At 37.6% G+C, this 72089-nt stretch overlaps 4 protein-coding genes and 1 long non-coding RNA gene across 6 annotated transcripts; 3 read left to right on the forward strand and 2 right to left on the reverse strand.

The window, feature by feature from the left end:
- The first annotated feature begins 521 nt into the window (after nt 1-521).
- LOC136218920 (uncharacterized) lies at nt 522-5225 on the forward strand. The gene is made up of 12 exons (XM_066006100.1): nt 522-665; nt 1393-1506; nt 1855-1965; nt 2059-2121; nt 2248-2361; nt 2439-2588; nt 2873-2950; nt 3017-3238; nt 3320-3406; nt 4150-4269; nt 4541-4633; nt 4733-5225. The coding sequence occupies exons 1-12, from the start codon at nt 537-539 to the stop codon at nt 4790-4792; spliced, it is 1341 nt and encodes a 446-aa protein (XP_065862172.1). The 5' UTR covers nt 522-536; the 3' UTR covers nt 4793-5225.
- A 12072-nt stretch (nt 5226-17297) lies between these two features.
- Nucleotides 17298-29072, forward strand: LOC136218921 (uncharacterized). Its single transcript, XM_066006101.1, has 7 exons — nt 17298-17777; nt 18472-18549; nt 25361-25395; nt 25485-25540; nt 26620-26718; nt 27839-27950; nt 28753-29072. Exons 1-6 carry the CDS (start codon nt 17349-17351, stop codon nt 27895-27897), a joined length of 756 nt encoding a protein of 251 aa, XP_065862173.1. The 5' UTR covers nt 17298-17348; the 3' UTR covers nt 27898-27950; nt 28753-29072.
- A 968-nt stretch (nt 29073-30040) lies between these two features.
- Nucleotides 30041-32414, reverse strand: LOC136218923 (uncharacterized). Of its 2 annotated transcripts, none has more exons than XM_066006103.1 (4): nt 32219-32414; nt 31812-31882; nt 30425-30514; nt 30041-30210 (listed from the first exon to the last, which is right to left on the reverse strand). In XM_066006103.1, the coding sequence occupies exons 1-4, from the start codon at nt 32340-32342 to the stop codon at nt 30205-30207; spliced, it is 291 nt and encodes a 96-aa protein (XP_065862175.1). In that variant the 5' UTR covers nt 32343-32414; the 3' UTR covers nt 30041-30204. The 2 variants fall into 2 exon arrangements, with proteins under 2 accessions (XP_065862175.1, XP_065862174.1); XM_066006102.1 differs by having other exon boundaries at nt 30041-30213; nt 32219-32410.
- Nucleotides 32415-35389: 2975 nt separating this feature from the next.
- On the reverse strand, nt 35390-37419 carry LOC136218924 (uncharacterized). The gene is made up of 2 exons (XR_010683977.1): nt 37027-37419; nt 35390-35857 (listed from the first exon to the last, which is right to left on the reverse strand). It is a non-coding gene; the product is annotated as an uncharacterized lncRNA (long non-coding RNA).
- A 31841-nt stretch (nt 37420-69260) lies between these two features.
- LOC136218925 (non-specific lipid-transfer protein 1-like) lies at nt 69261-70262 on the forward strand. Its single transcript, XM_066006104.1, has 2 exons — nt 69261-69668; nt 70036-70262. Exons 1-2 carry the CDS (start codon nt 69328-69330, stop codon nt 70043-70045), a joined length of 351 nt encoding a protein of 116 aa, XP_065862176.1. The 5' UTR covers nt 69261-69327; the 3' UTR covers nt 70046-70262.
- Nucleotides 70263-72089: the final 1827 nt, after the last annotated feature.

Consider the following 72089-nt stretch of genomic DNA (forward strand, 5'->3'; position numbering starts at 1 on the left):
TACAAAACTACAATTAAGTCATATCACTAAATTTCATTCTTAATATATCATTATTCTCCATATATTATGATTTTACACCATAATTCAAAAATTCTAAATTTCAATTCATAAAACATAAACTCTAAAAAATATATTTTAGACTTCTAATTTATAAATTTTAATCCTTAAAATATATTAAAAATACTGTTTTTATTAGTTTGATATAATCTAAAATTATAACAAAGTAAGCATAGTCTAACACCTTGACTAATATGGAAAAAAATCTTCTGTCCCGAATTCCCTGTCCCCTTCTCTGTCCCCTATTCAATTTTTGACACGTGTCCCTTTTATCTTACTTTATTGCTACTAATTATGGTTAGATATATTTAACTTTGGTTAAAGTGTAGTTAACGGGACACGTGTCAAAAATTGAATGGGGGACAGAGAAGGTGACAGGAATTCGGGACAGAAGATTTTTTTCCGCAAATTTGGACCTTATCCTCCTGTATGTGCGCGCGCGCCTTTTTGCAAGTGAAGTTCGCCTCTTTCGCTGAACTATGCGGGTCTTATTATGCTCTACTCCTGCTTATCCTGCGCAGTCAGTAAGAGTTTCGATGCCCACTGTTAGAGTTCATTCAAGTTCACAGGTTTCATTCCAGCAACATGACCATCCATTTGCTCCAGAGGTAAGAAATGATAAAACCCAGCGCTATTTGGCTGTGTAGAAAATGCACAAAACTACGAAACTGCTGTGAAATTTGTTATGCTCGATCAGAATCCGACCAATTAAATTTGTTGGTGGAAAGAACGTCTTAGTTCAAAAATCCTCTTATTCTCTGGTTGCCTTCTGAAGAAGTGCTGAAACCAGTAGGGTACTATGAAATTCAATACATCCTCACAGCTTTAGTTTCTTTCTGATTATGTTAGTTCAATTATTCAGCATCTGCAATCAAATATCTACTATATACTATTACTCATTCCCTATAATTCGTGGTGATTTGTTCTATTGTTGTGAATTGTTAACTATTAGGGGAAATTATCATCTAGAATGTATCGTTTCTCTGCCACATAGGGATTGGTGTAGGTTTTTAGGTACACAAAGATCCCTGATAAGAACATGAGACTCAAGCCAACAGCAGTTGTAGCTTGGTTAGGATAGGATGGGATAAAGTCGAACATATGCAAATCTTCTGTATCTTATGTTCATGTATGACGAATTACTGACACAAACTTTGAAGCACAAAAGAATGATCATATTTCCAGTTTTGGATTCTCTGTATGCTTTAGCTCTGGTGCTTTGTTGTCTTAAGTGCCAACTTCCAAGTCCCTATGCATATGGCTGATGTGCTCGGTTTTTTCCTTATCTTACTTTTATCATTTGTTTTTGGATTGTGGATGGGGAAACAAAAAAAGGTTGTGAAAGCCCTAGATTCCTTACATTCAGAATTCAGAGCTGTGGATTACTTGGTGGCTTGCAATACCTCCCGTGTTCTTAAAGCTTTTCAGAATGCTCGTGTTGGATCTCATGTAAGTGAACATGATATCTAGATGTAGCTTGCAAACATAAGCTTAATAAATGTGATGTGATTGTATGGTAATAAAGTGCCATATAACTTTTATGCATTCTAAAATTGTTCATTGACATGGAAAATACACATAACTTATGTTTCAGCTATATTGCATCCAAATTCGTAGGCCCTGTTCATTCTACTTGTAAATATTAGACAAGTAACATGAAGGCATCTTTCACCTCATAATCATTCTGATTAGCATTAGTTTTGGTCCCATGTACCTCCCTAGAAGGTGACGAGAGTTATCTTTCTGATGGAGTAAGTTCTTTGAAGTTGCTATTCTTATACTGATGCTTATGATCAGCACTTTGCTGGATCTACTGGCTATGGTCATGACGAAGCTGGGGGGCGTGAAACACTTGACCAAGTCTTTGCAGAAATTGTAGGAGCGGAATCTGCAATAGTTCGGTCTCAGGTGTTTCTATATATTTTTTATTTGTACTTATGAGTGTTTTTTTTGTCCAATTAGAATTGTTGTTAACCCTATCTATCCCTTCTCTCTCATTAGTTTTTCTCAGGAACTCATGCCATTACTTGCGCTTTGTTTGCTTTCTTGAGGCCAGGGGATGAGGTTAGTTTATTTTCTTGTTACCTGCATTTTGCTATTTATTAGAATTTTGTTTTGGTTGTAAATACTAAATAGTGTTCTTTGTCACTTTGTTTCCATGGTATGGATTTAGATTAACTGGATTGTCAGCTCTTGGCAGTTGCTGGTGCTCCTTATGACACCTTAGAAGAAGTTATCGGGAAGCGGGATGCTCATGGAATGGGTTCTCTGAAAGATTTTGGAGTGGAGTACCGAGAAGTTCCAGTAAGTTACTAGTAGCTGATGAAAAAAATGATTTGGCTTCTTATTATGAGCATTTTATCCACATTATTCTGTTTCAGCTTGCTGAAGATGGTGGACTTGATTGGCAAGCACTTACGACTGCTGTAAAACCTCACACAAAATGCGCTCTTATACAGAGGTCTTGTGGTTATTCATGGCGACGAAGTTTAAGCGTAAATGAGATAGGAAGAGCTATAAAGATGATCAAGGTCAACCTATACAAATTCATTATGATTCTTAAACATTTTTGTCTTGGGTGTCACTGAAGTTGGTTCACTCCAACAGTGTCTTAAAAATGCTTCTTCATTTCATCCTATTTATCTCATGGTTCTCTCCCAGGCTGCATCATAAACTGCAATGAACGCCCTCGAAACTCCTTTCGTTAACATTTTTGTCTGGCAAGAGATGCAAGAATATGAATAACCAGTCCTTTTCATTTGTAATGTTGACAATTTTTTATCCTAATAATGCTCTTTCAAATATATACTTGCAGATGCAAAATCCCAACTGCTTGGTCATGGTGGACAATTGTTATGGAGAATTTGTTGAAAAAATTGAACCTTCAATGGTGGTATGTTTAATAACCTATATTACTTCATAAATGGAGTAACATGCATTTTGACTGAAGACCGGGCAGGGTGCAGATCTGATTGCAGGGAGTTTTATAAAAAATCCTGGTGGAACCATTGCACCTTGTGGTGGATATGTTGCAGGAAGAAGAAAATGGGTAGAAGCAGCAGCAGCTCGTCTTTCTGCACCTGGGCTTGGGATAGATTGTGGCTCAACCCCTGGTGATATTATGCGAACTTATTTCCAGGGGCTGTTCCTCTCGCCTCAAATGGTTGGTGAGGCAATCAAGGTGCTGGATTCTGTACATTTCTTTAACATATTTTTCTTATATCTTACTGGAAGTGGAGTTAAATTTCTTCTGATATATTAGGGAACCTTTCTGATTGCTGAAGTCATGGCATCTAAAGGGTATAAGGTTCAGCCTCTACCCCGTGTCACACGTCATGATACAGTTCAGGTTTGTTATCCTATCTTATATCCTACTTATGTGAACCTTCACAAATATGTAGCAGCTTAGACTGTTTGTTGGATAGGATGAGTTTGCTAATGATTGCACTTTGCAAGCCCCTAAAACCTTTTTTTCCCCTTCTACTTTACATATTTAGACTTGTTCAAGGGTGCAGGCATGCCCAAGTCCACCTTATAGGTTATAACACTGGGCTTGGACATCCCTTTTTCTTATATGCCTGGCACGACTCGCCCCATACCCAAGTAGGCACTTGGCCTAGCTTGAGGTTATGCCTAAAGTGTAAGTCTGGTGTAGTCCTATATACACTCACACACATATTATTGAAGAAAATACTTTATATTGTATTTTATGTTGGATTTGATGATATTAATGAACATTATATTGTATGCAACTGGTTTTGTTTTTTTTTTTCAAATAAAAATATTTTATAGGTGGATTGTACTAAGCTGAAGTTGGGAAAAGATATAGGCCCACATAGGTGGGCTGGACCAGGCTTGGTTAAACATTTTTTTGAAAATATGCCCTGTCAGTTGGCCTTACTCGACCCATGAACAGGCATACTGATCTGTCAGTTTTTGCTGCTTCATAGTATTGCTTGTATTGGATGCATCTCTACAAGCAAATTAAAATGCTTTTGACAAATGAAAACGCTAAAGCTGTTAGCTCAGTAGCCATAGTCATCACACAAATGATCTCACATACAATTTCACTTGTTTTGCTGTGCTTTTCAGGCAGTCCAGCTTGGAAGCCGTGAAAGCCTTATTTCTTTCTGTGAAGCCGTGCAGAGAAGCTCACCAGTATCGTCATTCACTAAACCGGTTCCTGGCTCAACTCCTGGATATGCATCAGAGGTCTGGCTATAGTTATAATGATTCTAAAGCAGGCTTTTCTTTCATAAATTATGATATCACTTGCCTTGAAAATATCCTTGATGGTTGTAGTTTTCATTACTAATCAGTATTTCTTCCATGTTTCTAGTTAATAAAAAATCATGAAAGTAGAAAAGGATATTGAAGTCTCATATACTGGATCAAAGTTAGGACGTCAAAAGAATGCATCCTACCGAGTGTATCTTATGTTGAATCAATGTGGCACGAGTATGACATATATAATATATATCAGGTGATATTTGCTGACGGAACCTTCATTGATGGGAGTACAAGTGAATTGTCATGTGATGGGCCTCTTAGAGAGCCATTTGCGGTATTCTGCCAGGTGTGCTTTGGTGATGTTTGTTATTCCTCTGTGCTTTGATTAATCCAACATCTGAAGTAAGAGTAGTGAATTCTGCTTATGGTTCAATTTTCGGTGCAGGGTGGCACGCACTGGACACAATGGGGACTAGTTCTTGGAGAGGTTTTGAAATCCATATGATCATCCTAAATTCTCTTCCAAAGACAGTGGTTTTTCAGCGAGACTTGTATATGGTTGACCAAATCTCTGCAGCGGATGCCATCAAGCCATTTGTCGTTCTTTCAGAAGCCGTTTTGAGGTGAGTTCTGGATCATGCATAAAATAAGCATGCTTGTCTATTATGTCCCGAGGGAGCTCTCCGGAAGCAATTCTGGATCATCTGTTTGATCAAAGCAAATATTTTCTTGTGTTTTTATGCTACTTTTGAATAGGAGAAGTGGAGATGTTACCATCAATTTCTTATTCTACTCCACCAAATTAATTATTCAACCTCCATCTGAATCTCCTTCTGGGAATTGTCAGTTTTTTTTGGTTTAAATTATATTTTCAGCTTTTATACAATCGTTGAATATTTATTGCCATTTATGAAAGGAGAAATGCTCTTTATCGCTAATATGGTGGTGGATGGATTATTATCAGAGGTTCAGAACTAGAGTTGTGCACATTAAAATTATTTCACAATGTTTCAGCAAAATAAGATGTCATATGTACCACTACTTATATATGTAGAATTAGCTATAAGTATTTTCTAAGTATTTTCTAAGTTAATTTGTATTCTTTAAATAGATTGACTGACTTGAACATTTATTTAAATTTACTGCTAGCTCACTGTTTTTTTTTATACATATGAAATTAGATAATTAACTAATAAATTAAGATTAATTGATTAAAAGTTTCATAAAAAAATAAATTAATTTTATTTTTGTTACAATTTAAGTTAATTTATTCATCAAATTTAAGTTTGTGAATATGAATTTTAGAAAAGGAAAAAAACATTTAAACCTATCATCAATTCAATTTTTACTCAATAAGTCCATTATATTTCAAAGGGAAAAGTATAAAAATATATTCCGTGGTTTGACAACATGCTTTATCACATTCACAGATGGACCAAGATAATACCATGAGGAAGCCTGCGATGACCTAGCCGCCAGCCGCCGCTACCCTAGCCGCCGCTGCCACCGCCCTTCTTGCCCCTCTCCGATCATGAATCCGCCGCCCCAAGATCATCTAGATGCATCATTCTCTATTGCGCACATGTTCAGCAGGAAGGCGTTCGACAAATTCACCAGCAAACGTTCGATTGTGGACGAGAGCACTGCGTCTCCTTCTGCGCGGCCGCACCAAACTCCAAAGGTTTCTTTTGCAGCGGCTGTAGCAAGTTCAATCCCTCTGATTGCTACGCCCGCTTCAGCGAAAATCACAGACGAGGGAGGCTTCAAGGCTATTCGAATCCCATAGGCAATCTACAATGAAAGGCTGCAATCCTGTAAGCATTCTGTCATCAGTCGATTTCATTTAACAAAGGGAGACTCGCCATGGAAACATTCGGATCTAAAACTAAAATTGAATCAGATATGGCACAGAAACATGGATTGGAAGCTAATTTCTTTGGGTAAAGGATTTTACCACATCATTATGCCTACTGATAGCTCTCTTCAGGATATCTGGAGCACAGGCGCTATATCCTTGAAGCCAGGAATCCTTCGATTCACACCGTGGTCGCCTGGGTTCAATCCAGACTCTCACAAAACAACATCGGCTCAAGTATGGGTCCGTTTCTATAACTTGCCTTGGGAATTTTGGGACACTAGAATTATTGCAGGTATAGCAAGGGCTGTGGGTGTTCCAATCCGTTTTGATCAGAACACGGTTAATAGGGAGTTTGGGCATTATGCTAGAGTTTTGATTGATGTCGATTTAGCAAAAGAGTTGCAGACAAAGCTTCGAATTGATACTGACAAACATATGCAATGGGTTTATCTTGAATACGAGCGTCTACCCTCTTTATGTAGTATTTGTTCCTCTATTGGACATTCAGCGGTTCAGTGTCGACGTAACAGCAAGCCTGGGACTCACACCAACACAAATGCTAGTAAGGACACAGATAACAGGCAAAAAACGGTGCCCAGAAGTCGTTCTTCATCCAGGCAGCCGGGATGGAGGGCGACGGATAGGCAATCACAACCGGCTACAGAATCAGATAACTCAACTTCTGGGTTGCAGATGGTGCTTCACAAATCTGAAATGAACTCTACAGGGATGGAAAACAAAGAGGATCAAACAGCCAGCAGAACTCGAGAATGGGGTTTGGAGGACAACGTTTTGCACTCTCAGCCCCCAGATCTATCCCGACCCCTGTACTTCAATCAGTATGAGGCAGACAGTTCGGTACTACAGCAGCCTGTGGATCTATCTAAGCCGATTTCCTTCCAATTTGACAGTGCAGAAGACGCATTGCGGCAGCCTGAGGATCCCAACACCGCGGGTGCGGATTCTTTACAGATTATGGGATCGAAGGATGAATGGCATACTGTTAGCAAAAAGAACAAAAAATCTGATATTCAATCTTATCAACGCTCCAAGAGAAGGAGCCGCCCACCATCCAGATACCAATGATTGTTCTTTTTTGGAACTGTAGGGGTATTTCAAACCCGTGAACACAGAGAGCTCTTAAGTTGATTTGTACAAAACATCGCCCGGACCTCTTATGCCTTTCTGAGCCCATGGTCAGCTTCGATAGAATACCTGCTTCTTTCTGGCTCTCTATTGGGTTTTCTCTTGTTGAAAGTAACAACTGCAATTCTATTTGGCTTCTTGCTTCCCCTACTCTTTTAAACAAGGTCTCCCTGCTCTGCTCCTCTGAACAGCAAGTTTCGGTCAGGCTGGACTTAGCTGGTAATCTTGTTCTCATATCTTTTGTTTATGGAAACACTACGGCTCCTGGTAGGTGGGCTCTTTGGGATAGTTTACTGAATCTCCCAATTGCTGGTGCTAAGTGGTTAGTGTTAGGGGACTTCAATGCTATTACAGGGGCCCACGAAAAAACTGGGGCCACCCCTTCAACTACGGCCTGCGCTGAGTTTAGACACTTCATTAATGATGGGAATCTCCTTGATGTGGAAACGGCTGGTAACTACTTTACTTGGAGTAACGGTCGCCAAGGCAGAGCGCATATGGAATGCCGGCTTGACAGAGTTCTTATTAATGAGGCTTTTTTGGACTCATGGGACACTATTTCGTGTACTGCCCTTCCAAAACATAGGTTTGATCACTGTCCCCTTCTCTTACACTGCAGCAATGGTCCTCCCCGTCGCTCGAGATTCCGTTTTCACTCAATGTGGATTACACACTCATCTCTCAAAGAGGTTATTTCCTCACACTGGCGATCCTCGCACATCTCACTACCTCCGGCCTAGCTTTTGTGTCATAAACTGAAAACTCTCAGGCCGGTGCTCAGAGAGTGGAATAGAAATGTTTTTGGCAGGGTTGATACCAATATCGAAGCTGCTAAAGAGCATCTACACCAGGTTCAGCTTGAAATTTCTTCTATGGGTAACTCTCCTAGCCGACAAGATAGGGAGACCGCGGCTCAGGACGATCTTGATCTTCAATTATACAGACAGGAGCTTCTTTACAGAGAGAGAAGCCGTATTCAGTGGTTATCAGCGGGTGATAGAAATTCTGGTTTTTTCCATAGAACTGCTAAGATCAGGAAAGCTCAAACAGGTATTCAGAATTTAATCATTGAAGGATCCCCTTCTTCTGACTTTGGCAAAATTTCTGAACATATTGTTGATTATTATACCTCACTATTTTCTGGAAATACTATTGAGGTGGATAGTAGTCCAATTTCAGCAGTCATTCCCTTATTAGTCTCTGAACATGACAATTCTTCCTTAACGAGAAAGCCTGAGATTTCAGAGATTCGTCATGCAGTCTTTAGTCTTAGCAGTGATAGTGCTCCTGGGCCGGATGGGTTTGGCGGCTTATTCTTTCAGACATTCTGGGATGTGGTTGGTCAGGATGTCTGCAATATGATCCTGTAATTTTTTGATACAGGGTATATTCTTCCTAGGCTTAATTCTAATCTTATGGCCCTGCTCCCTAAGACTGTTGATGCAAATCAGATTTCTCAATATCGCCCTATTGTGATGAGTAATTTCACATATAAAATCATCTCAAAAATCCTGGCGGACAGACTTGCCAGTGTAGCCGCGAAAATTGTGTCTGTTAACCAATTTGGTTTTATCAAAGGCAGAAATATACATCAGTGTATTGCGGCAGCCTCTGAAGGGGTTAATCTTTTGAACAAGAAATGCTTTGGAGGAAACATGGCGCTCAAAATCGATATCTGTAAGGCTTTCGATACGCTAGATTGGAATTTTTTGTTAGCGGTAATGGAATCTTTTGGTTCTCGCTTCAATTTCGAGATTGGATCCTAAACATCCTGGCTTCATCTCGTGTCTCGGTTTTGGTTAATGGAATCAGTTGTGGTTACTTTGGCTGCTCTCGCGGGGTTAGGCAAGGGGATCCCCTATCTCCTATTCTATTCGGCATTGCAGAAGATTTCTTCAGTCGGTGGCTAAACAACCTTGAGATTGAGGGGCGATTTTCTCCTATGAGATACTCCAGAAATACGGCTTTCCCCTCGCACTTCCTGTATGCTGATGATATGTTACTTTTCGGGAAAGCAACAAAGCGCAATTTAGCTGTGATTCGTGAGCTGTTTCAGTTATACGGCGCCATTTCTGGTCAGATGGTAAGTTGGGACAAATCTGCCATTTACTTTGGGGTTGGCATCTCCAATAGACGTGCAGGTCAGCTGGCTTCGAGCCTTGGAATCAGAATTGCACAGCCTCCATTCATGTACCTTGGGGTTCCTTTGTTTATAGGCATGCCTAAAAGACATCATTTATTACCTTTAGCTGACAGATTCTTGGCTAAATTTGCTACCTGGAAAGGCTCCTCTCTCTCAATGGCTGGGCGAGTTACCCTTGTGCAATCTGCTTTAACAGGGGCATTAATTCACTCCTTTTTGGTCTATAAATGGCCCAATTCTTTGCTAATCAAGCTTAACAGGGCGGTGAGAAATTTTATTTGGTCAGGTAATAAAGATGTGAGGAAATTGGTAACTGTTTCATGGTCAGTTTGCTGTAAAACCATCAAGGCTGGCGGGCTTGGTATAAAACACTTCGGGTTATGCAATATGGCTCTGTTGGGAAAGCTCTGTTGGGAAATAATCCAAGGTTCCTCATTTGTGGCTAGCCTTCTTCGCGCTAGGCTTCTATACCCTTCTGGTCAGCCGAAATACTACATTAGCAACTCGTCTATATGGGCTTCGAGTAAGTATTGCTTTCGTACAATTTATAATCAGACCAATTGGCTAATTGGGAACCACTCTCGTCTGAATTTTTGGACTGATAGTTGGATTGAGCCTAATGTTGCCACTCAGCTCTCCATTCCGCCAAAGCAACAAGCCAGAATGTACAGCCCTATCTCCGACTTCCTGAATGGGTCTGAATGGTCCAACATGTTGAAACACCTTTCCACAAGATTTTGATTTGACAAAATCATTTAAGTTTAATCCATGAATAAAAGACAATTAAATTTAAGTGCTTTGATTTAATTGTACTAATCCGTTAGTTCAATATTGAGTATAAATATAAATGCAAAAAGAAATAAAGATTAAGACAGGACAAAGTCAGCACAAGCTGAGTGAAGAGCAACTCAACATAAGAGAAGATAAGTCATCTTCAGAACAACAGCTTCAGAATGAAGCTGATCAAAGAAGCTGAGTGAAACGAAGCTCAGCATAGAAGAAGTCTGCTCCAAGAAATAGATTCTACAGAACGAAGCTGACCATGGAAGCTGAGTGGAAAAAGAACTCAGTATGAGTATTGGTGAAAATCAAAGACAAATGATTATCGGAATGAAACTGAGTAATCTTCAGGACAGCTTGAATGATCCGTTAGCTAAATGACAAATTCGACAACTGTCTGCACCAATAATAGAAGCCTTGAATTACGCAAAAGCCAAATTCTAAGATGCATGGGTCAACTGTTCGATGCTATAAGACAAACTGCCGTAAGAAGACAAAGTCTGTAGGAAGAGGACAAATCTGACGACTGGAGATTTCAGAAGACAGGATTGGCCTGCACATCTGAAGCTGACCAGAAGTTTGTCCCCCCAAAAGAGCCGTTTTGGACTCAACGGACAAATCAATTTCAAATGATTTGTTCCTCACATTTCAACTATAAAAGGGACAAAGATATCATTTTGAAGATTGCCGATTCACAGAAAATTACAAGTGAGAAAGATACAAATTCAAAGCACTCAAAAACAAGAAAGAAATCTTACACCAACCTTCTATTCTTTGTGTAAATGCTAGATTGATTGTCTGTAATCATCTAAAGTGTTCTTTATCTTAAAAGGAACAAGTTTGTGATCAATAGTAATATTGAGAGTGTGTGTGCTGAGTACTTGGTGTTAAGTGTTTAGTGGTAGAGAAATCTAAGTGTTGGGTTGTAGCGCTTAGTAGGTGTTGATTAGACGAATAGAGGAAGGTACTCTTGCATATTCAACTGCCTATAATCGGTTTGTGCTCTACCCTTAAAGAGCTCGGTATTGGATTCTAAAAGCCCGGAGGATTCTGGAGACTGGACGTAAAGCGGAGAGGCCGAACCAGGATAAGTGATACTGAGTAATTTCTAACTCTCTCAAATATATATATATATATGTGTGCTTGTGTTGCTTGTTACATTTACTCAGCATATAAATTGTTTGAAGCTGACACTGAGTAAATTGGAGTGCTGAGTTGGAAGCTAACCACACAAGTGTCAATTCCCAACTCTCAAGTAAAACAGTCTTGGTCAGCATCTGACTAAAGCTGTCTTACATTAAGATCGCCAAGCTGACCAAAGCTGAGTTAACAAACTTGCCAAAATTATTAAGTCAGCAAGATTAATTAGCCTAGAAGACGCCGATTTCTGTGCTTGGAAGCCAGCGAAGAACGGCATATACACAGCAAAGGAATTTTATGAGAACCAATCGGCCTCTGATGCTCGGGCTCCCTGGTCCCGTTTCATATGGCGGCCCTTCATTCCGCCTAGCCGTTCAGTTTTCTGCTGGAAACTTCTACACGGTAAGCTTGCTACTCATGACGTGCTTTGTGCGAAAGGGTTAAACATTGTTTCTCGTTGTGAGCTTTGCCTAAGTGATGTTGAAGATATAAATCACTTGTTTGTTCGGTGTAAGTTTGCTAAGGCTGTCTGGCAATCGATCTGTGAGTACTTTGGTGTTTTCCTTCCTAACTTTGTTTGTATGGTTGATTTCTTTGCGGCTTTACGAGCTATGCGTATCAGACGCCACGCAGCGAACCTCTGGAACTTCAGCATTGTCACCGGGTTTTGGTTGATTTGGAAAATCAGAAACGCTGCAATTTTTGATGCGGAGCTCCCCTCAATCCAAACTGTTATCAGACAGCTCCGTGGTTATATCCGTGAGGCTGAATCTGCTCGTCCCATTTCTGGTAACAAACCGCCTTCGGCTCCGGAATTCATTCATGTTCGCTGGACTCCTCCTCCGACGGGTTGGACAAAAGTAAATACAGATGGCTCTGCTACTGGGTCGCCGGGAGTTGCTGGAGCGGGAGGTATTTTTCGCAATAGCAGAGGTTTCGTCAAAGGGTGCTTTGCCTTACCAATCCAGAATTCTTATGCTCACTTTGTTGAAATGAAGGCTATTATTTTTGCTGTCGATTTAGCCTGGGAAAAAAACTGGCATCGTCTTTGGATAGAATCAGACTCTTCAAATGCTGTTCATCTTCTTCGTGTTAAATCAAGCAATGTTCCGTGGCAGCTTCGTCAAGACTGGTTGAGATGTTTAGCGCAATGCTCGGAAATGGAAGTTCATATAACCCACATCTACAGAGAAGGAAACCAAGCCGCTGACTCCCTTGCTCGATTTGGCGTCACGGCTCCGACTATCATTTGGTGGTCATCGGCCCCCAATTTTTGCAAACTTTTTACTTTTTATGATCTTTGTAATTTTTCTTATTTTCGCGCCTTTTAATCTTCTTCTATTCTTGTAATACTTTTCATTTATTTATTTATTCGGGTTTGCTGGGGTTGTCCCGGGGGTGCCAACCTAGTTGGGATGTCTGGGCGCCTCGGCTTTGTCCCAACTTTTAATAAAAAAAAATATATATATATATATATTTTGTGGTTTGACTGATTTGTAAAATTAGTCCTACGTGGTTTAAAAGTTTGCAAACAAGGGTTTGTACTTGTAGTTAAATAATGATAGGTGAGTGAGTCAAAGATTTTGGCTAAAATACACAGTTAATTTTCAAAGTTAGATTTTAAATTTTGGATAATTTGTAAAGTAGTTTTTTTAATTGCTTCAAATCGTCATCTTTTGAGAGAAAGTCACAACAATAATTTTTAAAGAAGTGACTAAATTTGTAAACTGCAAAATGCATCGATCCTTATTTGTAATCTTTTAAATCACGTTGATTGTTTTCGAAAATCGATTAAACCATAAAATTTATTTTTGTATTTTTTTCTTTTTCTAAATAAACATTGAGTGACATATCATATGACGTCAAATCATTTTTTTATTAACTAAATGGTATGTCACTCTTAGAATAATCTTACCATATTGGTTGCATGTGCACATTTGAAACTTCAACATTCCAATATTAAATAAAAATCAATTTCAATCCACAAAGATATAAATTAAAAAGCTGTATACAAAATAAAAATCAATAGTTCACCATATGGATTGGACAGGACATATGTAGTTAATTTGTGTTAAACTTAAAAATTGAAAATTGATTGTGGATTGAATATAAAAATTGATAATTGATAATGAAGGTCCTACGAAGCATATGAGTTGATATTCTATTTTATTTCGTAGCGATAAGGTACCAAAATATACCTATGGTTTTTGAGAAGTATTAATTTAGGTTCTATATACAATATAGAATCAATATAGATTTAATGTTGAAAAAATGATACCAATTTAGGCATCGATAACGGAACGAAACACGTCATTGATATTACTCCATTAAGAAGTGCACTTTCTATTGATTATCCTTGGTTAGGGTTATGTGTCTATCTATTTATAGTATAGATTTAACTTATAAAACCCTAACTCTAATTCTTCATCTTTTTGGATGACTTAATCTGTTTTATTTACGGACAGATAATTTTTTTTTTGGGTAGATAACAGACAAAACAAGAACAAACAGCAACAGAACCGAAAAAAAAATCAAGAAGCCAGAAGCCTCAAACAGGGCCTGCCTGCACGATCTTCATAAAGAAGAGGAGATAACAAGGTAGGAGCTGTCTGTAACACCATAATACCTGGCGCCAGACCGATAGCAGAACGGGCAAGGAAATCCGCACACTTATACACTCTCTGTAGATGTGGCACACCACAATATTCTCAAACCGAGACATAAGGGATTTAATACCCCGAATTAAAGCACGAGCCGGGTGATGAAGAGGCATATCTGAATAACCAAACTAACCGCCTGAAGACAGTCAGACTCCGCAATCAACCTCCGACAATTAGAATCCAACGCTAACTTAAGACCAACATGTATCCCCCACAGTTCAGCAGTTAAAATATCACCTTGACCGACATTTTGAGTAAACCCCTATTCCGACAATTAGAATCCAACGCTAACTTAAAACCAGTATGTATCCCCCACAGTTCAGCAGTTAAAATATCACCCTGACCGACATTTTGAGTAAACCCCCTACACCAGTTCCCCGAACTATCCCTAATCACGCCACCTGAAGCAATCTTACCCCTCAAAACATTAGAGGAGCCGTCCACATTGAGTTTAAAGCAGTCCCTATCCGGTTTCGGACGGATAAATATTTGACTCATAACGAAATGCCTAACATTTATTAATAAAAGTTATCAATTCTCTGCAAAAAAAAAAAAATAATAAATAAAATTTATCAATTAAATCTTAACTATTAACTTTGCAATTAATTATTAAAATTACAATTTCCCTCTCATTTTAAAGCTCCACTTAAAGAAAATTCCAATAAAAAAATATTAAATATGCGTTTTGTCACAAAAACATTGTGACCATGAAGATGGTTCTAGTTCTACTACTCGGGAACATATTAATAAAATTTAGTCACAGAAAATGAGGTTTTCTCATAACAATAACGATCAACCTTTTTTTCACCAAGGAAAGCATCCACCAAGGAATTTTTTAATACCAAATTTATTAATAAATCCTTATAAAATATTCAATTAAAAATAATACATACTGTAGTATTTTTTTTTTTTACCATTGTCAGTTGAAACCGATGAACCAATCGTCTTTTTTTCGAAAAATATGAAAATCCTAGTTTTTAAAAACCGGAGTCACCTACCGTATTTACGAGAGACATGTATGGTAGTTTGAGACCCATTGTTCATTAATTGGTCTCGCTTAACCAGTGTCAATTTTCATGAAATAATTTACTACTCGATCGGTTATACAATAACCGGTGTTAGCGAGACCGATTAATGAATAACCGATCTCAGACTACTACAGACATAATAAGTGAGCCAGTATTTCAGAAATCGAGATTTTATTATTATTATTTATTTATTTGATAAAAATGTCATATTTCATTCCATTAGATTAAAACGTACAGATACAACAAATAAGACTGTTTACCCATACATGCTACAGCCAGTACAAGATCCATAAATGGAAGAAAAGAGACTACAAAGAGCAATACAAAGACTACAAAGAGCAATACAACAAAAAGTACAAATACGATAAAAGTAGAAATCATATCCTTCTCGTAAGTCGATCCCCGTTGAAAAAACATTATAACCCATACTTCATCATTTAGGCTCTTCCGGATGTTCGGATCTGAGTCCTTTCTTTTTTTGTAATCATGTAGATCTATAAATCTACGGCCAAGATGAACCTTTCCCGCTCTTGCTAAGACCGAAAAAAGAATAAATGAAAGAAATATAGCTAATAAGCGCAGATCTGACGGAAAAAAAAGTTCAATAAAGAATATGGATTTCAAGCTAACAAGAAAAAGTAGATCTAAACCTAAATGAGAGGATGAAGAAGGAAGACAAGCTTCCCTTCTTCCCCCTTTAAGAGTAAACCTGATAAAAAGCAAGATCGGAAACGTTAAACCACAATGATGCCGGAAAGTTGTAAGAATAAGATATTGGGATAAGGTACCAAAATAAGCCTAAGGTTTTTGGGGAAGTATCAATTTAGGCTCAACGTTCAAAATAACACAAATATAGGCTTAACGTTTACAACATAATATCAATTTAGGCTCAATGTTTACAATATAGCATCAATTTAGGCCTCACTTACAAAATAGCACCAATATAGGCTTAACGTTTACAAAATAATACGAATTTAAGCTTAACATTTATAAAATATATCCAATTTGAACTAAACGTCACAATTAAATTAACCATATTATATTTTTTTTTTCTATTAATTTTATATGTTATCTTTTTATTTAGTTCTATATTCTTATTTATTATAATACAATTAATTAGTATTCTTACCCATTAAAGTCTTATATTTGTTTTTCGTCAACCATTACTTACTCCTAAATTCCATGGCTCATGTAATATATGCAATTAAAAGTAATTGAATATCCACAGTATTTCGAATACTAGTTAAAATAATATTGATGCATGAGCAATGTTCGAAATATTGTGGATATTCAATTATTTTTAGTTTGCATATATTACATAAACAATGAAATTTAGTAGTCATGGAATCATTGATGAAAAACAAATATAAAATCTTAATGAGTAAGAATACTGATTAATTGTATTATAAGAAATAAGAATATAGAACTAAATAAAAAGATAACATATAAAGTTAATAGGGAAATAAATTTGTGTCTAGGTGGGATGTTATTTTTGGATGCAATTTGTGTCTAGGTGGCACCACTTGAGTGTTATCACCACTAGACACGCTCTTAAGATGAAAAATTCGAAAAATACCAGACACTGGAGCTAGGGGTGTACATGATCGGTTAAACAGTCCATTAAAAATTATTAACCAGTCCATTTAATTCGGTTAACCATATTTCGGTTAGTTTATTATTTTGGTCAGTTAACTTATATTTTGATCGGTTAACCATTAGTAATTTTCGTAGCAAATATCACTTTAAATCTATAATTATTCACTTTAAAATAAATATATAATTATTTAAATATTAAATAAAATTATTGAATTTCAAATTTAACTAATAAAATCGTCAAAACAAATAAATTTTAAATTATTTTAATATTTTTAATTTAAAAATTCAATATAAATATGTATATTTATATATTGATAATTAAATTTCTACATATATTTATATTAGTTTTATGTGTATAGATACATAATCGGTTTATTTTTCGGTTTCAGTTAACCATCGGTTTTTTAAATAAAAAACTGTAAACTAATCCATTGATTACGGTTAATCTATTTTTCAGTTTCAGTTTTGAAAATCGATTTTTCGGTTTTCTGGTTAGTTATGGGCAGCTTGGAGCAATCAGTTTCGGACCCGCTGGATATGGAAGGGCGAAATTGTCTAGCCAGCGGTCTAATTTGGATCCCACGTGGCACTAAACAATTGGCTATTCTGGGTTAACACAGAAACATTGATATACAAACAATTTTAAATTATCACAACTACTTCTGCTTAGTTTCTTTGCGCTATGAAATCGACGATACAATATCCAAGAAATGACAATTCTGCTACAAATCTCTCTCTATTACTCGCCCTTGCGCACTCCTCGTAATGGCATATACAACAAACCATGGAATTCTCTCTTTCTACCGAGTTCAAAAATTGCTTATTTTAGTCAAAAGAGGCCCAAAGTGAGGGCATATAGGGACGAAATGAGTTTATGGGAAGTGGGTAGAGAAAAAGGTGGATTTTTGGTGAAAGATGAGAGGTGGAAGAGGAAGAAGAAGAGAAGGGTAGTTTTGGTGAAGTTTAATCAGGGGTTTGGGTTTAATGGCGGTGGTGGCGGGGGAGATAATGGTGGCACTGTTAGGATTCTGGGAAATGTTGCTTTGGCTATTGGATTGACATATCTTTCAATGACTGGGCAGCTTGGTTGGGTTTTTGATGCTATTGGCTCGGTTTTGGATGTTCTTATCTCTATTTGGGTATGCTCTTTTTTTCTGCTTCAGGAATTATTTTCGTTTTATTTTCTCTTTATTAAACTTTTCTAGATAGGCATGAATTATCCACTAAATTATCGTGGCACTGGATTTCAGTTTTAATTTTATAACTATTGGGGCTCTAGTTGGTTTATTGGTCTCTTCAAAGAACAAATCAAAATACATATTGATTAAGGGAAAGTTTTGTTGGTTGAAGGAAAAACTCTAGGTTTATCAGTTGGGGTTTCTCTTTCAAGGGCCACAAAGTTGAGAGCATGAATAGAACATAGCTGTTTCCAAATTGAAATTTAGCATTCCCTCTGCCATGGACATAGCTTTACTCATATAAGCCCTTTGCCCCTGTGTTTTACTTTGCTTTGATTAGTTCTTTTTTATGTTCAAATTAAGCAGATGTTCTTGATTTACCGCTGTTTGTTCTTCTTAGATTTTATTTAGTCGGTATCTAATGTTTCTTTTTTCCTAGATGCTTGGCAATATATTATTTTGCTTTGCCACCATGGTGTGTCTACATTTCCAAGTAGCTTGTATTGTTTTTCAAAAACTTCAGTGTATCTTGAGTAGTTCGTCAGTTTTCCAATTTATTTTTTGGAAAAAGATAATGAAACCACTTGGAATAGCTACTTTTTGGCAATGAGATGAATATGGTGTTACTATGTAACTAAATGGTGTTTCATTTCAGCTCCTAGCAGTACTGGTACCAATTGTCGGTTTAGGGGCTTTCCTCTGGTGGGCAGGACGGGATATACTACAAAGCAGTGTGAGGCTTCTTTCCTTGACTATTTGCATTTATTTTGTTTGGTGGTACTTAGAATCTGATATCTTCATGCAACTGGTTTTGTATATACTATGCCTCTTTATAATGGATGTCCAACAGTTGTCAACTGGTTTTTGTATATTTTTTTTTTTTGGTAAGAAGGGAAGAAAAAAAAACAAACAAACAAAAACCTAACCCGGGATCAGTTTAGGAAGACTGACCCCAATCCTATCCTCAAGAAGAGAAGGTAACAGAAAAGGAGGAACGGAAAGGGTAGAAACACCTAACATCCCCCCATGCCCAGCAGCTGCCAAGCGATCCGCCACGCGGTTTTGCTCCCTATAAATATGGGAGAAGGTAAGAGAATCGAAGGCAGGACGAAGCCTCAATATGGCTTTAATGAGATTCTGACTCTTAAGACAAACAGCCTGTCTATCCGAAATCCTGTTGATAGCCTCCAAATTGTCAGACTCCACCGAAAGTCTTTTAACACCCATGCGAATGGCGAGTTTAATGCCAGACAAGATCCCCCAGAGCTCCGCAGTAGAGGAGCCCGTACCTAAGTTATGGGTAAACCCAGCCAGCCAAGAACTCCACCAGCAGCAATTCTGCCATTACTAAGGCAGGAGCCATCCGTATTCAACTTGACAACCCCTTCCCTGGGCTTCCTCCAACCAACTAACTGGACCTCTTTAACCGGGGAGGGGTGAACCAGGGGCTCTCCTTCAAAACTCTTTGTAATAATAGAGAGTTTTTTCGAGAAGTAAAACCGGAGGTCAGGAATAAAGACAGTCTTCTCAGCAAATAACTCTTCATTCCTCCATTTCCACATTTGGTGACAAATAATAGCGAAGAGAATAGCCCCGTGCTCCATACTGGCCAACAAATTCCCATTAACGCCTTCAGAGAACCAGTCAATATCAGAGAACCCCATAAAGGAAGGAAGGATGTGGTGAGGAAGGACCCCTTCCCAAACCTTTCTACTATTCGGGCAATCCCTCAAAGCATGGCACAAGGTTTCCACATGGCCGCTGCATCTGCTACCGGCACCAGATACAGCCAAGTGCCTTCTGTGTCTATCTGCATTCGTGAGGAGCCTGTCTTTGACTCCCAGCCATAGGAAACTCCTAATGCGGTAGGGGACTTTGAGGGCCCAAATGGACTTCCAAATTTCCAAGGGAGGATCAGCCCTATTAGGGGTAAAAGCTTCATAGGCCGATTTGCAAGAATAAGAACCATTATTAGTCAAGGCCCAGCAGTGTCTGTCCTTATCCTCCTCCTGATTACTAATCTTCACACCTCTAATATTAAGGAGGGTCTCCAGGCTAAGAATAGACCAGATCCAGTCTCCCTCCGAGTCCACCACATCAGCAATTCTCCAGGAGAGGAGATCATTCGGCGGAGGGGCGATGCACACCTCAATCAACGGTTTGTCACCAATCCAGGTGTCATACCAGAAACTAATGGATCTCCCATTACCCACCTCCAAGCCAATCCCCGTACAGAACTCAGCAAAAACAGCACTAAGCCCTTTCCAGAGGAAGGAACAGCTGACAACCCTCTCCTTCGGGCCACCAAAGATTCTATCTTTCCTATACTTGCCGCACAGAAGACGAACCCAAAGGGAGGAGGGGGATTGCCACATTCTCCAAAGAAGCTTCATTAACAGGACTTTATTATTGTCCTTAGCTTGCCTTATACCAAGACCCCCCCTGCTCTCAGGCTGGCAGGCTTCCTTCCAAGGGACCAGGTGAATCTTCCTCCCATCCCCAGACTCTCCCCACAGAAAACGCCGATTAATTTTATCAAGGTCGTTGAGGACCGGCTCAGGGAGCTTACAGGCTTGCATGATGTGATTTGGAGCAGCGCAGTTGATAGACTGGATTAAAGTAAGGCGACCTGCAAGGGAAAGAGAATTAGCTTTCCAGCTAGCACACAAACCGTTAGATTTGTCCAATGTCTTTAAAAGAGGCTTTGGACACCCTGTCACTATGAAGAGGGACCCCAAGGTATTTCCCAAACGATTGAGTCAGGGGAATGCCAGACATCTCACTCAGTCTTCTACATAAGCTATTATCCATATTCTTGGAACAAAGCATACGGGATTTATGGATGTTAATCTTCTGGTCAGAAGCCTCACAAAAGCAGTCGAGGATATCCATCACAGCCTTAATTTGTTCCTCATTACCCTCCACAAAAAGCATGACATCATCAGCAAAGAGTAAATGGGTAACAGGGGGCAATGTCTGTTGATGGAAACAGGGTGGAGAGTCCCTTTGCTCACCGCCTCTTGGATCAGGTGAGACAATCTTTCCATGGCAATAACAAAAAGGAAGGGGCTCATAGGATCCCCTTGACGAATACCCCTGGATGGAGAGAACTCATCCGACATATCCCCATTGATCATAACCTAGAAAACAGGAGAGGAGATACACTTTCCAATCAAATTCCTCCAGTTCTCCGGGATACCAGCTTTGGCTAAACTATCCAGAAGAAAGCTCCAGTTCAACCTATCATAGGCTTTCTCCAGATCCAGCTTGAGAGTCACGATCCCTTTCTTGCCTTTCTTAATCTTCATAGAATGGACAACCTCCTGGGCAATAACAACATTATCCATCAATTGTCTTCCAGGAACAAAGCTCCCTTGATTTTGGCTGATAATATCCGGAAGGATCTTCCGGATTCTATTAGCCACAATCTTAATAATAGCTTTATACAAGACATTACAAAGACTGATTGGTCTCATCTGGAGAAAGGAAGAAGGCTTGGCAACCTTAGGAATCAAGACAACGAGGGTTTTATTAACCAAACTGATATCGTTCGAACCACCAAAGACACCTAACACAAAGCTGTATATACCCTCTTTAACAGTGTCCCAACTAGCGGGGATACCATCAATACCAGGAGCCTTAGTGGAACCGATACTGGAGAAGGCTAGATCAATCTCTTTAAGCTCAATAGGATGGAAAGCATTATTAATAGCATCCTCCCCCAAACGAGGAAGGAAAATGCCAGAGTGGGCACTCTCTAGGTCCACAGCTTCCTCTCTGAACAGGTCCTTGTAGAAATCAAGGGCAAGGCGCCGAATGTCCTCCTCCTCAAAAATCCACTCACCACTGGCGTCTTTAATAGCCTCGATCCTATTTCGCGGTCTCCTAATGATCGTTGAGAGGTGGAAAAACCTGGTATTCCGGTCCCCGTCTTGAATCCAAGCCTTCCTAGAATTCTGGAACCACAGAAGCTCTTCCTGTCTAAGCACAGCTTCCAACTCGTTCTGAAGAGCTCTTAGGTGACCATTCAGGCTATGATCAAAACGAACCTCCAAGCAACGCTGAACACCTTCCATTCTCCTCAAGAGTTTGTTCTTCCTCCTGATAATATGACCAAAAGTATTTTTATTCCAAACAGCCACATTCCTCCTGAATTCCTCAGTAGCGAGGAGAACATCAGAGTGGGGATGCCAATTGCTTTTAACGAAATCCTTAAACTCGGGGTGAGACTCCCAAGCCACCAGATACCTAAAAGGTCTATTACCTTTCAGCCGATTTCCTTTGACCAAATTAATGAGGATAGGGCAATGGTCTGAGTGACGGAAATGGAGATTAAGTACCTTGACCTCAGGAAACCTATAAATCGCTGCAACATTAGCGTACACCTTATCCAACCTAACAAACACACTATTCCTTTTCCAGGTAAATTTGTGGCCAGCAGCACCCAGATCCGAAAGCCCGCACATATCCATACTTTGCTTATGATTAAGACACCGGTTCACATAATGATTACCCCCTCCTCTCTGATCACTCAAGAGGGCAATGTCATTAAAATCCCCGGCAACCAACCACGCCTCCACCATGTTAGAGCTAAAAGAATGAAGGATCTTCCACAGCCTTCTTCGGTTAGTCGAAACAGGATCAGCATAGACGAAGGTAATAAAGAAGGGTTTATTACCCGGGTAACACACCTTACTATGGATGAATTGACTGTCCATAGTAACAATATCAATATTGACTTGACCTGGCTTCCAAAAGAGCCAAATCCCCCCTGCCCGGCCAGTAGCCTCCGACCTGACGCAATTCCAATTCTTAAACTTTTTAACCACCTCATCTGCTTTGGCTCCACTAACCTTGGTCTCAAGAAGGACAAAGCAGGAAGGGTTAAACTGTTTAATGAGATCATTGACATGAATGCGGGTAGCCTTGCTCGCCGCACCTCTAACATTCCAAACGAAGAAGTCCATCAGAGGGGGAGACTACAGACGCAGGCCCAAACCCTAGATCAGGTATTTGTTCGGGGCTCCGGAGAGCCTAGAGGCGGTCCCAGAAGGACCCCTTTTATCCAAAGAATTCAAACCATGAAGGTTCTTTTTAGGTTTCCCTTTGGGATTCTTCATGTTTAACTTACTCACTCCTATAGTCTTACCAATAGGAGCATCAACAGGAGGATGTAGAGTACTCGCCTCCCTACTCAAACCCTTCCCAGCTGACAGGATAGACTGGGGAATCTCTTTGCCTTTAGCAGAAGCATTAGAGACAAAGAGAGGATTAATAGAATTACCCAGACTAGAGGCATGCTCTACCGACTCCAGACCAGGCATGCTTAAATCAATCTGCTTATCAGAAGGATCCGAGTCCTGATCTTCCTCCATAGACAAAACACCGAACCTTGACCCGGAACCCGAAGCTGAGTCCACTCCAGTCTCAATCCCCTTCTTAATATCCGGGGGTCTGACCTTGATCTCAGGAGCAATCTGGAGAGTAGTCATCTTCGTACTGATATCTGGTGAATGATTAGCATTAACATTAGCCCGTGGCTTCCTTCTCAGTGGCCTCTTGGCAAGCATCCATGGGCCAAAGCTCCTTACTTCCCCTTGACTCTTCTCAGCTTCGCCTATGATAGGTTGCACCAACTCCTCCACGTCCTTCCTCCTCTTAGGACAACCCTCAAGGGTATGGCCAAACATACCACATTCATAGCAGATGTTGTGTATACCTTCATATTCAATATGATAGACCTTGTTTTGAGTACAGAACTGAGAAAGAAGAGGCTTAGCGAGATCAATATCGATACAGACCCTGGCAAACTTGCCTCTCACTGCCCCAATGGTAGTCTTATCAACATGGTGGACTTTCCCAACAAGGCTACCAATCTTGTTCAGGAACCTATCACTGTAGTATTCAAGAGGTAGGCCCGGGAACCTAACCCAAGTAAGGATCCTGTTAACAGAGCAATCATGGGGATCAAAATTTGGGACCCAAGGTCTCAGAGCCAACACATGATTGGAGATAATATACGGACCACCATTCACAACAGCATTGAAATCCTCAGCCCTTGTGAATTTAATGACATAATAGTCATTTTCAAGGTCTGTGATAGTAACTTTTCCTTTCTTTGCCCATTGAGCCTGGATCCTCTGGGCAAAATAATTGAAACTGATCCTTTTCCCCAACACAGTGACGATTAATGCCAATTTCCACTTCGATCTCATGACCCGCTTGTCATCTGAGGATAGCCGGATCCTAGGACACAGCGGGTTATCAGGCTCTCCATCCTCAGAATCGGAATCAGAGAGAAAATCCCCGGAATCATTCTCAAAAGCATCCACCTCCATCATGGGATCCTCCTCTGACACCCCTAGCAACTTATCCCTCCAGGAGGGGCCTCCCAAATCCACGGAAACTCCCGCTTGAGCGGCTTGCGCAGTCTGTGCGGCTTGCGCGGCCTATGCGGCTTGCGCGGCCAACGAAAGTCGCACGGCATGCTCATCTTGCTGGGGAGAGACGGCCGGTACTCCCTGTGGCCCAAGCACCGGAAGCGGCCCTCTAACTCCGGAATCATGCGCGCGTCCCTCCGCGAAAAACGAGTCCAGGGCCGCGGCCGCGGCACCTACACCTTCCAGCCCCCGATCGGCCGCTGCATCCCTAGAAGCCCCCAACGGCACCGGCGCACCCCTAGCACCCCCCGTCGAAACCGCCGAATCCGCCTCCCCACCATCCACCCACTCCGATCTACTCCTATCCCTCGACCGATCCCTCCGAATCCCGCTGCTCCGCCTCCTCCCCCGAGGAGATCCCTCGGATCTCCCATCATCCGCCGCCGCCCACGCCTCATCGATCCCGGAGTCATTGCCCCGCCCGCGCCCCGCCACCACCAGATCCGACACAGGCCAGCCGCCTGCCTTCACCGACCCATCCCCCTTAACCTTCACGATCGCCTTGGTCATCGCCGAGAGAGAGAGAGAGAGAGATTTACTTTTCTTAAATTCTACTATTAGTTATAGTTAATTTAGTTATAACTAATTGAGAGAGAGAGAGAGAAAATTGAGTTATAAAATTGATCCTGTGTTTTAGAGAGAGGAGAGATCTGAAAGAGAGGAGATAGATCTAAAAGAGAGAAATAGATCTGAGAGAGAGAAGATAGATCTCAAAATTCTCCACAACAGATCTGAGAGAGAGAAGACAGATCTGACAAAGAGAAGATAGATCTAAAAGAGAGGGAAAGATCTAAAAGAGAAGAGATAGATCTCAAAACTCTCAATCTTCATAAAAATTCTTCACCATGACAACAGATCTGAAAGAGAGAAGACAGATCTGACAAAGAGAAGATAGATCTAAAAGAGAGGGAAAGATATAAAAGAGAAGAGATAGATCTCAAAACTCTCAATCTTCATAAAAATTCTTCACCATGACAACAGATCTGAGAGAGAGAAGCCAGATCTGAAAAAGAGAAGATACTTACTGGTTTTTGTATATAATATGCCTCTTTATATATATACTTCCATAACTGATTTGTTCTGTGCTTTCTGTTTTTTGTGCAGTGCCCAAATTGTGGAAATGAATTTCAAATTTTCAAGTAAGAACCTTAGCTATTCTCACTGAACTTGTAGGCAATATCATGACATGACATGTGTATTATAATTTTTATTTTTATTTTAACTTCAGATCGACTCTTGATGATGAATTGCAACTGTGCCCCTTTTGCAGCCAACCATTCTCAGGTGAAATCCAAGTATTGGAGTGTTCTTTTTTATTTTTTCAAGAATTACTTGCCACTTCAAGTACAAGAATGTTACTGTTGAACATCATGCCCAAGTTGAGAATTGAAAATAAATCATGGGAATTTTATGCATTTTCATCTGATGTTTACAAAACAATTTTTTAGATAACTATTGCAAATGCATTTTTTCACTCTACACAACTTGCTGCTAGTTCTTCAATTGTATGGAGTTCCTTAACTTTTGATGATAGACTTGACACTCTTTGCATTGAGACTAGAGAATAAGCTTACCTCTATAAGTTGATGTCTTATTCTATTTCCCTCCAAACATTCCTAGTCAAGCTTCCACCGCCCCTAAATAAAAATAAAAAGATGGAAGCACATCCATAAATGAACGAAACTACTTAAGCGTGCTCATCTCATGGGTACCCCTTCTTCTATTGAGGCTGAGTTGGGTTTTATGTTGAATCTAGTACTCCTTAACATCTCTCTAAGCTCACTTGACTTCTGTACTTCTTAACTTCTCTCTTAGCTTCTTATTTGAATTGGTTAAAAAGAGAGTCTTTTGAGATGCTACATTGATTCTGCTTCAAACACCCATTTTTAATCAATTGATGTTGTGGCTAAAACGCATGTATTCATGTCACAAAGACGAATGATCTTATTTTTGTTTTCATAATTGGTAGTTTTTCCTTTACTTCCAAATGTATATATTGTGTTTCTGGAAGTTATAATTTCAAGAGTTTGCAAACAACTTGGTGGCCAATATAAGAAAAACGTGAATACAACTTAGTGTTTCCTTTCCTTCTCCTTTTTCTCAATGAAAAGAAAACTTTCTTGTGGTCAGTAAATATTTTGTAAGATTTTTTAATGGTTAATTTCCGTAACAAGAGAATGGATATTTTAATGTCTTAATGAACATGAAATCTCAGTCTGACAATTAGCTTTTATCCATCTTTGTATGTTGAATGTATTTCCTGATAGTTTCAATTAGTTTTATATGTAATTGTTTTGATCTTCTACGTCTTGATTGACTATTGACATTGTATATTTGTTTTATCAATTTCCTGTGGATTTCAGTGGATGGAGATGAGTTCGTGAGTGATTCTGTGAAGTTCTCCGACAGCTTTACAGCATTTAAACAAGCATCAAGTGGTTTCCCATTTGGTTCCAAGAAAGGTGATTATGTGTTAACCTTTTCATTCTTTTATGATGTAGCATGTGACCTTGATTATTTGGAATTACTTTGCATGTGTTGTAACAAATATCATGTTAGATTAATTTGGTAAACTATAGTTTTGTAAGCAATTACTCCAAGATGTTGATATGGATTGATGACGATAATGATGGTTTTGATCTTAAACCAATAAAGAAACAATCTCTTCACTAGCTTAACTAGTAGGAAATAACCCAACAAGATAGAAACCTTACTCTAATGGAGGAAAATGAGTTTATATTGATAAAAGTTATCTATCCTTACAAAATGTTTGGCTTAAATACCTCTCTAAACCTAGATAAGAAAAGACCAAATAACCCCCACTAGGTATTACAAGTTTGATTTAACACTAGGGGTAAAATGGGAGAAACTAAACTAATGGAAAATCAGTAAATAAGCCTAAATGGCAAACAGCAATTACAGGCAGAACAATAAATAAGGTGTGGAAGGCTGAAGATACTTGGCCATGAAGTTGGGCCACACGGCGTGTGGACTGTCTGACACGCCGTGTGGCTGGTTCTTGACGAGTCCACACGGTGAATAAGCTGAAGGACTCTCTGTGTTGCTGCTTCTTGGGAGTTGACTTGGCTGGCTTTGTTTTAACTCACACGGCATGTGGCCTGTCTGACACGTCGTGTAAATTAGTTAAAATCGGGCAGAAACTTTTGCCCTCTTCCCACATGACGTGTGATCGGGCCACATGGCGTGTGGTCCTCTTTTGTCCAGCTCCTTCAATCCTTGAATGCTCACGCGGCGTGTTGCTGTCCCCACATGCCGTGTGAACCCTGTTTCAGGCTTTCCCGGTTCGCTCTTGTTGATGCCCACATCAGATATTGGGATGAAGGCATGGTTATTGTTGTTGTTTTTCTAGTTTTGTAAGCAATTGATATAGTCCGCTGTATGTTCAACCTTTTGTCAGAATCTGTTTTCACAACTAGATTTCAATATCCCATTTCTTGTTTAGGTAAATTTACCTCCAAGTATGCTTTTGTAGATTTTTTCTTGATATCTAGTATCGATATTCTATATCATTATCGGTTCTGGATGATTCATGAATTCTAAAAATCACGGTGGCTTCTGCAGGAACGAAGTCTTCTGCTGCAGTTGTTGATGTTGAAGCAGAAATAAAAGATGCAGAGTGACATGTTACAAGAGAAAAAAGTTGCAGAACGGGACCTCATAACCTGATAGCCAGGTTTGTGTAAAAAAATTCTTGAACTACAATCTTGCATCCAATTTGTGTTTGAGCTATTTATATACCTTGATAAGTTTGACTTTATAGGCTCCAATAAATTTGCTCTATTGAGAGTAAAAAGCAATATTTGCCCTTCGTACTTGGTTCAATTTGTTAAATTGGCCCTTGTACTTCAGTTTTGGCACATTTAGCCCCTATATTTTGCACAATTTTTTTCATTTAGGCTGGCTCCTCTAGGATACGACAAACTGGCACAGTTGTATTTGGCACAAGACCAATTTGACGGTTCCGAAATACACAAACTGTTATACAATTGGAGAACACAGTTTGACCACTAATTTTTTAACAACACTGCTGCTAACAAATTTGTCTGTCAACAATCAAGTTTTGAGAAAAATTAACATATGAGAGTGAAACGTCCCAAACTTGCAGTAAAGGAGCCAAACGGACAAACAAGGGTCAAATTTTATCTTTGGAAATCAATTGAGTTGTTTAAATAATTATTAAAACTATTGATAGAAGTGAGTTATCTGAAGCTTTATGTTGATTTCATACTCTATTATACCATTACAGGGGACGTATGGCGTTCAGCCGAAAGAATTGTCTGGAATTACTTGAAGAATAAATTCAATAGGATTAAAGAATTTTTTTTTTTTAATTTTCAAATTTTATGAATTTTGTGGGTAATAGTCGAACTATCATAATTCATGTTGTGATACTTGTACCGTTACCGTTTGTATATTGAAGGTTTTTGTTCCTCTTTTCAGAATTGCTGAAAGTAGGCATGTTGTTTCTGATGCAGGTTGAAGATCATAAAGAATGGCAAGTGGGGGCACTTCGACACAGTTATTATAGGAGAAGAGTAATGAGCAAAGCGTATTCTAAGTTTGATATATGTTGTATTTTGTACAGATAATAGAATAAATTTTTTGAGCAGCTTGTATCTTTTGTTAATTTAAATTTGTCTTGAGCTGGTTAATGAGTACAAATGAATTTCCATTAATGTATAGCAATATTAACGTTAACCTCGACATACTAGCTTAGTTTGAATTAGGGGATAGTTGCTTAGTTTGAAATAGAGATGGTAATCGGTAAGGTGATACCGGTTTATTTTTTGAATTTCATTATCTTCCTATTTAATTCACATGGATCCGCAGGTGGAATCAACACAATAAAAATTTAGTTACAGTTTAAGCACAAATGGATTAAATATTTACTAGTCTAGAATACTTAAAAATAATTCTAGATATATCAAATACCTACAATTTAAAACTGTCTCCTCGAACGATTTGTAGTTTCATGGAATTTAGCATTTTTTTTTTTCAATCAGTAACTAAATTTTATAAAATTAAAAATAAAAATATAAAATTCTCATATGTTTTTTTTTTTTTTTTTAAACATGAGATGATAAAATATAGATATAAAAGTTAAATGGAAAATAAAATTCATACTTTATTATTGATGTAATTTCCTCTAAAATAAATAAATTATAAATTTAATAAACTATTCATAAATTTAACAAACACCACAAATTTAACAAACCATTCACAAATTTAACAAGTAATTTAAATTACACAAATTATCAAAAAGGTAATGGCTAGTGGTAACCTCTGCCATTGATAATTTTTTCAGATATCATTCCCCTCACATTCCTTTTTACTCAGAATTCGAATAATCCCATTAGAATAAAATAGTAACTGGTACCCGACAAAATCATTCCTAATTTGAATCAGTTTATGTTCTGATTGTAATTTTAATAGCAAAACAGATACAGGTACTAGTGTGCACATACATATCAAACAGAAAAGGGGAAAGTTCAGTTTAATTTTGAGGAATTTCAAAGTTTATTGTATTGTAAATTGATAATACAAATGAATTCAATTACTTTCTTGAGAAGTCAATACTTCACATACTCCTCCAGTGTTGGCACAAGCAATATTTGCTTGAGAATTTCACAATATTAATTCCAAAATGGAAACTTTGGGATGCAAAAGCTCTAATTTGTGCAGTCATAGAACAGTACAAGGATGAGAAAAGGTGAACAAGGTAGCTTCTTACAAACTCATCCATTGTCCATTTAACACCATATATATCAGAAAACAACTTCCTTCTTATTTAGAATTCAAGGAATCAGATATAACAAAGTATTAAAAAAACAGCAAGAACATGCCAAACACTAATCATCCAAAATTAGCAAAAGAGAAACATCCTCGTCTAAGATTAACATTCCAAACCTAGTGTGCTGTGCTCATTCTCAAACCTTCTGCACATGAAAACAAGGATCCACAATTAGTACAGTACACCTATCACATAACTTCTGGCCACACAAGTCACCAAAATCTACCAGAAAAAAAGAAAAAAGAAAATATATATATATGTATGTATCTATATGGCATGGAATTGCTTGCCAAAGAAAATTGGGAATGTTTAAAAAATATGAGGTATTAAAATCATTCAATTTTATTCAAAAGTACCTCTTCCTTCTTTTCCTTCTTGCCTCCAGTAAAGAACTTGTAACCTCCGTAGATGGCTACTCCCCATCCAGTTAAAGAGATTATAACAAACTGCAAAAAATAAAAATCATCTCTTACCACTCCATAAGATTGAACAAATCATGCTTACAAGCAACACAAAAATGCAGCACTATGAAGTTCAAAATCTTTAGAGATTTATGCATGGCAATTAAATACTTCTATTAATAGCACCCGCAGTCACTTAAGTTTTGGGGTCTATTTTTTAAAGTTCACTACAATTCATTTCCTTCTAAGAGCACTCAACTTCACATTTGATTTCAATGAGTCATTCAGACCAATTTACGTACAAAAACTCTCTGGATCGTTGACATGGCATATAAGACAGTTGATTATATGCAAACTCAGAGCTATGTTGGACAATGATGTGACATTGTAAAAATATTTTTGTGGCTTAGGATGCACACACCTAGGACCTAGCTATCACGTCAGTTGTAAAAGTTAGACATGCTCAGCATGGAGCATATAGTCAATTATCTTCCGTGTCACATCAACATTTCAGTGAGTTTTTATAAACAAATTGGCAAGAAAGACTATTAAAATCAAATGCCAAGTTCAGAGATTTTATGAAAGAAAATGAAGTTCAACAACGTGTGTGATATAGACCCTAAACTTTAGTGACCTTCGGGCATTTTTCCTAGCAATAGCTCTATACTTTCACAACTTTTCCTCTACATGCTTATTTTCTGATAGAAGCCTAGATTCATCTCAGAGCTAAAAACATCACATGCTGCATCTTCTATCGGACCAGAATACTCACCAAAATTCTTGCAAATTATTTAGGTTCAAAGTTGCAATGTCTCTTAACAAAAAGGACAACAGAAATCATATCTTTTTGGCGATGAAAAATCAAAATATCCTCAAGAAATATCAAATAACAATGACACGGTTCAACACATTGGGATCAACAGGGGAAAACTGTAAAACTAAGCCATGTCCCATATTAAATGCTCAAAGCAGGACTTTTTCAATAGCTTGCAGCTTAATTTTTTAAGTTTTCATCATTGTGCCAACTTAAGCAAGACATAAGATAGAATATGGTTTATGGAATCAAACTTGAGCATAGACAAACACACGCATGGCTTAGGACCGAATTGAGATACAAAATATTAAAAAGCAATCAGTACATAAATTTGTAAACAGAAAATTAAAGGAAATGGAAGAAGATATAACAAAAAAAAAATATATAATAAAATTATATATAAAAAGTATAATCACAATATTGTTTTAGATTCCAAGCAACAAAATTCCCAAAATTTCAAGGTTAAACATATCAATTAATCAAACAAAAGCTAAACTCAATCTATCTTGAGAGGAAACAAAAACTTACATGCTCTTCTTTCCATTTAGATGGGCTCATAGGGTCCTGCCAGAAGTTCACCTTGGGAGGTCCATGATGATCTGGAATACAAATCAAACATACAAAATTATTAAACAAGCCTCTCCACCATTAAAGTCTTCTTTTTTCACTAAGTATTGGCGAAAAAAAAAAAAAAAAAAAAAATCAGCTGCATATATATCTGCCCGGAAGTAAAAACCCTTTTCGGATACTCTCATAGTGAAAACCCAAATCGAGTGATAGACAAATTCGGTGCAACCAAAAACGAGGATTTTGGGTCTCAAGGCTCTCTAGCCCAGATTCCCCCATAAGTATATATTGATTACTGCAACCGATCACAGATATGTATAGAGAAAATGCCGATTAATTTACAGGAGAGTGAATCAAAATTAACTTACCGCCACCGCCGGCGAGACCGCGTCGATGAATGAGAGAAGCGGATTGAGGAGTAGAAGCAACTTTCGGAGAGGAAAGCCGAGCGAGATTCGAGGCTTGACGAGCCGCCGCCGTCCACGCTGCCATAATAGTAGAGCCTAGAGTAGAGAGACTGGAAGCTGAGAGAAACTATGATACTGAAAGAAACAAGAACAACCGTATGAAGATGTAGAGAAACAAATATTTATGTTTATTTACTGAATTAGCCTTATACCTGGTCAGGTTTATAAACGACATGGCCTGGTCAATTGCCGTTTTGGGCCATAATCAAATATACGGCTGGTATGAACCAGCGATCTTACGAATATACATTCGGGTCAAATACATGAGTATCATAATTAAGTACAAATAATTCATATCACCGAACTTAATTTTCAATATGTTATTATTTTTTATATATTATGATTTTACATCATAATTTAAAAAATTTAAACTCCAATTCATAAATCATAAACTCTAAAAAATATATTCCAGAGTTCTAATTTATAAATTCTAATCCGTAAAATATATTAAAAGTACTGATTTTACTAGTTTGACATAATCCAAAATTATGACTTCACATAGTTATAAAATCTATATATATAATATATAATATAAAACAGTAACGATGGAGCTGAGGTGTCACTTCCTCCTTTTTTACTGATAAAAAATATAATATAAAATATAATATATTAACTTCAGTTATATTATTATATTTATTTATAAAAATATTATTTTATCGGTACTATATCTAAGAGATCTACATAATTTAAATTAATCCCTAAAATCTCTCTAATTCTCTACATATCTATATCTAAAAGTTATACATAATTTAAATTAATCCCTAAAATATATCTAATTCCCTGCATATCTATATCTAAAAGTTCTACATAATTTAAATTAATCCCTAAAATCCCTCTAATTCTCTGCATATCTATATTTTATATAAAACAGTAACGATGGAGCTGAGGTGTCACTTCCTCCTTTTTTACTGATAAAAAATATAATAAAAAATATAATATATAACTTTAGTTATATTATTATATTTATTTATAAAAAGATTATTTTATCCGTATTATATCTAAGAGTTCTACAGAATTTAAATTAATCCCTAAAATCTCTCTAATTCTCTGCATATCTATATATATATATAATATAAAACAGTAACGATGGAGCTGAGGTGTCACTCCCTCCTTTTTTACTGATAAAAAATATAATATAAAATATAATATATTAACTTGAGTTATATTATTATATTTATTTATAAAAAGATTATTTTATCTGTATTATATCTAAGAGTTCTACAGAATTTAAATTAATCCCTAAAATCTCTCTATCTATATCTAAAAGTTCTACATAATTTAAATTAATCCCTAAAATCTCTCTAATTTTCTGTATATCTATATCTAAAAGTTCTGCATAATTTAAATTAATCCCTAAAATCCCTCTAATTCTCTGCATATCTATATTCTATATATAATATAAAACAGTAACGATGGAGCTGAGGTGTCACTTCCTCCTTTTTTACTAATAAAAAATATAATATATTAACTTTAGTTATATTATTATATTTATTTATAAAAAGATTATTTTATCCATACTATATCTAAGAGTTCTACAGAATTTAAATTAATCTCTAAAATCTCTTTAATTCTCTGCATATCTATATCTAAAAGTTCTACATAATTTAAATTAGTCCCTAAAATCTCTCTATTTCTTTGCATATCTATATATAATATAAAACAGTAACGATGGAGCTGAGGTGTCACTTCCTCCTTTTTTATATCATTAATTGTAATTATTAATTATATTTTTGTTAATATTTATATATTAAGATGAATCCGTGCATCGCACGGGTCAAAAACTAGTAGTTTTTAAAAGATGAATTTCTGTGTAATTTTCCCTATATATTTGAACTCTTAGGACCCGTTTGTTTTACCTACTGTTTATTGTTGCTGTTTGCTGTTTGCTGTTACGGTTTGTTGTTGCTGTTTGCTGTTGCTTTTACGGTTTGCTGTTTGCTGTTGGAAAAAGCTGCTTTTCCAAAAATCAGAGATTCTCTGCTTTTGTAAAATGCTGCTTTTCAGGTGTAAAAGACAAACAAGAGATCACTAACCAAACACCTAATACTGCTTTTTCAGATGTAAAAGGCAAATAGGAGGTCACTAACTAAACATCTAAAACTCTACATTTTAAAGTAAAAAGGCAAAAAGGAGTATGAAAAGGAGCAACCAAACGGACCCTTAATTTAGGATTGTAAAAAAAATTACATACAAATTCATTTTTAAAAAACTATGTAAAATTATATCAGGTTATAATTTTGAATTATATCAAACTAATAAAAGAATTATATTTAATCTATTTTAAGAATTAGAGTTTATAAATTAGAGGTCTAAAATATATTGTTTAGGGTTTATGATTTATGAATTAGAGTTTAGATTAGAATTTGTAAATTAAAGTGTAAAAACATACTTTATTTATTAAATATAGAAAATAATAACATATTCAGAATTAAGTTTGATCATTAAGTTTGATAATATAATTTAGTTGTAATATTTTAGGAACTTTTGTCCTCGTCCGATATATGAATTGAGAAAAAATGTCTGGCAGAATAATTCTTTTTAATAAATATTAATTAAATTTATATAAAATAACATATACAACTTAATATTTTAGGTGTCTTCTATGCTTACTTTGTTTTTGACAAAGTATGCTTTACTTTGTTTTTTAAAGCTTACTTTGTCAAAAACAAAGTAAGCATAGTCTAACCCAATGTTTTAAATATAAATAATATATATAATTTTATTTTATTAATAAATTTTAGAAATTCTCACAAAGTTACCGTCCCATTTCAATTAAAAAAAAAAAAAAAAAAAAAGTCCCATCACCCAGATGGATCCTCAATAGGAATAAAAAATCTCTACCCAATTAACAACCCTATTTTACTCTTCTTTTTCTTCCATTTATATGAAATAATGTGAACTTTTAGAGCATGTAGATAGATATGTAAATTGGTTATTCTATTTATAATTTTTTACCATAAAAATTAACGTAGGATGACATTGATATATACTTGATAATCAATTGCAAATAAATAGCAACAATCTTGTTAACATTCATTCATCTTCTTTAAGTCTGTAATTAAACGGGTTCAATTCTTAAAAGATAAATTTAAATATATTCCACCATGGTGGATGATGATCACAGTCAGAGGTACAAGGAAATATGAGAATAATACTTTTGGGTCATACGACCTGACAACATTTCTGACCAAAAAAATACAAGAAAAACGCCGAGTTTCATAATAACGTTTCTAGTTATATAATACAGGTCTTATTTTCTACTAGTTCACAGCCGAGATCGAATAAAAATTCTCTTGTTATCAGGTTCCAAAACATAAGACCTTTTGCTGTCTTCGTTTGGTCCATTCTGCAAAGGCTCTTTTCCCTCAATACATTTGGTTGATAACTCATTTTGGTGCTTCAACTTTACCATGTCTTCCACCATTTCTTCTACTCTTATTTGCATAACATCTTCAGCTTTCTTACACTTGTTTATTAAGGGGATTGAAGTTGCTGGATTCTTCAATTTCTCTTGCACTATCTCATACACCTTTTTTGGACCTTCAATTTTAAATAAAGTTAATGGTGATGAGAAAGCAGATCCCTTAAAAATAATATACACAAACAATTGTTGTTGCCATCAACACACACACAAACAAAAGGCACATTAGTATTATTCAGTTGCTTTAATTTAATTATACTCCAAGATATTAGAATTACTGCATCAAATCTCTTCTCAACTAGGTGTTAACAGTAAACAAAAGTTAGTTCATAAAACATATACTGTAATTCTAGGTGGATTGAGTAGCCAAAGAACAAACAAATGCCATGAACTTTTGCTTGTTTAATTCAAATACACTTAACCTTTTAAGAGTAGAATACCAATGCAAAAATGAAATGAAGTTCAGCCAGCAAAAATCTCTCAGTTTTTCTAGTTCTTTCCCTTTCAAATCCAACAAATTATGATCAAAGCCCTATTGTTAAATCAGTTTGGTAATGAAAAATTAGGGTGAAGCCTGCTCTAACATCCAAATGCATCACCCTCGTTCATAGTATTTAAAGGCAAGCCCAGTCTATAAAAGCATAATAACAAAAAACAAATGCTACAAGATGATATCAATTTGGAAGGAGGAGATCAAGGATAAAGCAAATGACAGATTTTCCCTGAGGGGGAGATGATTAACAGGAGAAATGACACTATCAAGCAGTAGGCAAAAAATAAAATTAACAGTAGCAATAGCAACCCAAATTTGTTGATTAGTTGAAGTAAATAGCGTTCCAATTTAGTCACGATAAATTCATACATCAATTGTGAATTTGGGTTAGGTTTGTTAACTTCTAGGATATTCCATGGATAAGAAGTAGCATATCAATTATGCTATTAATTTCATAGGATCAAGACATGGTTAATCTACCAATTAAATCTTTCAGAGCCAAACATGATCTAATTTACGGCCTAAAAAGCAATCGTAGGAAGTGATTGAAATAGAATACATGTAACTATTCTAAGAGATCGCTAATTCCCCAAAAGAAAAGCAGAATATACAGACAAGTAGGTGCGGTCTCAAATTTTATTCATGATACATCCCCTAATTCGTTAGGGTATATCTACACCGAATTCAACGAAACAATTTCCGAAATTACTTCTGACGATTTCACAAGGGAGAAAAGCACTTAGAAGTCTAATTAAGAAGGGGTTTTTAATTAAATAGTTGAAAGAGAGAACGAACCAGTTACGCCTTTGAGGGAGCCGGCGAGTGTAGAATCGACGGCGAATTTGGCGATGTCATTGAGAATCCGTCCAAACTTGTTGACGGAACGGTGTTCGTCTATAAGATAGCGAGCTTCGTGAATTTTAATGGCGGTAGTCATATCGGGGAACCGGCGTATGACTGTAGAGATTGCAATTCTACAGATTTCTGAAGAGAATGGTTATTCGTTGAAAGCTGATACAACATTTGCGTATTATCTTCGCCGTATATACTATTGACACGTATGCTATAGCATTTCCAATTTCGTTTCTCGCTCACGGTAAAGTTTTTCAAACGGATAAGGTAAACAATAGTACCAAATAGGCTCAATCCAAAGAGAGAGAGAGAGAGAGAGTTTAGATTGCAAAACCTATAATTAATCCACTAACTTTACTGATTTTTAATATCAAGTCATCTGATTATTTATTTTTGGTTTAATATATCATTTGTCAATTTATCCAAAAAGATTAATTGGCACCCTAAACTTTTAAAGTATTTCAATAATTCCCTGAATTTATATAAAATGTTTAGTTAGCTTCCTGAATTTACGTAAAATATAATCAATTGATCACTCGGTTGCAAAAAAAAAGTAAATTAAATGTGGAAGATGTATTCCACGCATCTTAGAATGTTATTACATAATTTAAAAATAGATTAGAAAGAAAGTTATGACTTGCTCAACTATAAAACTTTTCAACTCTAATATTAGAATCACATATCCCGATTTTGATCATTTTACTTTTTTAAAGACGCATGTAATACATATTCCGTATTTAACTTATTTTTTTTTTGCAACCGAATGATCAATTGATTACATTTTGTGCAAGTTCAGAGGGCTAACGGAACATTTTATGTAAATTGAGGAAGCTATCGAGACACTTTAAAAGTTCAAGGGGCCAATCAACTTTTTTGAATAAGTTTAAAGGGCAAATTATATATTAAGCCTTTATTTTTTTACACTCCATTATAAAAAAAAAAATCATATCGAATGGAGCAACGAAAGCGGATTTAAAAAGCCTCCATGCTCCAACTTCATATTCATATATCATCAGGCCGGCCTTGGGCATAGGCCCGGGGTGCGCCGGCCTAGGGCCCAGGGCTGGAGAGGGTCCAAAAAAAATTAGCCTTTATATATTATGAAATTTATTTATTTTTTAATATAAATAATGATAAAATTATATAAAAGAGTCTGTTTCTTTCTGAAACCCCAATGATAAAAAAAATTCAAAACCTATTTTGTTATGTATAATTTTTTTATTATTAAATGAACCATTATTACTTATTTTGTCTAGAGCCTCTAAATTGTCAGGACTGTTCCTGTATATCATTTGGTAACTGTAGATTGAGCTAACCGAAAAATGAGCACAATTAATCTTATAATTGAATGTTTTGGAGGCATCAAAAGCTAAATTGAATCCATGTATTGTTGAATCCAGATAAATTTACAATTGGCTTATCGATTGAAAATAATACTTTTGTATGTGAAAGAATTAATTGGACCACAACCAATTAATTCATCATACAATTTTTTTTTATAGGTACACTAACTATACTACTTGAAAAAAACTTATACATGCTTAGCCATAGGCATTTGCATTGCAAATGCATCAAAGAAAAAAAATCTCAAAAACAAAAAAGAGTTTTATTCTTTTTGTGTTGAATTGTTAAAGAGAGATTGAGAGAAATTTAGTGAGGGAGAATTGTGATTGATTTGGAAAATACTACAATGTTTCAGTGTAAGATTCTAATTTGAGGGTTCCAACTGTCTCCTAAATAATTGTATACCTCAAGTTTGAGTGTGTTTGAGAGAGTCTTATTTTCTGTATTCTCGTTATTATTAGTGGAGTTATTTTCGGTGCCCTATGATTTTTTTTCTTATAGAAGGGTTTTCCGCGTAAATCTGTGTGTCTCTTTCTTGCTTTATTTTTATCCTCATTATTTTATTATTACTCTATTTTATTTATACACATCAACTAGTTACAAGTTTAATTTATATGAGATCCTAACAAGTGGCATCTGAGCCTAATTTTCACACAGGTGGTTGTATAATTAAAATGGGAGGTTCTTCGGCTTCAATGATTAAATTGAACGGTTCAAACTGGTCAATTTGGAAGTCAATGATGTAGGATATTTTTACTGCAAAGATATGCACAAAGCAATAGAAGGAGAAAAAACCAAGCCCAAAGATATGAAGGATCGGGACTAGAACAAGTTGAACATAAAGGCCATCAGAACTATTCTTCAGTGGCTAGACTTCAACGTGTTCCACAATGTGTTTGAGGAAACGTCTACCCATGAACTATGGAAGAAGTTACAGAAGTTATATGATCGAAAAATAGCTCGTAATAAATTGTTCATGATAAGGAAGCTTGTCAACCTTAAATATAAGGAAGGTATCCCCATCGTCGAATATTTAAATGAATTTCGTAATGCTATTAACCAATTGTCTTCTAATGAAGATTGTACATAAAGATGCGGTCCATTCCTTATTGTTACTTAGCACTTTACCGGAGAGTTGGGACACCTTGGTGATATTAGTGAGCAATTCCGCTCTCGAAGGAAAGATGTCAATCAACCACATCGTGAGTACCCTACTCAACAAAGAGACAAGGAGAAAAACTATAGTCATTGACAACAATCAAGCTCTTGTCACCGAGCACAGAGGCAGGAGTAAAAATAGAGGTCCCAACAATTTGAATAAATCTAAAGGAGGCAACAATATCAGGGGAAGATCCAAGTCCAGAGGTAGAGTCAAATGCTACCACTATGGACTAGAAGGACATTTAATCAGGAACTGCCGCAAACTGAAACAAGAACAAAAAGGAGGGCAATAAACAAGAAGATGACAAGAACACCATGTTGGTCCCGTGTAACGTGATAGGATTAGTTCCAAGGGGGGGTTAGGAACTAATATAACTTTTTCGCTTAATAATGCTGACTTAATTGAAAGTTTGATAGTTTAACTTAGTTTCAGGTCAGCAAGGTTGAGTGTGGCGTGAGACAGCTTTAATCAGATACTGACTAGAGCTGTTTCAGTTGTGAGTTGGGAAGTAACACTTAAGTCAGTTTCCAACTCAGCACTCAGATTACTCAGCTTCAGCTTGTGCAGATTATTTACTGAGTAATTTTAAGCAAGCAACATATATATATATATATATATATATATATATATATATATATATATATATATATATATATATATATATATCAAGAGAAAGGGTGAGAAGTTACTCAGCAGACTTATCCTGGTTCGGCCTCTCTGCCTACGTCCAGTCCCCGGAATCCCTCCGAGCTTTTTCAATCCTCTACTGAGCTCTTTAAAGGTAGAGCACAAACCCTTTACAATAGCAACTGAGTATGCAAGAGTACCGTCCTCTATTCGTCTACTCAATCCTATCTACCACTGAATACTATAACCGAGTATTCAGCTTCTCTCTACCGCTGAGTACTATAATCGAGTACTCAGCTTCACTCTTCTAACCTTTTACAAATGATAAGAAATTGTTCTTAACACAACAAAGAACACTTTAGATGACAGAATCAATCTAGACTTTTACACAATGATTGGAGTTTGGTGTAAGAGCTTGCTTTTTCTTTTCAGACAGCTTCTATTTTGGATTTTCACTTCGTGAAGATTTTCTTTTTGTGTCTGTATGTTCTTGTATGTGTATTATCCAAGTGATGATTTGGTCTTTTTTATAGCAATCTTGTGGGAACAACGGTCTTCTTCGTCATCATGTGGTCAGCTTCCAGAGCTGCAGGCCAATCCTGTCTTCTGTTTTGGACAGGTGCCAGATTTGTCTTCTTGCGCACACAAGATGACAAACTCATAATCTCACATGAATATCTAGAAAACAATTCGAGATAATCATGAAAACTAATGAGAACATAAACAAAAGAAACTAAAACAGAAAACGAACTAGGACAGGCAAATGTCTGTAACCTATTTATTCTTTTCTCCTTTTGTTTTTTTTCTTTGAGGCTTTTTCTGTTCTTCTTTTTTTTTCTGCCTCTATTTTTTTCCTTTTTTTTTTTGCATAACCACAATAAGTAATTATAGAGCACAACAGTTTTGTTGTCTCTTCTTTAAAGAACTTGTGGTTCAAAATATGTCACGAAACACAAAATCAAACGACCCAACACTTTGTACAAACTTCAACTGGACTCTGAAGGCTTAAAAGTTATCCTTGGCCAAAGGAATAAACAAGGTATCAAGAACGGGGGAAAAAAGGCTCAAATTGGCATTCTAAAGGCTAGTTAAATTTTGGTAACTTTTTTTTTCAGGGTTCAAAAGCGTGGAAAGGTTAACAGCAAAAGAAACCTAATGCCCTTATCATTTTAACAGTTCGAATTCATCAATCGGGTCTTGAAACGTATATCATGGCAAGTTCTAGAACTAACATACTATGCGGACGCACTCAGAAGAGAAAATAGAGCAAATGCATAATGTGTTTGCTCTTTCCATTAGGCTCAAATGCTTACCAGAAATGGGGTGTAAAGTGGTGCTGCTACTTCTAAGTCAACTTATTAAAACGGGTTTTCATGCAATGTTGGAAACAATTCGGTTTGTCAGCGTGTAGGCAAAGCATTTACTTGACTCTGACTGTTCAGAAAGGTACTCGCAAGACTCGATAACACTTAGGGGACTCAGTACTAAAACAACAAGTAACTTTATCAACTATTTGGAAGATAATGAGCTAGCAATGGTAAAATCTCAATGAAACAAAGCAAAGGGCAGCCACCTCACACTAGGTCAAACATATTCCCTTTCCGAGGCGATTACCTCACACTATTCTAGACTTATACCAATAGTTGCATAGATTTCCAGCCTAAAGAAAGTGTGTTAAACATGTACAAAACTACTAATAGAATGGACAGCAAAACAAGAACTAGAATATAACAACCATATTCACATGAAAGCACTTCTAACACATCATCCCTCCGCCTCTTTTCTCCTCGCACCATCCTCGGTGCGGAATTTAATCAATTAGGGGCAAGGGCAGCAACCTCAACAACCAATCAAATGAGAAGACAAAATATAAACAAGTGATTGAGAAGCTTACTGCCCTTTTTAGGGGAGGGGACCCCGAGCCTCAATCTTTTCGAGGGAAAGGCGGGTCAAAATTGACCGACTTGAAATATGCTTCTTGGCTAGCACGCATCTCTCGGATTTCTTGTAATATGCCTCTTGGGTGCATTGAGAGGCTTCCACGGTGGTAGTAGTGTCTTGGACGAGTTCTCCCAAGGTTTATAGTTGACCTTGTACAATCCGAATATCCGGAAGGGGCGACTCAGTCGGGGCTTTTCTTGTCGCTGTTGCCTTGGTGAAACGGGGACGTTGGCTTGCTGTTTCGGTTCCATCAGTACCATCATTGGGCAGCAACTCCTTAGCTGTTGCCAATTTCCCTGCATCCACAAAAACAAGATTTTTCCCTTCTCGGCGTAACAACTGCATATTCTGTAAAACTTTCAAGCTAAGAGGCAGCGTAAGGCATGAAATGTGTTTATCAGTGTGTGCTACATCAAAATAACATAGGTGCAGTGCCAATGACGTTATCAAGTGTCCTAGATAGATATACTTGGGTTTTTAGACTAGCTTTTGGAACTTGTCGGCTAGCCAATAACCCAAGTTCACTTTTTGACCTGTAACCATACACCACAAGAAAAACATCTCAGCTTTTGAAGTTTTCGTTCAATCTTTATTCCTAGCCGAGTAATTGACTACTAAAAACCTATGCTTCACTTTGACAACGGGGTTGCGAAAATAGTGGGCTGGTGTTTTAGAGGGGATATACTCAGGTGCGGACTCAATTGTGTACTCCTTAAAAATGTGTTCATCATCAAAGTTCAAAGGGTAATCACATAGCATGTCAAGATAAACATCAGAGGCAGCAAAAGTAGCATTCATCAGTCCTAGTGCAACATTGAACTCAGTTATAGACAAGTGATGCTCTTTATCTAGCAACCTAAAGTGAATACATTTAGAGTGTATATCCAGCTTTTTCGTATCACAGTGAAACGCATAGGTGCTATAGAATTCGTGAACCAAGTCATCAAACACAGGGAATTTCATGGCAAACAAATCTCTCTAACCAATTCCATCTACTAACCCATAGAAATCAGCATGCATTTTTAAATGTGTTAAAGCATCCTCATCAACACTATAAGCAGGGATAATTTTTCGGTATTTCAAAGAATTATACCTCGCTGTTTGTTCGGAGTTGGAGAATGTCAAGGCACTTACATATGGACTGGTGAGTGACCCGTATTTGCTTTTCCTGTGTCCGAGCCGAGCATGTTTCTTCGATGGAACCTTCAGTTCTAGACTCGAGCTGTCTGAACTTGTCGAACTAGCTGACCCAATTAAAACTTCAGCGGCTTCGGTGTCTGAACTGGAAGCGGGAGTTGGAGTTTTTGCCCTTGGGGGTTTTGGCTTGTTTGTTGTCTTTTGCTTGCTGGATTGAGACCTAGTGGACCTCCTAGTGGTTGTGGAAGGGATGGGGTTTGGCTTCCGCTTTCAAGATGTTGTTGCAGCTCGTGTAGGGGGTGCTATTTGCTCTCTCATCATCTCTGGTTCAGTTACTAGAGTGGTTGGTGTTGGAGAATCGCCAATGGTCGAAGCAGATTCGCCGGTGATGGGTGTTCCATCGTTTGAGGTGACGGTGGTTCCGTCATTTAAGGCGATGGTGGTTCTGTCATTTGAGGCGACGGCGGTTGTGAGTGAAGGTAGTGAAAAGAAGGTGGCGGTGGTGCTTTGGTAACGGAAGAGACGAAAGGAAAGTGGCGGTGATATTTGGTAGTGGAGGATGAAAGAAATCAAATGATTGGAAAATTAAATTGGAAAAATTAAATCAAAGGATTGGTGTAGGTAGACTTTGTAGGATATTAAATTGGAAAATTAAAGAAATGGAGAGTGGGGGCGGTGATGTTAAATGGAATTAGAAAGTGGGAGTGAGGGAGATGGAAGGTGAATGATGTAAGTTGGTGAAGGTGGGAGATGAAAAAGAAAGTGGCGGTGAATGAAGGTAGTGGGGGATCTCCTTTTAGTTTGGTTAAGTCATAAGGGTTAAGTGAGCCATTGACCCTTTTGACCATTGTTTTCTCAATGTTGGGCCTCATCTTCCTTATTAAAATTTAAACCACCTCTTAGCTCATATATCTTAAATCACCATTTCTAACCTGCAAAAAGAAATTATCAAAGGAAAGACAGAGCCCACTGAAGAAGAAGATGGCAGTTAAGTTAGTTAGTCCAAAATTAATAAAAATAAAAATAAAAGTAACAAAAGAAACAAGAATAAAGGATACGTGTTAGTCTTGTGCAAGACTAACTTTGGGCTGCCTCCCAGTAGCACCTTTAGTTAACGTCTTCAGCTAGACACATCTGAGTACTAAAGCTCATCTCTTGGGTCAAGGTACTGCACTGCTTCAAGAACTCCAATGGCAATGTTCTCATAAAATAATTTGAGTCATTGACCATTCACTTTCTGTACTTTCCCATTCTCCAAACTCTGAATTTCCACAGCTCTATGTGAATAAACTTGGACAACTATGAAAGGCCCTATCCATTTTGATTTTAATTTTCTGGGAAACAGTCTCATTCGAGAATGGTATAGTAATACCTTCTGTCCTACCTGAAATTGTTTCCGAACAATCATGTCATCATGAAACTTTTTAGTCTTCGTCTTGTATATCCTTGAGCTTTCATAAGCATCATTCCTCAACTCTTCGAGCTCCTGGACCTGAAGTTTCCGGGCCTCCCTCGCTTCATTAAGGTTCATATTACATCGTTTTATTGCCCAGAAGGCCCTGTGTTCGAGCTCGACTGGGAGGTGGCAAGCCTTCCCATATACTAGTCGAAATGGAGTGGTTCCGATAGGCGTTTTGTACGCGGTCCGGTAAGCCCATAAAGCTTCTTCTAGCCTGGTGCTCCAATCCTTCCTTGTGAAATTCACTGTCTTTTCCAGGATGGACTTCAATTCTCTATTTGACACTTCCACTTGGCCGTTTGTTTGGGGGTGGTAAGCTGTTGACATCCTGTGTTGTACGCCATATTTCTTCAAGAGGGCTGTCATAATCCGGTTACAGAAATGAGTTCCTCTATCACATATGAGTACTCGAGGCGTACCAAACCTGCAAAAAATGTTAGCTTGAACAAATTGAATCACTGTTTGAGCATCTTCGGCTCTGGTGGCCTTTGCCTCAACCCACTTAGACACGTAATCTACAGCAAGCAATATGTAAAGATTTCCAGACGAAATGGGGAATGGACCCATGAAGTCTATTCCCCAAACGTCAAAAATTTCACAAGAGTAAACTAGTGTAAGTGGCATCTGATCTCGCCGTCCTATATTTCCTATTTTTTGACAACGAAAACAAGATTTGCAAAATATGTAAGCATCACAGAATAAATTAGGCCAAAACAAACCACTGTCTAGTATTTTGCGAGCCGTTCTCTTTGGGCCAAAATGGCCTCCGCAAGCCTCTGTATGGCAAAACTTCAACACTGATTCCACCTCGCTTTCAGGTATGCACCACCTTAACAACTGATCTGAGCAGTGTTTCCACAGGTATGGGTCATCCCAAATGTAATACTTGGCTTCAGCTTTGAGTTTATCCTTTGCGTGCCTACTGAGATCGTCCGGAACATCTCCTGTGGCCAAATAATTCACTAAATCAGCATACCATGGGGTTATTTCACTTACGCTAAATAAGTTCTCATTTAGAAATTCTTCACTCAGCGATAGTGCTTCTGCATTGTTGGGTAAACGACTTAGGTGGTCTGCCACAAGGTTTTCGGACCCCTTTTTATCTCTAATCTCGACATCGAATTCCTGGAGGAGTAAAATCCACCGTATCAGCCGAGGTTTGGACTCTTTTTTCTGCATTAGGTACCTAAGTGCTGCATGATCAGAATAAATTATGACTTTAGTACCCAACAAATATGAATGAAATTTTTCTAAAGCAAACACCACTGCTAAGAGTTCTTTCTCTGTTGTTGAATAATTGCATTGAGCAAGATCCAAGGTTCTCGAAGCATAGTAAATCACGTGTGCACTCTTGTCAATTCACTGCCCTAGCACGGCTCCTACAACGTAATTACTTGCATCGCACATGATCTCAAAAGGACGATTCCAGTCGGGTGGTTGGATAATCGGTGCTAAAACCAACTTGTCTTTCAACAAATCAAAAGAATCCTTACATTCCTGGTTGAAATCGAATGGTACGTCGTTTTGAAGCAACTTACACATCGGCTGAGTAATCTTTGAGAAGTCTTTTATAAATCGCCGAAAAAAACCTACATGGCCATGAAAAGAACGAACTTCCCGAACACTAATGGGGTAAGGTAAAGTTTGGATAACATCTATCTTTTCTTTATCTACCTCGATTCCTCTTGCTGAAACAATATGGCCTAAAATTATCCCCTGATCAACCATAAAATGACATTTCTCATAGTTCAAAACCAGATTAGACTCTAGGTATCTTTTTAAAATTTTAACGAGGTTAGACAAACAGTGATTAAATGAGTCTCCATATACCATGAAATCATCCATGAACACTTCAATTATTTGTTCAATATACTCAGAGAAAATACTTACCATGCATCGCTGGAACGTCGCTGGTGCATTGCAAAGTCCGAACGGCATCCTCCGATACACGAAAGTGCCAACGTGGCAGGTAAAAGTGGTTTTTTTCTGATCTTCCAGTGCCACTGGAATCTGGTAAAAACCCGAATAACCGTCAAGACAACAATAAAAACATTTTCCAGCTAAACGTTCTAACATCTGATCAATAAATGGAAGCGGGAAATGGTCTTTTCTAGTTGAAGTATTCAACTTCCTGTAATCGATACAAACCCTCCACCCATTCTGAACTCGGGTGGGAACCAATTCTCCTTTTTCATTAGCAACCACAGTGATTCCGGTCTTCTTTGGCACGACATGTACCTGGCTTACCCACTTACTGTCGGATATTGGAAAAATCACACCGGCGTCATACATCTTCTGAACTTCCTTCTTAACAACTTCCATCATGGGCGGATTCAATCTTCTCTGTGCTTCCCGTTTAGGCTTTGCATCATCTTCGATGTGAATCTTGTGCATACACGTAGCGGGGCTTATGCCTTTAATATCCGCTATGGTCCACCCTATAGCCTCCTTGTACTCTTTCAAAACTTCAATCAGTTGTTCCTCTTCGTTTAGCTCTAGTTTTTTGGAGATGATGACAGGAAGAGTGTTCTCGCTGCCCAAGAATGCATATTTGAGATGGCTGGGCAGCAACTTTAATTCCAACTTCGGCGCCTGCAAAATAGAGGGTAAAGGTTTCTCGTTAGAGGCTGTTAATTTATTAACTTCAGAAATCTTACCATCTTGTTTCAAGGCTGCCAATTCGTGCATAACATCGCGTATATCTTCTCCCATCTCAAAGTTGATTTCACCCTCGACTCCGATGCTTTCTTCGACGACCACCTGCAACTCATCTTTACTAAAAAGCTCAAAAGCTCGCTGGGTTATTGGTTCGAGGATATTTATACCACAAACTGAAGATACTTCATTAGGAAATCTCATGGCATCATAAACATTAAATTGAACAATTTTACTGTCGAATTCCATAGTCAGCGTCCCTTTCTTAACATCAATCTTCATGTTAGATGTTTGCAGGAATGGTCTTCCTAATAGGATCTCCGACGACTCCGATGAACAGTTGTCGTCTTCCATATCGAGAACAAAGAAGTCCGCTGGAAAAATCAATCTGTTAACCTGCACCAAAACATCTTCCAACACCCCCTCGGGGTAAACAATAGATCTGTTAGCAAGTTGAATAACGACACCAGTTTCTTCAAGAGGACCAGCATTTAAAGAGGAATAAACAGACTTAGGCATGACATTTATAGACGCTCCTAAGTCACACATCGCCCGTTTAATACTAGTATTCCCAATCTGACATGGAACAGCAAACATACCTCTATCCTTACTTTTTTAGGGCATTTTTCTTTGAAGTACAGCCGATACATTGGCACCCATGGTGATCTTTTCATACCCAACTCTCTTAGTTTTATTAATGCACAAATCTTTAAGGAACTTAGCATATCGAGGAACTTGCTTAACAATATCAATTAATGGAATATTTACCTCGACCTTGCGAAATAACTCAAATATGTCCTTCTCTTCTGTTTCCTTCTTCGATCTGTCGAACCGATTCGGGTAAGGTGCTGGAGTAACTAAAGGAGGGAGTTTATCTCGCTTTTGCACTTCTTCTTCAAGAATTTTATCTTCCTCGACGATGTTCTTCTTACTGGCCGGCTTTCTTAAAACGGGCTGCTCTATGTCTCTTCCGTTACGAAGGGTGATTGCGTTCACGTTTGGCTTTGGATTGTCCACCGGTTGAGAGGGCATTTTACCTTGAGATTGAATCTCACTCAGAGATGTAGCTATTTGAGTCATCTGTTTCTGGAGTTCCTACACATTAGTTGCAAGATTGTGGACAACATCAGTTAAAGGCATACTTGAGTTTTGGGTGGATTGGTGAGGCCGTGATTGATAATTTTGCTGTCTTGGTCCGTAGCTGAGGTTTGGATTATCACGCCACCCAGGGTTGTACGTATTAGAGTATGGATCATACTTTCTTTGATTTTTCCCTTGGTACCCATTAAGTGCATTGGCTTGTTCAGAATTCTCTTCATACAAAATAGGGCATTCATCAATAGCGTGTTCAGTGGCTGTACAAATTCCACACTTCTTCACCTGAGCCGCCTTTCCGAGAGCTAAGTTCTGCATAAGACTAGTCAGTTTATTCAATTTCTCCTTAATGTTAGAACTGCTTACCTCATATGCCTTCTTGGGACCTTCCTGAACTTTCCCAAACTGTTGAGAAGTTGCTGCAATTACTCTGATCAACTCCTTAGCCGCGGTTGGTGTTTTGTCGAGGAAACATCCTCCGCTTGCCGCGTCCACCATTTTTCTTTCCATGCTAAGCATCCCTTCATAGAAATATTGGATTAGAGAATTTTCAGCTATCCCGTGTTGAGGGCAATTTTCACATAACTTCTTGAACCTCTCCCAATACTCATGAAGCGACTCCACATCTTTTTGCTTGATTCCACTGATTTCTCTCTGAATTAATACCGCTCGGGAGGCTGGAAAATATTTGTCCGGGAATGATTGTACCATCTGGTTCTATGTAGTGATGGTTCCTGATGGCAAATTTAAAAGCCAATCCTTGGTTGCATCTTCTAGTGAGAATGGGAACGCTCTCAACTTCACTTGTTCTTCCGTTACTCCTTGCGGTCTCATGTTGGAGCACACCACATGGTTCCAGAATACCAATTAATATTCCTTTGAGTCTGAGGATTAGTTATACCTATTAATACCAATGAGATGAACAGGTGACAATGATGAATCTACCCATCCTGTTATCTCAAATCGGATCCCCAATCCTAATGAACAATGTTTCATCGGATCTATGTAACTGTCCAGATATCTGTATATATGAAGCTTGTGAGATCAGCTTTCTGTCGGATAGAAGACATTGTTATATACAAGTCTCAACAGTGATATGTCAATCCCAAACATATCACTTGACTTGGGGTGGTTTTAAGTTTATCAGTTTACTATAAAGTTTTGTCTCACTTCATGCTTGTATGAACACTTTATAATCACTTTAAATAAACTTACGGATTTCCTTTTATCAGACTTTATTTAGTGCTTAAAAGCGATTGCCTTTATATAGTTATAAAACATATATCTCATTAAACAAATGATATAAAGAACAATTCATTTACATTAAGTTTGTATCCTAGAACAATTGTCTATAGGACACTAAACCCCAACATACTCCCACTTGGACTAAAGCCAATTGTTTCTAAAACTTATCCCAGTAGAAGTTAAATGACAATCATGTATTCTCTGGGTTAAAGGCTTTGTCAACGGATCTGCAACGTTGTCCTCTGTAGGTACTCTTTCTATTCTCACATCTCCTCTAGCCACAATCTCTCTAATGATGTGGTATCGCTTAAGGTAATGCTTGGATGCATTATGAGACCGTGGTTCCTTTGCTTGCGCAATGGCTCCATTGTTATCACAGTATAGTGTAATGGGATTGACAATGTCAGGCACCACACCTAGTTCTGTAATGAACTTTCTAATCCAAACCGCTTCCTTTGCTGCTTCCACAGCTGCGATATACTCTGACTCGGTCGTAGAGAAAGCTACGCTTCCCTGCTTGGAACTCTTCCAACTGACCGCGCCCCCATTCAAGATAAACAGGTATCCTGATTAGGATTTATAATCATTCTCATCTGTGAGATGACTTGCGTCTGAAAATCCTTCTATTTTCAGATCACCTTCTCCGTACACTAGGAACATATCTTTAGTTCTTCTCAAGTACTTAAGAATGTCCTTGACGACAATCCAATGCTCATCTCCCGGATTCCCTTGGTAACGACTCGTTACAGATAACGCGAACGCTACGTCAGGTCTAGTGCATAGCATAGCATACATAATCGAACCGATTGCGCTGGCGTACGGGACTACAGCCATGCATCGTTTATCATCATCGGTTTTAGGACATTGATGATTGTTTAACTTTACTCCATGTAACATGGGTAAGTTACCTCGTTTCGATTCAAGCATGCTAAACTGATTTAGCACCTTTTCAATGTATGTAGCCTGTGAAAGACCAAGCAGTCTTCTCGATCTATCTCTATAGATCTTTATACCAAGTATATAAGCTGCTTCACCAAGGTCTTTCATTGAGAAGTTACCAGATAACCATACTTTCACTAACTGTAAGAGAGCAACGTCATTTCCCATTAATAATATATCGTTCATATATAGTATGAGAAATGCTATAGAGCTCCCACTTGCTTTCTTGTAAATGCAAGCTTCTTCGCAATTTTGTTCAAAACCAAATTGTTTTATGGTTTCGTCAAAACGTTTATTCCAGCTTCTTGATGCTTGCTTGAGTCCATAAATGGATCTCTGAAGTTTGCAAACTTTATTTGCATCCTTTGATATGAAACCTCCAGGCTGCATCATATATACATCCTCAAGCAGGTTTCCGTTTAGGAAAGTTGTTTTCACATCCATTTGCCAAATCTCATAATCGAAATGAGCGGCAATTGCAAGCATAATTCTGATTGATTTGGACATAGCCACAGGAGAGAAAGTTTCGTCATAATCAATTCCTTGCTTCTGACGATATCCTTTCGCTACTAACCTAGCTTTGTAGGTGCTAACCTTTCCATCCATGTCTGTCTTCTTTTTGAAGATCCACCTGCACCCAATGGGTATTATCCCTTCGGGTGGATCAACCAAAGTCCACACTTGGTTAGTATACATGGAATCCATTTCAGAATCCATGGCCTCAAGCCATGCTTTAGAATCTGGACTAGTAAGAGCCTCTTCGTAGTTTTCAGGTTCGTCGTCTAACACGGGAACCTCATTATCATCTCCCACTAGAAAACCATATCTAACTGGGAGTTCACAAACTCTTTGTGATCTACGAATAGGTGGCACTGGAGTCTCATCTAATGGGACTTCTTCGGGTACCTCAACCGCCTCTGTTGTTTCAGTCGGTGTTTCTTCTTCTTGAACTTCGTCAAGTTCAATCATGCTTCCCTTTTGTGTTTCTTCGAGAAACTCTTTCTCTAAGAAGGTTGCGTTCTTGGATACAATTACTTTCTGATCATCTGGATGATAGAAGTAATATCCCATAGTTTCCTTAGGGTATCCAATGAAGAAACATTTATCAGATTTCGAATCTAGTTTGTCGGACGCAATGCGTTTAACAAAGGCTGAACAACCCCATATTCTCATAAATGAAAACACGGGTTTCCTACCAACGAACAATTCATATGGTGTGGAACTAGCGGATTTAGTTGGTACTCGATTTAGGGTGAAGAGGGCAGTTTCTAAGTCATAGCCCCAGAACGTCTTTGGAAGTAAGGCCATGCTCATCATGGATCGTACCATATCTAATAGGGTACGATTTCTCCTCTCGGACACACCATTGTGTTGTGGTGTATAGGGAGGTGTCCATTGTGAGCATATCCCACATTCAGTTAAATAATTCAGAAAATCATCTGAAAGATATTCGCCACCTCGATCAGATCGAAGCGTCTTTATTTTCTTTCCTAATTGATTTTCTACTTCATTCTTGAAGCATTTGAATTTCTCAAAAGCTTTTGACTTGTGCTTCATCAAGTAGATGTAACCATATCGGGTATGGTCATCTATGAAGCTTATGAAGAATTTGAATCCTCCTCTTGTTTGGACTGACATAGGACCACATACATTTGAATGAATGAGTCCTAGAGTGTCTGATACACGCTCACCTTTATTGCTAAAGGGTGTCTTTGTCATTTTACCTTTTAAACATGATTCGCATGTTTCCAATGATTCGGGATCGATTGGATCTATAGGCCCATCTGAATGTAGCTTTAGCATGCGTCTCTTGTTTATGTGGCCTAAACGAAAATGCCACAAGTAAGTTGAATTATCTAGCTTATATCTTTTGGTATCAATTGCAAAAGCAGGAATTTTGTTATATAACACATAAATCCCATTTTGTGAAATTCCTGAAAAATAAAAGATCGAATCTTTATAAAAATTGCAACTCTTGTCTTTTATTGAAATATGAAAACCGTCGTCAATAAGACGGCTAATAGAAATAATGTTGCGAGACATTTGAGGAACATATAAACAATTCCTTAATTCTATTACAAGCCCAGAGGGCAAATTTAAAACATAATCTCCAATTGCGAGGGCGACAACTCTTGCTCCATTTCCTACTCGCAAGCTTATGCTTTCTTTCTTTAGTTCCCTAGTCTGATTTAGCTCCTGCATATTTGTACAAATATGAGATCCACATCTGGTATCTAATACCCAAGATTCAGACAGTGAAACTGTATTTATTTCAATATAAAACATACCAGATGTTGAAGCACCGCCATTTCCCTTCTTGAGGGAGGCTAGGTACTCCTTGCAGTTCCTCTTCCAATGCCCGTCTTTACCACAGAAGTGGCACTCTCCTTTGGGCTTCTTCACTTCCTTTCTCTTAGCTTTGTAGGGCACGACTTTCTTATCTTTCTTGGGATAATTAGGATTGGGATAGCTCCCTTTCCTTTTCTTTGATCCCTCAATGACAAGAGCCGGTATGGCTTTGTCTTTCTTCATATTGGGCTCAACTGACTTGAGCATATTTGCAAGCTCTTCAAGAGAGGTTTGCAAGTCATTCATCTGATAGTTCATAATGAACTGTGAATAACTTTCTGGGAGGGATTGAAGAATTAAGTCTATACTTAATTCGTTATCCATCGCAAATTCAATACTAGAAAGTTTGGTAATGTAGCCAATCATCTTGACACAATGTGTCATGACAGATGTGCCCTCTTGCATCCTACTATGATATAGAAACTTGGATATCTCGTAGCGTTCGCACCTGGTTTGTTTCCCAAACAATTCCTTTAGGTGCATGATGATGGAATAGGCATCCATTTCCTCATGTTGCCTTTGTAATTCCGGTGTCATCGATGCAAGTATGATGCATCCGGCATGATCATCATCAGCCTTATGCTTCTGGTAAGCATCAATTTCCTCAATGGGAGCATCATCAGCAGGGAGAAGGGGTATCGATGTATCAAGTACATACCCTATTTTATCGAACTTCAAAACAATTTTGAGGTTACGAAACCAGTCGGTGAAGTTTGAACCATTCAATTTGTTATCGGTAAGAATGTTTTGCAGATTGGTTTTAGTCATGATTATAAGAGTGGGTTTAATTAAACCTGAGAGTGAGAAAGAGTAAACGTATGTCATTCATTTGCTTAAAGTATATCAATCTAAAATTATAGGCCTTTTAGTTTATTTTAGATTGCTCCCACTATTTTGCCAAATTAATAGCCCTCCATATTAATTCGAAGAATTTCACAAATCCTTTAGTGAGCTAGGATCCTAACTCCTGAAATTTCGCCTTGATTTTACTCAACAAGCTAGTCTCATTCATTAGGTAGATTCATGTAATCAATCACATCTTTAATGTGATTCCTAGGTTATTGGGTTACTAACCACATTAGTAACTAATATGCTATTCATATTAATCCCAACCGTCTTGCCCATTAGTTTATGACAATATGAGTTTACTCATCCAATTATCATAATCTAATTTAAGTATTACCCCATATTCATGAAAAATGATTTTCGATAATTCAGGTGTTACCGAAAGGACCCCGAGCTTGAGTTTACTCAACAACCCAAAGGCCCTCAGCACTGCCGGCTGAATTATAATATTAGGGAGGGGCAACCAATTTTAATAACTTGTTTATTTACTTAACTTTTTAATGAGGGATTTTATTTTAGGTCTCATAATCTAACTTAGTCTTGATTTGCTTTAGCATACATCAGACACATATATTGGCGTTATGGACATATCATCTAAATTATTCCGTCGAGCCAGAGACGGAATAAAAGGGCAAACCTAAGGAAATACTAACTATTACATATTTCTCTTTAGGTCCTCCGTCTTCTCCATGGCGCCTTGAAATTACATATTAATTTCTATACTACTAAAGAAAACTTCAATTGAATTGAAAGGAATCAGATGAGAGGAGAAATTACAATAGATAGTAGAAAGGCAGGACTCGTAGGCCCTATTTCAAAAATACCAAAAGACTAAAGAGGGTCCAAATATGTCCATAACTTCAAACATGCATAGACTCAATTAAATAAATTTAATTGGTTGATTACATAACTATCTTATGTAATATTTATGTTAATCACATTAACATATCAAATTAACTTTCATCCAATTTTACTTCTAATAGTTTCGTATCTTTTATATTAATCTTTAGATTAATATAACTATACAAAACTTTAATTATGCACGTCCCAATTATTTTGATTTTAATTCATTTAACATTTTGATTTACAAATTGGTAAAACAAACTTTTAAACAAATTTTCATTCGATAATCAAAACAGAAAACTATCAATTTTTGAAACATATATATTTAAATATAAAAACGATTTTAAATATATATATATATATATATATATATATATATATATCAGTTCTAAAACGGTTTTAAAACGATTTTCAGAAAATAGGAAAAACTACTATAGATTTCCGTTTTATCTTTAGAGTTAATAAAACGGATTTGATCAATCTAACTATAAAACTAATAGATTTCGTTATCATGATTATCAACCAAAATAATTAGGAACATACGCATAATCTATTTTAATTAACAATTAATTAAAACTTATTTATCCTTAGAATTAATTAATCAAAATAATTTGTTAATTAATCCTAACTATAAATATTTATTCAATCCTATTGAAAAACTTCTAAATTTTCATATATGAAATAACGGATTTAACGATGGCTCTGATACCACTGTTGGAAATTAGGCTAAGGTATAGCAGCGGAAATATAAATTTTTTAACCTATTTCCATTTAACCACAAGATCCGTTAACCGTTATTTCATATAAAGAATGACAAGAAGAAATACCTTTTAGAAGTTCTATCTACCGTTGCAAACGAAGTGCCCACAACTTCAAAAGAGATAGAAACTGTCTACCAATCTGCCCCTATCTAAAACAGACCTTCCAGACCTCCGAACGACAATCCCTTCGGTGGAAACGTGGAAGAATATGTCTAGAAGCTCATGTCCAAACATCGCGACGATCCGACGGTTCAATCTCCGGAAATCCGTGAAATCGTGAACTGACCTGATGTAGGAGTAGTAAAACGAATTTCTCCCTTTTGTTTGTTTTTCTTCTTCGAGTTCCCAAACACGAAATAAAACACGGGAAGATTAATTTAGTATCAACCGTTGAATAGCAACCAAAGTAGATTGCCTCTAACTAATCAACACAAGATCAAGGATAAAAGAAATAGATGAAAATTAATTGATCAAACGAAGCCGTAGAGAAATCTCGTCCTCGAACTAGTGGTGTCGAATTTTCTCTCTCTTGGACTAGGTGAATTTCGAAAATCACAAGTAGGGTATGGCTTGCTTGGATTTCGAAAATCTCAAGGGAAGGGGTATTTATAATCACTTGTATCTAATCCCTAGTTAGATAGAATTGGGTTACTGAATAGGAATTCCATTCGGAATAGAATTCCTAATTATTATCTCACTATATATCTAATATATTAAGGATAATAATAATAACCTTATTGGATAATAATAGGAGTATATTAATCTAATTAAAACTCCTAACTTAATTATCTCTTAATTAATTTAATTCATATTCCTAATCTAATTAGGATTAACAAAATCAACTTAATTATTCATGTATATTACTACATGAATTTCGACCCCCTTATGTCCATGGGCCTTATTGGGCTCAATTGGGCTTCTATCAATTAATTAACATCTATCTCTCTTTTAGGTTCCAAGTCTTATGTGTGATCCATTAGGTTCTTATTGCTTCTAGCCGTATGCAACGTTATTAAATTAATTTTCAAAGAATTATACTTAATCTTTGCATAATGGAATGATGTACAGAGTATGTGATTAGCAAGTCCGTAATCATTCCCCCAGAGCTATAAGAAGACAGGTTGATTCTGTCGTTAACCTTTCCGTATTAGTTACAGTATAATTCGATCCTTTATCAACTACATCCTTGAACTGAATCTTATGACTATGGGTGATGTCAAGTCACATATAGCGAGACGTTCGTTTTACTTGTACATGCCGAGTCAACTCAAAAAGATAGGTTAAGTGAAATCTGTATTTCTTACTCTTAAGCTATCACCTTGCAAGGATTTAGAGTCGAGTCTTCCACAAGCGATCCATGGATGTATCTCCCATTTATCGGGAGTGATAAATGCTCAATCCAATATATAACGACTCCGCAATTACTTCCTGTGATACCCAACGTCTACTGTTCACACCCCAGAGTCATCTCTGTTAAGGATCGTGTTACACCAGAGTCAAAGCATCATATTCCGTAATCCAGAATACCAATTAATATTCCTTTGAGTCTGAGGATTAGTTATACCTATTAATACCAATGAGATGAACATGTGACAAGGATGAATCTACCCATCCTGTTATCTCAAATCGGATCCCCAATCCTAATGAACAACGTTTCATCGGATCTATGTAACTGTCCAGATATCTGTATATATGAAGCTTGTGAGATCAGCTTTCTGTCGGACAGAAGACATTGTTACATACAAGTCTCAACAGTGATATGTCAATCCCAAACATATCACTTGACTTGGGGTGGTTTTAAGTTTATCAGTTTACTATAAAGTTTTGTCTCACTTCATGCTTGTATGAACACTTTATAATCACTTTAAATAAACTTACAGATTTCCTTTTATCAGACTTTATTTAGTGCTTAAAAGGGATTGCCTTTATATAGTTATAAAACATATATCTCATTAAACAAATGATATAAAGAACAATTCATTTACATTAAGTTTGTATCCTAGAACAATTGTCTATAGGACACTAAACCCCAACGTGTTGCATGTGACTCGTACTTTCTTTAAGACCCGTAAAGACCTGCATGCCATCGGCCATACTTGAAGCGGGGATTTTAATGTGAGCGATGAGCATACTGAGTAAGAACTCGAGTGATTTACCAATCCAAGTAATGGAGTCGGTCATCCGTGTATAGGATTGATAGTACATCCTGAGCATTGAGGAATCGTACGAATGACGCTGAGCATTGATGTGCCGAACATGCGCAAGTGTTGACCGAGTGCAGTGAAGGATGTCATTGGTCTTTACCTGGTCAGTGTCCATTTCTTCTTTGCTTAAGTTGAGTAGGCGTATAGCCTCACCAATTTGTTCGACGGAGCATTGAGAAGTGGAGGAGATAAGTTCACGAGCTCCGGTTAGCTCAGCGGTCAGTTGGGTGAAATGTTGAGTGACTTCAGCAGAAGTTGTAGATAATGAGTTCACATCTGATAGGGCATTGATTTTCCCTTCGATAGAGTCCATGTGATTTACCATCATTAGCTGAAGTTCCGCCAGCTTGACCATGAATTCCTGCTTGGGCTGCTGAGAGACCAAGGAGGTCATAACACTCATCAGCTCCTTAAGACCATTGAGTTTAGTCAAAAGTTGCATAATGGAGGAAAGTTGAGTAGACTCAGCAGGAGTGGACCCAGCAGCATCGGCTTGAGACTGATGTATCTCTTGAAGTGGAGCTTGAGCTGAGTGGATGATTCTTCTTCCTGACTCAGAAGCATCTAAATAAGTATAAGGATCATCAGTGTTATGCTCAGGGGCCGTTTTCTGGTTAGCAGCAGGTGTTGGAGAACTTTGGCGCTGTCCAGAATTGGAAGTGCCAGCTTGGTCAGTAGCTGCACTTTTGTCATTGAGGCCAGCAGCAGGAGCTGACTGGCTTACTAACTGCTCAATAGAAGATGAAAGTGGTTGCTCAGCAGTATTAATTACCTATTCAGGGTCAGTCTGGAGTTGAGTTAAAACTTGAGGTTGAGGCAAATCAGAACTGTCTTTAGCAGGAGGAGTTTCCTTTGCTAACTCATTGTGTTGAGCAGCAGAAACTTTGAGCACTTGCTCAGTGGAAGGTGGAGCAGAGGTGTCGGCAAAAGCTTGGGCCGTAGTGACTTTTGGGTCGGCTTGTTCCTCAGCTTGAGAAATAGAGGCTTTCTTTTCCTTCACTTGATTGGGAGTGGGTTCAATGATGTCGGTGAAGAATTGGAATTGGAGCCCAGTTAAGTCAGTGATGGGGTCCCTCAGCGGAGATTCATCCAACAGGTCTATGACGTTGGGCTTCTGAGCTTTTCGTTTGAACCGCTTTTCCGTACTGCCCTTTTGAGTTTTGGTTTGAGGAGAAGGGTCAGCAGCAATAGACTCTGGTGACTCAGAAGAGGAGTTGAGTCCAAACTCAGCATAAAGGTTCTCCACAGCCTTGTCCTTCACTAGAGACTCAGCTCCTTGCTCATCAGCTTGCTCAGCAGCATGCATCTGATCAGCTTCAGCTTTTTCATCAGTGCAACCTTGTTCTTCCTCTTGATCACAAGGTGTCTTCTCTAGGTCGATCTCCTGAGCTCGCAGGAAGTGAGAATCCTTGGTGATGACAAAGTCAAGGGGGGAAGCTTCCAAAGGTGTCATCCCAGAGGTCTTCTTCCTCTTTAGGGGTTGCTCAAGAGTCTCCTCACTTTCTTCCTCAGGGTCAGCTCTCTTCTTCTTTTTCTCAGCTGACTCTGGTTTCTTTTGCACTGACTCAGGATGTGCAACTTTCTTCTCACCAACCACTGCCCTGGTCTTCTTTACCGCCTTGTTAATATCTTTGGCTAGTGGAGTTGAGGATGGGCCACCTTTCCTCTTTCTGGTTCGCTTAACATGTGCTTCTTTAACCATTGCTTTCTTTCCTTTCTTAGATAGCTCAGCAGGTGCTTCTTCAACCATAGCATGCTCAGCAGGTGCTTCTTCAACCATGGGTTCCTTACCTTTCTTAGGTTTGATAGGAAGGCTATGAGCTAAGCCGAACAGAATTGCTGAGGTGATCTCAGTGCCCTCTACATCAATATCCCCCTTTAAGCTGACCTGGTGATCCTGAAGTATTTTGGTGATGAGAGAGCCCATCTTGAGGATCCCGATGCTGCGTTGAAAGGCCCCAATGAGAAAGACATGCATATTGAGCGGCTGGTAGTTCAGCATGTGCCAGATGAAGCACTGCTCAAAGTTTGAGGCTGAGGAGGAGGAGTTGACCTTGGGAAAGAGGTAGTTGGTCAGGATGTAGTGTGCCTGTTTTTGAGGCTGACCCATGCTGGTACTGGAGATTTCACCTTTGTGATTTTTGGGTTTACAGAACTCAGCATTGTACTCAACCCGTTTATAATCATTCATGCATCGCAGTTCTGCACCTTCTGCTTTAAGTTGTAGCAGGATAGCAAGGTAAGAGGGGGTGATGGTGATCTCCTTATTCTTAACCTTAGTGACCAAATGGTCATCGTCATCATCAGCGACTTTTAGGTTTGCGTAGAATTCCTTCACCAGTTGTGGGTAAGTTGTTCCCGGGAGAGAGAAGAGGGTGGTCCAACCATTCTTTGAAATCCAATCACAGAAGGGTTTTTCTTCTTCGATGAAGCTCCTGGAAAACCATCGAGAATGATAGACGTTTAGGTTCTTGAAACTGTTGAAAACTGGAAAGAATTTCCTTTCCTTGGGTTTCTTATTTTTCTTCTTCTTCTTCGAAGGAGTCGTTTGGTCAGTGCGAGGGTTTTCACCGAGGATGCTGACCTCGGGCATAGGTTGGTCAAGCTGACCATGGGTTTGTTCCTGAGACTCTAAGGAAGTCTCGTGATATTCCTGCTCAGCAGGAGAGGGAGGATTAATGTCGTAGCGATTGTCATCATATTTCTCACCAGAGTTGTTCTGGGAATCGCTCGACATAGTGTTCTTGAGGGATTCTTTAGAAATGAAGAGGTTTAGGAGTTTGAGAGAGAGAGATCGAGTGCGAAATTATCAAGCGTAAAGAAGGGTTAGTGGGAAATCGTCCACTATTTATAGCCAGTGCGTGTTGATCTGATAGGCCAGAATGGCAGTTCGTTTTTGAATCAATCAACGACATTTAATTCTAACATTAATGACACATTCGGCGCATGGGTTTCTAATCATTACGCTTATGTCATCCTAGGTGGCTACTTAAATACGCGTGCAAGCATTAATTGCACAAGTTGTTTTACTCAGCATCTAGGATACTAAAAGTTTGGGGTTCTGAGTGTATAGTTTAGCGCAGATGGGATTCATATCATGTGTAGTAACACAACATTTAGCAATCACTCAATATATATAGCAACTCAGCAAATAGTGATTCCATAGCATTCATATTTACTCAGCATATGACAGTTACTCAATAAGTAATAATCACTCAACATTCATTTTACTCAGAGTTTTATTAAAGAGGATTAGACATACCGATAGCTTCCCTTAGTATGCTGAACTGCTCACGAGCTAACGTCTTCGTGAAGATATCTGCAAGCTGTTCATCTATTGGAACATAGGTCAGCTTGATCTCACCCTTGAGTACATGATCTCTGATGAAGTGATGCCTTATGCTGACATGCTTCATCCTGCTGTGTTGGATTGGATTCTTTGATAAGTCAATGGCACTTTTGTTGTCACATTTGACTTCTATTGTTTTCGTTTGAACTCCATAATCATCCAGCTGTTGCTTGATCCATAGGACTTGTGCAACACAGCTTCCAGCAGCAATGTACTCAGCTTCAGTTGTTGACAGGGAAACTGACGACTGCTTCTTACTGAACCAAGACACTAGACAACTTCCAAGGAAATGACATCCTCCTGAAGTGCTTTTCCGCTCAAGCTTGTCTCGTCCATAGTCTTTGTCAGTGTATCCAACGAGTGTGAAATCGTTCGTGTTGGGATACCATAAACCTGCATTCACTCAGCTTTGCAAATATCTAAGGATTCTTTTTACAGCTATGTAATGAGATTCCATAGGGTCAGCTTGATATCTTGCACAGTAACATACTGAGTACTGAATATCTGGCCTACTTACCGTTAGATAGAGTAGAGAGCCAATCATACCTCGATATAATTTGCTGTCTACTGACTTACCTTTTTCATCAGCACAAAGCACCGTGTCAGTACCCATTAGGGTAGATATTGGCTTACAATTTTCCATATCAAATTTCTTTAATATCTCCTTAGCATACTTAGTCTGGCTAATGAAGATGCCATTATTGCCTTATTTGATTTGAAGTCCAAGGAAGAAGTTGAGTTCTCCCATCATTGACATCTCAAACTCAGTTTGCATCTGCTTGCTAAATTCCTTGCACATTGACTCATTAGTAGCACCAAAGATAATATCGTCAACATATATCTGTGCCAGCAGGGTATCTTTACCCTTTTTCTTAATGAATAAGGTTGTGTCAGCTTTTCCTCTGACATAGTTTCTGGTCAGCAGAAAGCTGGTCAGCCTTTCATACCAAGCACGTAGTGCTTGCTTCAGGCTGTACAAAGCCTTTTTGAGTTTATAAACATGGTTTGAGAATTTTGGATCCTCAAACCCTGGAGGCTGACTAACATAGACCTCTTCATTTATAACTCCATTAAGAAATGCACTTTTGACATCCATTTGGAATAATCTAAAATTCATAAAGCTAGCATATGCACACAGTATTCTTATAGCTTCTAATCTAGCTACAGGGGCAAAGGTCTCACCATAGTCAATACCTTCCTATTGACTGTAACCTTGAGCTACAAGTCTGGCTTTGTTCCTGACTACATTTCCCTGTTCGTCTAGCTTATTGCGAAATACCCATTTTGTTCCTATGGTCTTTTGGTTATTTGGTTTAGGCACTAAATCCCATACTTCATTTCTCTTGAATTGATCGAGCTCCTCCTGCATCGCATTTATCCAGAATTCATCATTCTCAGCTTCTGAGAAGTTTCTTGGTTCGAGAACTGACACGAAGGCTACGTTGCTGATATATCTCCTGAGTTGATTTCTGGTCATCAGGGTGTTCTCAGCGGCATCAAGGATGCTACTTTCAGAGTGTCCGCTTGGAACCTTGATCTCCTTTGGTAATGTAGTGTCTTCAGGAGTAGGTGTTTCAACAATCTCTATAGGATTATATCGGTCAGCAAAGATAATTTGAGGTTCGTTTTTACCTTTGGTCAGCCTTTGAGGTAGTGACTCAGTGGCTCCATTTTGGTCAGCGGAAGCTGAGCACGGGTCATCTTCGGTAGGCTGACTTATCTTCCCTGCAGGATCAGTTTCATCGAACTCAATATGTACAGACTCTTCTAAGACCTGAGTTCGTTTATTAAACACCCTATATACTTTGCTGTTTGTTGAGTACCCTAAGAAGATAGCTTCATCAGCTTTTGAATCAAACTTAGCAAGGTGGTGTCTTTAGTATTTAAAATAAAACATTTACAACCAAAGGCACGAAAATGTCCAATGTTGGGTTTTCGTCCTTTCCAAAGTTCATAAGGGGTTTTCTTAAGTATACGTCTGACTAAAGCCCTATTGAGTATATAGCAAGCTGTGTTGACAACTTCACCCTAGAAATACTTTGGAAGCCTATTCTCACTCAACATTGTCCTAGCTATTTCAACTAAGGTTCTGTTCTTCTTCTCAACTACCCCATTTTGTTGAGGAGTTCTAGGAGCAAAAAAATTATGGTCAATGCCGCTGACTTCACAGAATTCATCAAATTGTTGATTTTTGAATTCTCCGCCATTATCACTTCGGATGTGAGCTAGTTTTAGGTCTTTATCATTTTCAAGTTTTCTGAACAATGTTGAGAACATCTCAAAAGCTTCATCCTTGCTACTTAGCAGGATGACCCAAGTGTACCGAGAAAAGTCATCCACAATGACCATAGAAAATCTCCTACCACCCAAGCTCAGCGGCTGGACTGGTCCGAAAAGATCCAAGTGTAGCAACTCTAATGGACGCTTGGTTGAGACTACATTTTTGCTTTGAAAAGATTTTTTAGTTTGTTTACCTTGCTGACAAGCATTACACAATTGATCCTTCTCAAACCTGAGTTTGGGTAATCCCTCAACTAATTGCTTTCTTGCTAATTTGGCAAAGAGGTCCATGCTTACATGACCAAGTCTCCTATGCCATAGCCAGGAATTATCTTCCTTTGACACTAAGCATATATGTTTTGAAAACTTCTTTTCTAGGTTTAGCATGAAAACATTGTCAACACGAGGGGCAGTTAAAATCAACTCATTTGTTTTTCCCTCGAGTATCCTACACTCAGTGGCATCAAATACAACCTTTTTACCGCTGTCACACAGCTGAGCTACGCTCAGTAGGTTATATTTAAGACCCCTGACTAGGGAGACTGACTCAATAGTAGGATTACCACCAACGGTACCTGACCCTACTATCTTACCCTTTTTGTTGTCTCCAAAACTTACATTTCCTCCTTGTTTATGCACAAGTGTGATGAACTGAGTTTCATCACCAGTCATATGCCTTGAGCATGCGCTGTCAATATACCATAGCTTTGACTTCTCAGCACACCTCAGGCTCACCTGCAATGTAACTAGTTATCTTTAGGTACCCAAGTCTTTTTGGGTCCTCGCTTGTTAGAGTCAACAAGTGATGCATCATATTTAATTTTGTGACGGCATACATTTATAGTGTGGCCATCCTTTCCATAATAGTCACAATAAACTACCCTTTGGGGGTATTTCCATTTTTGGTCAGCACGATGGTGCTGAGCATACCAACACACTTTTATAGTGTGTCCTTTCTTTCCATAACAGTCACACCGACTGTTCTGCTGAGTGTACCGTCTTTGCTGACTAGTACCTGAATACTCAGTCTTTGAATAGAACCTTTTCTTAGCCGATGAACTCAGCTGGTTCTGTATGGATGTGATGTCCTTTCTCAGCTTTTTAGAGTCTGATTGGACTTCAGAGACAAACCCATACATGATTTTCAAGTTTTCATCTTGCCTGGTATTATCCTGGAGAAGATGTCGGAGGTCACTGAGTTTGACCTCTTCAATCTCATCACACCGCCTGCTGAGTGCTCGTATTTTCTTGTTACACTTTTTGATCAGTGTATAGAGATCACTCAGGGCATTAATCATTTCATTTCTGAGCAAGGGTAGAGACATTACCTCAGTTGTATGTTTCTCATGATCAGATTCATCAAAGAGGTCAGCTTGCTCAGAGAGACAGTGGTCAGCAAATTCGTCAGCCATGAAACAGATATTTCCTGACTCGGTGGCATCAGCTTCTGACGAGGTTGACTCATCACTATCACTCCATGTGGCCACCATTACCTTTCTACTTCCCTTCTTGTCTTTCTTCAAGGTAGGACAACTTGATTTGATGTGCCCAGCTTGATGGCATTCAAAACAAGTAACAGGCTTTGAGTTGTCCTTCTTGTGTCTGCTGTCGCTAGACTCAGCTTTGTATTTATTGCTTCATTTGAATGGCCTTTTGCTGTACTTGTCATTTTTCCTAAACAACTTCTTCATCTTCCTGGTAAACATGGCCATCTCCTCATCATCTGATGAGTCAGCTTTGGTTGAGTCAGCTTTCATGACAAGAGATTTTTGCTTCTTGTCCTCAGTTTTTTCTTTGGCCTCAAAATTCTTTATGGAGATCTCATGGGTGAGCAGAGATCCGATGAGCTCATCATACTTGTATGTGGTCAAGTCCTGAGCTTCTTCAACAGCTGTCTTCTTTGCTTGCCAACTCTTGGGGAGACTTCTTAGATTTTTCTTCACTTGCTCTTCTTCAGTGAAGTTCTTACCGAGTCTCTTAAGCTCATTGATAATGTTAGTGAATCTTGCATTCATCTCAGAGATGTCTTCATTATCATTCATCTCAAACAGCTCGTACAGCCGCATATGCTGATTCACCTTGGACTCTTTGACCTTGCTGGTTCCTTCATAGGTCACCTCCAGCTTCTTCCAGATTTCTTGTGCTGACTCACAACCTGAAATCTTATTGTACTCTGCAGCATCTAATGCATAGTGAAGCATGTTTATAGCCGAAGCATTATTTTGCAATTTTTTAAGGTCATCTTCTGACCACTTAGCCTCGCTTTTGACAGTTTTTACACCGTCAATGGTTTCATAGGGAACAAACGTGCCTTGGACTATAACTAGCCATGCATTCATATTTGTTGCCTGAATGAAGTTTTTCATCATGTTCTTCCAAAATGTATAATTAGATCCAAAGAACAGAGGAGGCCGACTAATAGATAATCCCTCAGGGAGTATCTGGGTTGTTTGATTTCCTGGAAGGAAATGAGTGCTGTTCTCAGCCATTACAGGGATCAGCTCAAGATAGTTTTATCTTGAATAGTGAGATACTGAGCTCTGATACCACTTGTTGGTCTCGTGTAACGTGCTAGGATTAGTTCCAAGGGGGGGGGGGTTAGGAACTAATATAACTTTTTCACTTAATAATGCTGACTTAATTGAATATTTGATAGTTTAACTTAGTTTCAGGTCAGCAAGGCTGAGTGTGGTATGAGACAGCTTTAATCAGATACTGACTAGAGCTGTTTCAGTTATGAGTTGGGAAGTAACACTTAAGTCAGTTTCCAACTCAGCACTCAGATTACTCAGCTTCAGCTTGTACAGATTATTTACTAAGTAATTTTAAGCAAGCAACACACACACACACACACACACACACACACACACACATATATATATATCAAGAGAAAGAGTTAGAAGTTACTCAGCAAACTTATCCTGGTTCGGCCTCTCTGCCTACGTCCAGTCCCCGGAATCCCTCCGAGCTTTTTCAATCCTCTACTGAGCTCTTTAAAGGTAGAGCATAAAACCTTTACAATAGCAACTGAGTATGCAAGAGTACCGTCCTCTATTCGTCTACTCAATCCTATCTGCCACTGAATACTATAACCGAGTATTAAGCTTCTCTCTACCGTTGAGTACTATAATCGAGTACTCAGCTTCACTCTTCTAACCTTTTACAAATGATAACAAATTGTTCTTAACACAACAAAGAACACTTTAGATGACATAATCAATCTAGACTTTTACACAATGATTGGAGTTTGGTGTAAGAGCTTGCTTTTTCTTTTCAGACAGCTTCTATTTTGGATTTTCACTTCGTGAAGATTTTCTTTTTGTGTCTGTATGTTCTTGTATGTGTATTATCCAAGTGATGATTTGGTCTTTTTATAGCAATCTTGTGGCTTCAATGATTTGAATTCTGACATAGCCATTGTGGGAACAACGGTCTTCTTCGTCATCACGTGGTCAGCTTCCAGAGCTGCAGGCCAATCATGTCTTCTATTTTGGACAGGTGCCAGATTTGTCTTCTAGCCAAAAGTCAGATGGTCCATGAGTCTCGAAAAGGTCCTTAGGATGGATTTCCGAGGCTTCTGATTTGTTTCAGAAATTTGTCAGACATTGTCTTCCAAGTTGACGGATCCTTGACACTGACTTGATTAGTACTCAGCTTGACTCAGCGGCTTCGCCTTCATGTTTTTCTGAAGAAGACATTTCTTTCGCAAAGCTGAGTTGCATTCCACTCAGCTTCTCCTGTGTGACTTGCTTATGCTGACTTTGCTCTGTCTTTATTTTATAGACTTTCAGTTCCTGTTCTCGTTTGTTAACTTACTCAACATTGAACAAACACATTAGTACAATTAAATCAAAACACTTAAATTTAATTGTTTTATCATGGGATTAACTTAAATAGTTTTGTCAAATCAAAATCATGTGGAAAGGTGTTTCAACACACCATTGCCACAACAGATGAGATTTTGGTTCTTACCTTCAATTATGAAGAAGAATGTCTACAAGTTTCAAATCATGGTGAGACAGAATGGGTGGTCGACACTGGAGCATCTTATCATGCCACGCCTAATAGGGAGTTCTTCACAACGTATAAAGCAGGAGATTTTGGAACCGTGAAGATGGGCAAGACTGACCGATCTAAAATTGTTTGAGTGGGTGATATTCACATCAAGACTAATAGAGGATGCACACTCATTTTTAGAGAAGTCAGACATGTTCCTGATTTCAGGCTCAACTTAATTTCTGGTTATATTCTTGATCGAGAAGGCTTCGAGAATTTCTTCGAGAGTAAGAAATGGAAGCTCACCCGAAATTCCTTGGTGATTGCAAAAGGGAGAACATGTTGTACTCTGTATAAGACAAATGCAGTTATTTGTAAAGATGGATTGCATGCTCTTGAAGGAGAATCTTCACCAAACTTGTGGCACAGAAGATTGGCTCACATCAGTAAGAAGGGGTTGTAGATACTAGCAAGAAAGGCGCTCGTTCTTGCTAATGGTGCAACAATATCTCCATGTGACTACTATCTATTTGGCAAGCAACACAAAGTCAATAAGTCATCAAGCAAAAAGTCAAATGTTCTTGACCTAGTGCATTTATTCTCAAATATTATATTGACTTTGCCATCGGAGTGCCCTCGGCCGGACCCAGTAGCCTCCTAGGGAAGGAACAACCATCAACGAAGAAAGTACATTTATCAAATTGGTGAAATGAGCGTGAAGCTCTGTATAAATAGAGTTTCATAAACGAACACATATAATGGAACCTGGTGGAACGATACCAACTACTGGGGTCCTACAATACCCACAATGGTTACTACCACAGTTCATTGGTGGAAAATCTGGATAATGCATCCCCTGGAAAATCCGATGCAGTTGAAGGGTTCTGTTCTAACAGATGTGGAACACATGCATTTTTCCACTGATTTAATTTAATATTTTTAAGTTTAATTTCTTAATTGAATTTAATTCTAGGATTCCATTAATACTAGTTGTCTTTAGTTTGAGAGAGAAAAAGATGATGAAGAAGAAAAGAAATAGGAGAGAGAGAAAGAGAGGAAGAAGAATAGAAAAAGGAGAGACAACGATTAATACGAAAGATAGAAAATTTGGAAGGATACAATAAATGTGTATTATTGTACTTTTACGTTAGTTGAGTGTACGATGGGTCCCGATTTTCAATTAAAAATGGTTAAACTTGCATTTACCGGTCATTGATCGTTAAAATGTACTAAATTGCCTAGCTAGCCTTAACTGAGATATTTTTTTTTAGATAAAATGAAATCTAGATACCAAAGTAAATTAAGGTAAAATTTAGAGACTATTTGTGTAATTTATTTCTATTTTCTTATAATTGAATAAGCGCAAAACATAAAGTAGCCAAGTAATAGTGTTTAAAACATCTATTATGTTACTAACATGGTTATAAATAATCAATAAAAAATATACGAAACTGTTTCAATTTATCGACAAACTTATTTTGAAGTTCTGATGTATTTAGTCAAACTAATTTTGTCAAATTTTCTGTAATGAATCTCTAAAGTTGAACTTACTTGAAAATGTTAGAATTAAATCTTCATCATATTAAACCTTAAAAAAACGCTAGGACAAAATTTTATTATTGCAAAATCATCACAAGCAAAGTAGCCAAATAAATAGTGTGGTTTTCAAAATGCATATAAACTAAAAATCAATATATTTAATACGTAATAATAATAATAATTCCTTTTGAAATTTGTGAGATTTTTTGGTTGTGATGGAATTTATGAGTAATTGGGAAACATAGGTCAATAATTTAAGGTTGGAAGAGTCCAAAAACCGTCCCATACCCAAAATTTAATTAATTAGGTCCCAACATCCACCTACCAAGTATGACTCGCCACTCTCTTCCCATATGATAATTAGTTCACACCGTCCCATTTTCCTCTATATAAACGCCCCATCCTCAGCCCTCTTTACTCACTCAAACCCCAAGCAAACCTTCAATATTCTCTCTACATACTCAGTAAACAAAATGGCCGCAATGAAGTTAGCAGTTTTGGTAGTAGCAATAATGGTTGCTGCTGGTACTATGTGGACTGCAGAAGGCATTACATGTGGGCAAGTGAGTGGTGCACTTTCCCCATGTATTAACTACTTGAAATCAGGAGGTGCTCCTACTCCCCAATGCTGCGCTGGTCTTAGGAACATTAATGGTGCTGCTAAAACCACTGCTGACCGCCAACAAGCTTGCAACTGCTTGAAATCAGCTGCCAGGACCATCCCTGGCCTTAACCCTGCCAACGCCCAGTCTCTCCCTGGAAAATGCAATGTTAACATTCCCTACAAGCTCAGCCTCTCAACCAACTGCAACAGGTATAGATATATCTCCTCTTAACATTTCACAAATAACCTAATACATGAGTTCATATCCAAATTATCTAAAAATTAACTAAAATGCATATTGTGTTATTAAAACATTTATAAACTATCTATTATAATACACGAAACTGTTTTAGCTTATCAACAAATTTGTTAGATTTGGAACTTGCTTAGAAATGTTAATACATTACATCATTTCATATGTTAGAGATAAATTTGCACGATAATTTAAATTTGAGAGAAATTGTTTTTTTTTATTGAAGTTTGTAGAAATCTGTTGTAAAGTCCATAGAACTTTTAATTTTGTTTGGAGTGGGTTATAATATAACGGACTCATATATGGATTGTGATGAAATTGCAGCATCAAGTGAAGTGGAAACAAGAGAAGATAGAGAGGAGGGTAGAGTTGAAGTTTTGAGGAATGAGAATAAAGATGGATGCTTTATTTTATCTGTCACTTGTAAAAGATGATGAGGACGTTTGCTAGTCTTCTGTTTATTTTTGTTGTCGTTTCTGTTTTTTACTGTCTTGTATTGCTGTATTTGCACCTCTTTTATCATTAAAAGAAAATCTATCTACTTACACTTATTTTTGTTGTCAGTCTTTTATCGAAAGACTCTGAAACGATCTGCAAGATGAGGATTAAAGGATGTCCAATTATACTTGGGGCTAAATTATAAAATCCTCAAATTTGAGGATGTTTCAACTCCTTTACCCTTAAAATAAGCTTTTCTTTTCTTATTTTCATGTCATCTTAAAAATCAAAGGAGGTTTTAATCTATATGTTTTCTGCTATTCTAATATCACACCATGTCTTACTGATAACTTAACCTGATAATTTGATTTTGATAACGGTGATAATCACAAGATTGTGTTTGCCAAAAAAAAAAAAAAAACCACATGTATTTATTTACAAATCGATCAAACCACAGAGTATGTATATGTAATTAATCCTATTTATATTTTCACGTCACATATCTAAACTTATCAATTTACATCATCTATTAAACAATTTATTCATTTTGGACCTCCGAATCTATCTTTATTTGCTAATTTGACATCAAGAATTAAAAAGCGATTATACATGACAAAAGATTTGAAATTTATCAGTCATTAAGTGTTTGGATTAGACTCTAATTAGATTGAAATCTGAATATGATGGAGTCGGAATGAAAATGACTATTTATTTCTTTTGTTTGATTTAATCTAGAAACAAAATCCGATTCCTTAATGCCATTTTGATTCTATAATGACTGAAATTAAAATCAATATCAAACTTGTTAAATATATTTTTTAAAATAATAATAACAGATTTAAAAACTAATAATTATATATATTATATATATATAAAGATTTAAATTAATTATTGTCCAATGCAGATTTGTTATTTATTTCATGAAGAAATTATTATTTTTATAGTGTTTCGTGGATAATTAATGAATCATAAAAAATTACCACAAAAAAATAATGAATCATAAAATTTAAAAATACTAACAGTTATAATTAGTAGAGAGGAATGGAAAAAAAATTTCAGGAAAAGAAACTTTATTAAGAATATCAGAAGCACACTTATAACGCCATTTGTTATAGTTAGGGGAGAGGAATGGAAATCAATATTTTTATTAAGGTTACTACAAAAGATCAATATTTAAAAATAAACAGTTATAATTAGTGGAGAGGAATGCAAATCAATATTTAAAGATAAACATCACAAACAAACATGAATATGAAAAAAAACAATCAAATATCCATTAAACAAGCCGCTTTCTTTTAAGAAATATAGAAATATTGTAACAAATAAAAGCACAGGTCATGACAAATCTTGAAACAAAAATCAACCAAACAATTTAGGTGGTTGCGAAGGGAGAAGGGAGACTCTAATGTTGTAACAAATAACAATAATTAGCATTGAAACAACAATTATAAAAATATTGTAATCAATAACAACAATTACAAAAATATAGTAAGATACATAATCTTAAAATAAAAGTCACCAGACAATTTAGAATTACAGAAATATTGTAATCAATAACAACAATAACAAAAATATCATACGATACATAATCTTAAAATAAAAGTCACCAGACAATTTAGATGGTTGCGAAAGAGGACTCTAATGCCTTCAATAACAACAATGTACTGTTTGAAGTCCCTACTCAAAAAGGCTAACCTTTTAGCATCCGACTCAAAAACAGTGTGGTTATAACATAGCGAGAAGACCCATTCCATGCTCGACTGGATAGCCATACTACTTTTAGTTCAACCAAACATTTCATCAAAAAAAAAAAAAAGACCTAACAAACATTTTCTTGGCAAAAGGTACTATTTGGCCCCTGACTTATCCAAAATTCATGTCTTTAACCTCTGACTTATTATTTGGTCACATTTGGCTAGGGATAGCAATGGGTAAAGTAC

Source organism: Euphorbia lathyris, chromosome 2 (genome assembly GCF_963576675.1).
Source record: "Euphorbia lathyris chromosome 2, ddEupLath1.1, whole genome shotgun sequence".
In the NCBI taxonomy this organism is placed as follows: domain Eukaryota; kingdom Viridiplantae; phylum Streptophyta; class Magnoliopsida; order Malpighiales; family Euphorbiaceae; genus Euphorbia; species Euphorbia lathyris.

What these genes read in the sequence shown, in the direction of transcription:
- LOC136218920 (XM_066006100.1), top strand. Translation starts at nt 537, where the DNA reads ATGCGGGTCTTATTATGCTCTACTCCTGCTTATCCTGCGCAGTCAGTA. An exon ending in CTGCAATAGTTCGGTCTCAG is followed by an intron (nt 1,966 to 2,058) that starts GTGTTTCTATAT and finishes CTCTCTCATTAG; the next exon opens with TTTTTCTCAGGAACTCATGC. An exon ending in CATTTGCGGTATTCTGCCAG is followed by an intron (nt 4,634 to 4,732) that starts GTGTGCTTTGGT and finishes TTTTCGGTGCAG; the next exon opens with GGTGGCACGCACTGGACACA.
- LOC136218921 (XM_066006101.1), top strand. Translation starts at nt 17,349, where the DNA reads ATGACAATTCTGCTACAAATCTCTCTCTATTACTCGCCCTTGCGCACT. An exon ending in ATGTTCTTATCTCTATTTGG is followed by an intron (nt 17,778 to 18,471) that starts GTATGCTCTTTT and finishes GTTTCATTTCAG; the next exon opens with CTCCTAGCAGTACTGGTACC. An exon ending in TTGCAGCCAACCATTCTCAG is followed by an intron (nt 25,541 to 26,619) that starts GTGAAATCCAAG and finishes TGTGGATTTCAG; the next exon opens with TGGATGGAGATGAGTTCGTG.
- LOC136218923 (XM_066006102.1), bottom strand. Translation starts at nt 32,342, where the DNA reads ATGGCAGCGTGGACGGCGGCGGCTCGTCAAGCCTCGAATCTCGCTCGG. An exon ending in CGGTCTCGCCGGCGGTGGCG is followed by an intron (nt 31,883 to 32,218) that starts GTAAGTTAATTT and finishes TTTGTATTCCAG; the next exon opens with ATCATCATGGACCTCCCAAG. An exon ending in CTAAATGGAAAGAAGAGCAT is followed by an intron (nt 30,515 to 31,811) that starts GTAAGTTTTTGT and finishes TATTTTTTGCAG; the next exon opens with TTTGTTATAATCTCTTTAAC.
- LOC136218925 (XM_066006104.1), top strand. Translation starts at nt 69,328, where the DNA reads ATGGCCGCAATGAAGTTAGCAGTTTTGGTAGTAGCAATAATGGTTGCT.